The 68,596-nt window shown below is 49.9% G+C and overlaps 4 protein-coding genes and 1 long non-coding RNA gene across 9 annotated transcripts; 1 reads left to right on the plus strand and 4 right to left on the minus strand.

The window, feature by feature from the left end:
* The first annotated feature begins 12,229 nt into the window (after positions 1-12,229).
* On the plus strand, positions 12,230-16,859 carry MANEAL (mannosidase endo-alpha like). The gene is given in 5 exon segments (XM_027806066.2): positions 12,230-14,975; positions 15,426-15,809; positions 15,811-15,852; positions 15,854-15,878; positions 15,880-16,859. Coding segments are annotated over 5 exon segments (726 nt in total). The 5' UTR covers positions 12,230-14,865; the 3' UTR covers positions 16,045-16,859.
* A 133-nt stretch (positions 16,860-16,992) lies between these two features.
* Positions 16,993-20,729, minus strand: YRDC (yrdC N6-threonylcarbamoyltransferase domain containing). The gene is made up of 6 exons (XM_055704636.1): positions 20,572-20,729; positions 20,178-20,373; positions 19,643-19,757; positions 19,186-19,305; positions 18,309-18,451; positions 16,993-17,966 (listed from the first exon to the last, which is right to left on the minus strand). Exons 1-6 carry the CDS (start codon positions 20,711-20,713, stop codon positions 17,903-17,905), a joined length of 780 nt encoding a protein of 259 aa, XP_055560611.1. The 5' UTR covers positions 20,714-20,729; the 3' UTR covers positions 16,993-17,902.
* A 1,313-nt stretch (positions 20,730-22,042) lies between these two features.
* Positions 22,043-43,213, minus strand: MTF1 (metal regulatory transcription factor 1). Of its 2 annotated transcripts, none has more exons than XM_055704635.1 (11): positions 43,129-43,213; positions 42,286-42,750; positions 35,335-35,573; positions 34,775-34,906; positions 34,184-34,257; positions 33,535-33,668; positions 32,636-32,713; positions 31,488-31,590; positions 30,352-30,908; positions 29,395-29,461; positions 22,043-28,359 (listed from the first exon to the last, which is right to left on the minus strand). In XM_055704635.1, exons 2-11 carry the CDS (start codon positions 42,697-42,699, stop codon positions 27,974-27,976), a joined length of 2,184 nt encoding a protein of 727 aa, XP_055560610.1. In that variant the 5' UTR covers positions 42,700-42,750; positions 43,129-43,213; the 3' UTR covers positions 22,043-27,973. The 2 variants fall into 2 exon arrangements, with proteins under 2 accessions (XP_055560610.1, XP_055560609.1); XM_055704634.1 differs by having other exon boundaries at positions 22,043-28,392.
* Positions 43,214-44,060: 847 nt separating this feature from the next.
* On the minus strand, positions 44,061-59,926 carry INPP5B (inositol polyphosphate-5-phosphatase B). 4 transcript variants are annotated; one of them, XM_055705418.1, is made up of 22 exons: positions 59,775-59,926; positions 59,544-59,623; positions 59,081-59,178; positions 58,699-58,728; positions 58,102-58,215; positions 55,514-55,604; positions 53,975-54,145; positions 53,154-53,255; positions 52,614-52,728; positions 51,836-51,952; positions 50,800-50,987; positions 50,081-50,192; positions 49,823-49,932; positions 48,801-48,936; positions 48,093-48,203; positions 47,273-47,435; positions 46,876-47,111; positions 46,168-46,281; positions 45,702-45,786; positions 45,194-45,321; positions 44,833-44,944; positions 44,061-44,500 (listed from the first exon to the last, which is right to left on the minus strand). In XM_055705418.1, exons 1-22 carry the CDS (start codon positions 59,829-59,831, stop codon positions 44,376-44,378), a joined length of 2,595 nt encoding a protein of 864 aa, XP_055561393.1. In that variant the 5' UTR covers positions 59,832-59,926; the 3' UTR covers positions 44,061-44,375. The 4 variants fall into 4 exon arrangements, with proteins under 4 accessions (XP_055561393.1, XP_055561394.1, XP_055561392.1 ...); XM_055705419.1 differs by having other exon boundaries at positions 47,273-47,405; positions 55,514-55,607; XM_055705417.1 differs by having other exon boundaries at positions 55,514-55,607.
* Positions 59,927-65,386: 5,460 nt separating this feature from the next.
* LOC114015995 (uncharacterized) lies at positions 65,387-66,756 on the minus strand. Its single transcript, XR_003560223.2, has 3 exons — positions 66,374-66,756; positions 65,946-66,005; positions 65,387-65,487 (listed from the first exon to the last, which is right to left on the minus strand). It is a non-coding gene; the product is annotated as an uncharacterized LOC114015995 (long non-coding RNA).
* Between the last annotated feature and the right edge of the window lie 1,840 nt (positions 66,757-68,596).

Consider the following 68,596-nt stretch of genomic DNA (forward strand, 5'->3'; position numbering starts at 1 on the left):
ACAGTCTCATTTTGTAATAGCGCTATGGTAATGGTGGGAGCTCCACCACGTACTTCACACAAATGAGCCACGTGAACAGCTACAGACACCGGCACAGCCCTCCTGTGCCTGGCTGGCTGCTGGCGCTGCGGGTCTGTGTGTCAACCTGGTGCTTCAGGACGCATCGCCCTGACCGGGGCTGTTGTTCTCCTGCACGTGTGCCAGGAAGGCCTCCCGAGCTGGAAAGCTGCTTTTCATTTGATTTCAATTTACTGTTGGAATTAAGCTGGTGTAAAACAGTGTGCGAAGAGAAAAATTACCATGTCTGTTTAGAGAGCGTAAAATAGGTAGTTAACTGTTTGGCCACTGAGATGGTGGGGTCCAAATCAATTTTCACCCAACTCGCATCATGCCACAATTAATAAGCTGAAAATGATGCTTGTTAGAAGCAAACAGTAAACAATAAAAATCCTCAGTGCCTGTCACCCCCCTCCTTTGGGCTCGTGCTCAGCCTTTCTCGTCCCTCCTGGCTGGCACCCGCAGAGCGGCCACGAGCAGTGTCAGCAGGAGCCGCAGCGCCGGGGGGCTGGGGGGTTGCTCACGGGGGTGCTCCCTTTGAGGATGGCAGCGCGCAGTGACCCACAGGCACCTGCAGCCCTCAGCCCCACCACGCCGGTGCAGGACAGGTGCCAGGAGCAGGTGCCCCAGCGGCACCTCCCAGCCCCTTCCCTCCTTGCTGAGGCCAACGGAGGGACCCTCGGGACGGAGCAGGAGGGGGCTGTGCTTGCCAGAGGCACTATGCGCGTTTCAGAAAAAAAGCAAAATTACAAAGTGACCACAGGGATGTCCCTCTGCCAGACATGGTGGGACCTGCCACCACCCGAACCTGCCCGCGCTCTGCCCATCAGCACCACGCTACCGCCAGTCACCCCTCGGCCATGGCACAGCACCGCGCTCAGCACCGGCCTCTCCCGTCCTGGCTGGAAGAGCCGACCTTGAGCTGTCTTTCTCCAGTAAATGCTACATACGCGTGCCGCAAAAAGGCAAGGCAAGATGCACGGATTAGGAATTAGCTTGTCCCCAATAACAAGGGTGAGAGCATGATGGTTGTTACCAGCATCCCCACACCGGCACCCAGGGGTGCACGCTGGCGTGCCCAGGAGCCCCAGGACCACAGCAGCATCCACCAGCCCTGTGGTGGTGGACAGGCAACGCTGAGGCTGGTCCCCATCCCCACCCAGCCCTACACCTCGCAAGGGCTGGAAGCAACGAGCAGCGTGAAGCCATTTGTCCCAAGCCAAGGCCATGACAGCTCCCCAGTCAGCCAGAGAAACATTAATTGTAAAGCAAGTAATTAGCGGCTACAAAATATGACCAATACAATTACACTGAGGGGTTTTTTTCCTCTATCTGTCCAAAGTCTTGGCACTGAACAGTCTTATAATTAGATGACAAAAATGACAGGCAGCTCCAGTGAAACAGCCCGTCCTCGCCTTTTGCAGAGGCTCCCCAAGTGTTCTGCACCAATAATTACTAATCAAGTTATTTCTTTCAGTATTAAAAAGGCGTTCCACAGGCAATTTGCCCATAATGGCACATGCCTAGCTCTGGCAAACAGCCCTCTACGTGCAGAGCCCAGCAGGTCTGGGATGGCTTCAGCTCTGGGCTCACAGCCGCTCCCCAAGGTGACACCCCCCACCCCAGCTTGGGACCCCCCTGTGTCCCCACAGACTCCAGGCTCTGCACGGCTGCTCCATCCACCAAAACTGCCACACAAGGGCACTCAGCATGGTGCAGCCCCCCTGCCATCCAGCGCACATGGTCCTCCAGCACGGGCCCCCCAGCGCGGCCGGGATGCGGATGCGGGCGAGGAATGGGGCAGACTGGAGAAGCAGACATGGTACCCGCGAAGCCCCACTCCCTGCAGCCTGTCATCAGGCACAGGATAAACAACACGGGGGAGGAGGAATGGGCACAGAGGCAGCGGCATGCCCAAGCTGCCCCTCTCGGAGGTCCAGCCTGCTCAGCCCAAGCCAGGCTTGCCCAGTGCTCACCTGCACGGGGACGTGCCCTCCTCAGCATCGCTTCATCCCAGATGTTCACAGCTGCTGCTGGCGTGTCCTGGCTCAGTGGCACCGTAATGATGTCATCCATCTGCATTTCCTAAGACTGGTTGGAAAAAAAGCCCACAAGTCTGTAATTTGTCATTATAATACAGACCTGGAGAACAGCTGAACAAACCACTAATATTGAACAAACAAACAAACAAACACCAATAATGGCTTCTATCGAGCAGAGACCCAAAGCTGATGGATGACCTGTAGCAGCACAGAATTATTTGTGAATTGTTATTGATTTCCAAAATAAAAATGGTAATTTTGCCTCACAATTGAAGTATCGAGGGCAGGTTTTGCTTTTAGAAAGTCTTTTCTCTCCCTGTGACTTTTGAGGGGGAAACATTCACTGCAGGCAAGCCCACGTTATTTTCGGGGACACAAAGCAAGCTGGTTAAACCCGGGCACCTGCACCTGGGGCTTGGCCAGGGTTTGAGCATCACGGGCATCCTGAGTCCTCCCAGGCACTGGAAGAGGGGCAGAGGGGCAGAGCATCCGAGCGCAGGCAGGGTGCCATTCAGGACAAGGGCCTGCAGGGCTGGTGCAGCACCAGGGCAAACCCCGTGAGCCACCAGGTCCACACTGGCGCCACCACCCAGCGTTGTGCCAGCATTGGCAGGAAGGACCCCACGCCCTTGCTGCACCTCAGCACAGAGCATCTCTGCCGCCAGAGGAATGGTGCAAGACCAACTGTCCCAAGCTGAAGCACCAAAACCTGTAATTTAGACCCAAATAGGTGCCTACTGAGGTTTTTGAGAGAGCAAGCACCCACCGCTCCAGCATGGCCCCAGCACATGGCTCCAGCCCACAGCTTTACCCCAACCTCATGTCTGCGACCAACGAGCTCTGCAACTTCTGCCCCACCACCTCCAAACTTGTCTCCATGTTTGGGCACAAGCTCGGCATGTTGCTGTGAAATCCAAACCCGTAGCACTTGCCCCAAGCTGTTCTGTATCATTAACAGAACATCTGCCACGCCGCAAACAATGGAGCGCTCGGCGCTTCTCCCATCACTTACCACTAACAGCATTAGTCTTACTGCTACGAACAGAGTGTGCAGCAGAAGGCCAGAGCCTACTAACACCTGGCAATCTGAAAACGCTAGAAACAACCTCTCTGTCCCAGCACAGAGAAGCCACTGCTTGCCTCTGAGTGATCCTGCCTGGCTCTGCAGACCCAGCAGCCCAGGAGGGCACTTCCCACACCAGAAAGTGCGGGTGGTGGCTGCCGCTGGTGCACGCACTGCTCTGCTTCCAGCAGCTCAGCATCCCCTGTTCCCCTGCATTCACAGCCTTTTATCATTATTTAACCCATGACAAACCCATTACGATGCTAAAGATTGGAATTACTGTGATCCCAGGCAGATGCCCAGGTACTGGCCCAGAGAAGCAGCACTTTTGCACGAGGCAGTAATAAATTACTGAAGGTCACCTATGATTTATCACTGCTTTGGATTCCAGACAGTGACACTGCTTCACCCAGGGAAGCAGCCTCGTGGGTGCCAGAGCATCTGCTCTGGTTGAGCCTCTAACAGTGATGTTTTTGCTTCTTTTATTGGATTGGAAGCATCCCCAATAAGCATGCTGTCTCCTTGTTTGAGTGATGCCTTTGCCATACAACACTGTGAATTTACATCCCATCCACTGCGAACAACTGCTCTGACAACTGGAAAAGCACCATCTGGGGAGAGGACAAACTCCAGGAGCTGCAGGCAGCTCCCGTGCAGGGTGAGCTCTGCTTCGCCAGCCCCCCTGGGCACCCCCATGCCCTGCCCAGCAGAGTGAGCAACCAGCTTCACTCCAGGGGAAAGCAGCAGCTTTTGGTGTGACCCTAGCAGCACAGAGACCTGCAAAGCTGGCCTGGCAAGGCGTACGGACACAGGCCCTTCCTCCTCTGCCTCTCCATGTGCTTGGGCCAGCCCCCTCCCCAGGGCTCCACTTCCTGCCCGAGCATCCCCATCCCAGCTCGAGGCTGGGTGCCCTGAGGTTTTGGGAACACTTTAGGGCTCCAGGACTCCTGCCAGGAGAGCCTCTTTCTTGCTGGCTGGTTGCCTGCCCAGCAGAAGACAGCCCCCCGACTGCCCCAAGATGAGCAGCGAGCACAGCACCACTGGAGAGGCAGCCAGGGCAGCCCCCAGCCATGGGTCACAGCCGCTCTGACGGGTGCAACCCCACACAACCAACCAGCCACGGATGCTCCTACTGTTCAGGCAGCTGCAGTGAGTGTGAGACCCCAGCCTGCAGGCACTCCTGTGCCTGTGTTCCTTTGCCCTGGGGCTCTCCTCTGGGCTCCAATTCTGTGTCTCCTGGGGCTGGGAGAGTCCAGCACAGCCAGGGAACAGTCAAGGGCATGGACAAGTGTTACTGGCAACAAGACCCTGCCAGTCCACATTGGTAGTTGCAGCCCCACTTTAGAAGTGGGAAATATAATCACCAGCAACTTTTGGAAGTAAATAAATAGTTGATGAGCTGAGCCACTTGAATTATTAATGGCCAGTTCAACTGTTCAGACCCCTTGGTCATTACTAACAAGAATATCTGATGCCAAGAAAACTCTTTGCCTATCATGCGGCCAATATAAAAAAAATCCAGTGTCTATATGAAACCAGCTGCCCTCCAGTGCAGAGAAATTATCTGAAAAATAAGCCCAGAAGCTGGCGAATCCCCCCAGTACATCCCTGAGGCAGGTTGCATCACTACCACCAGGACAGAGCAACCATGCACACAAAGAGGGGAGCAGGGGCCAGGCTGGGGACGGCTGGGACATCCCAACAGCAGCGACAGACTCAGAGGACCTGGAGATAAAAGCTCACATGTTTTTTTGTTGCAAGCGCAAGGGCTAGATGACAGCAGCAGCTATCTGCCCAAGCCAGCGGCTGCTCTGTGCCTAAGCCCAGCAGAGCTGCAAGTCACAGACACATTGCTGGTTTCAGCCCTGCAGCTCCCAGACTTGGTCCCAGCAGGGACAAGTCTTTGCTGTGCTCATGAATGTGCCAGAAATGTCTGCAGGTGACAGGCACTGCCAGAGAGATAAGAGCACGTAGCACTGCACCAGGTTTTCATCTTCAAAGAGCTTTAAAACGCTAAAAAACTAACAGCAGCTTTCCTGGGTGCAGCTTTTGTCCCTGCATGAAGGTCTGAGACACCAGGCTGGCATGGCAGAGACGCGCTGCCAGAGCCCGGCTGCAGGCTGGAGCTGCTCTGATTAGGAACAATTGGACAAGGGAGCAGAGGAACCCCGAAGAGAGCAGCTGCCTCCGACACAGGCGCTCTGTAGGGCTGCGGCTGCAGCTGCCAGCGGCCAAGGCTGAAGTGGCACTTGTGCCAGTGATGCTGCAAGGAGACCCCACCTTGCTGCAAGGGGAGTGAGGACAGACACTCTTAGCCAGCCCTTCCTCCGCCGTCACCCACTGAGTGGGGCAGGGGACATCCGCAGGGGCAGCCCAGGGTTTGGCATACACAGGTTTTCCCTGCAAACAGCCCTCCTACCCTGCAGCCAGGAGCTGTGTCCATCCATCCATCCGTCCCAGCCTGCCTGTGCCCCGAGGGCAATGGGGACATGGGGACGGGCAGCTCGCCACCCATCCCCACGGCTGGCTGGTGGCAGTGGCTGCGTTTCTAGATATCCCTTTCATCTCATCAGAGGCTGCTAGATTTAATTCCCTGCACTTTGGTATAAAGTCAGGGTCCCATCCGGAAAGCAATTTGTGTCTCCCGGAGCAGGCAGTCATAACATTTCCCATTAAAATGTAAATTTGGCTAAGTTTTCTGGCACCTCTTTTCCTTCCTTAAGGTAAGAATATGAACTTGTATTATTTTTTCCATCAATGTTATCTTCCTCTCAGTTTTGTGCTAAGTAAAAAAGCTGCCTGATATACACCTTCTGCAAATTAAATTTGAATTGAGTCTGACAGCACAACAGGGATCCAGATTACAAAGAGATGTGCTCGCCTAATTGGAATCATTTCTAAGAGGTTATTCGCAGAAGCGTTAACCACGGAAGGCACAAGTGGAGCCACACATAGTCTCTGCAACGAATGCTCATCTCGGCCGAGCTGCCGGCGTTGCCCTCATGGCACAGGCAGGAGCAGGGTGGCTGTGGTGGGACCAGCTCCTGACAGCAGCAGCACCTTGCTGGTGGCATCACCTCTTGGGAACATGCTGGGTGCTGAGTTTAGTTTTACTGATGATCACAGCTTTCCAACCAAAACCAGCTTTCCTCAGCCAGGCACGGCAGACCCCCACCAACTGCTCCTCCTGCCAGCCCCTGGGGCCAGCCAGGTGCCAGTGGTCCCCGCTCCACCAGCAGTCCCCGCTCCATCACTTGCCTCCCCAGCACCTGCAGCAACGCGCTGTGCCCCTGACCCCAGCAGCAGAGAGGGGAAGGGACATCTTGTTACAGGCACAGGATTTCTGCCAGACTCGCTCAGAATAATTAAACCAATTGTCCTGCTCACACTGCAGTTTTTAGCAGATGATCTTTCATGATTAAAACCCCAAATCCCTGTAGACTCACCATCCTTTTGCCTTCAGACACCTGGAGGCAGGGAAGTGCTCTCTCCATGCCTCGGGAAGCTTGTCAGGGTCTGAAGGGTATTTAAAGGATACGACTATACACCAAGGAGAAAAAACTGAGAATTATCTTTTGATGGTCAGCTACGCAGAAAGCAACGGGGCCCCAGCTGCGCATCCCAGGGCTCCCTGCCCAGCGCGGCCGCTGGACATGGCTTGTCAAAGTCACGCTGGAGCACAGCGGCTGCAGAATTAATACAGGAGCGCAGTGAATTAATTACTATCTCCAGCTGCATTTCCAGTGGGGATAATTTCAGGTGCAACAGTTTGAATGACATCGTTTCAAAGAAGAGTCTCCCATTCTCCTGACTAATTTGAGGTTAACTGAATTTGTTTCTTACCAGGAGACAGCTCATCAGCTCAGCCCACAGTAACAACAGCTCCGCAAGCTCCCGCACGCCCCTGGGAAGCAGGAGGTGCTTTGGGGTTTGTCCCCAGGAAGCAGCAGGGTCAAGTTGTGCCATACTCGTGCTTCTCTCACAGAGCCCCCATGGCACCCCCAGCCCCAGGGCTGCAGCCAGCAGTCCTGGCAGCACCCCATTGCCCCACGCAGGGCTGCTGGCCACCATAGCATCCCAAACACTCCTTGCCAGTTTGCCTCCCCTGAAGGGCTCCAAGAGCTGCCCAGGTCCTGGCCAAGGTGGGGAGAGGCTGGTCCCATGCAGGGCAGCACGGTTGCATCTGACCACGCAGTCCGCCTGAGCCCTGGTGGCACACGGTGGGTGCACGGCCGCACCGCAATGGCTCACCTCGGGCAGCCAGCTCCCGCAGGCTCTGGAGTTCCCGCTTCCCCAGGAATCTCATCAAAACAAGCTGTGGCTAATGACAGTTTGCGTCACAGAGTAATGAAGTAATTGCACTTGACAGAGTTGCAGCTAGCCCACTTCCCAGCTACTTGTGAGCAGAGTTAATGGAGAGCATCATCACAGACCCAGGGGAGAGCGGGCTCATGAATAAAAATTAATAGCTTCAGTGCAAGGAGGGGTCTGATCCAGTGCTTTCCATGTCGTGGAGACCCCCAGGCCCCCAGGACAAGAGGGCTCCCCTGTGAGCCCCCAGGTCATGGCACAGCTTCCCTGCAGCAGCTCCTGGAAACCGGCACGTGGCTCAGACCGCAACCGAAACCTCTGTCCCCTCAACGGCAGTAAGGGAATTAGCAGAATCAGCCAGCATTAATTATGCAGAGAATCATTTGCTGGTGAAATTAAAAAGAAAAAAAAAAAAAAAAGGATGTAATTTAATAAAAATATAATTAAATGAATAGTTAATTTAACAATTCCACAGTGAAAACCCCTTGACCTCTGGAGCTATCCTCCCTGCAAGCACAGGCTGTTTATCGCTCCAGCGCTTGGGCACTGGCAGCAGTGGCACCCCACAGCACCCTGTCCCCCGGCACATCCCCCCAACAGCCTGCGCTGCCCAGAGCCCCCTCCCCGGGGACTCACCCTGCAGCCACCCCCAAGGTGTCAAAGACCAGAAAGGGTAAATCACAGCCTTTTTGACAAAGGGAGAAAAAAAAGAGAAGAAATGGGCATACACAGACCTCGTTACCTTTAAGCTCCTGAAAAATGCCAGTCCCGATAAACATTTCATTAAGGAACTGGAAAATAGGGAGAAGATGAGCAGCAGCCAGGTGGAATTTCCTCCAGGAAAAGGAGCTGAGCGCAAATGTGACAAATGTGTCTGGAGTGACTTGGGAGAGGGGAACGCTGTCTGGGGAAGCGAACTGTCCAGATGGCCCCAAGGTCCCTTCTGTCCCTATCGTCTACGCTTCTACAGACTAATTCCTTAAATCAGCATCCTGTGGAAATCTGCCAGGCATCCTGCCAACTCTGGAGCTGGAAGAAGGGCTGGAGGACAGTATAAATGGATGTGCATGCGCAGCGCGTGAAAGGAAACTGGATTTCTGCAATAGGCCCCTCTAATCTCGGAACAGAAACTCGAAGGAACGTTTTACAGCAGCCGCCTCCTGCGACAGCAAAGCCCTGGCTTGGAGATGCAAGGTGTGCACAGGAACTGCCTGTCTCGTGGATGCCCCTTCCCACACGCTGTTTCACAGCCCTCTCCTGTTACAAAAACAAGAACTGCAGCTCAGCATCCCCCTTTATGTACAAAACCAGCCTAGATGGACAAGACCATCTCTCCTGGCTGTACCCACAGGAAGCGAAAAATTCTCACTCTGAGCTTCAAGCATCTGGTGAGGCGGACCGCGCTCCATCTGGAAGCATTTCCCCATGCACTGGACTATCTCCTAGTCAAGGCATTATAAGAAAATAAATCAGGAGGAGATTAACATAAATATTGTTTGAAAGATTTAATCAGCAACAAATTGCAATGTTATGTTTCCAGCTTAATTAGCCCAAGCCTGGTTTCTTTGCTCTGTATTGCAAAGTAGAGCGAGGGCACTTAGAAGCAGCACTGCAGATCTCAGTTGGCGGTGACGGAGGAAAACCTCCCCAGCTGGGGCCGGCAGACGCCTCGGCCAGCAGGATCTCTGGGGGAGGCAGCGTTTTGCAGAACAAATGGTGCACCAGGGGCTTCCTGCGCCACTGTGAGGAGGAAGGTGCTCCAGCCCTGCGGGCACGTTGCTGCTGCACCCCCCGCAGCAGGATTTAGCTTTAGCTTTCAACGACCTCAGTGGCAGAGAGCCCCCAGGACACAGGGGTGGTGTTCGTGAGAGTCTCCCCAGGGAGAGCACCTTGCCCTGCATAGGCGTGCAACAGTTTTGCTGAGGACTCCCTCCCTGCCCCACCAAAGACGTGACTCGAGGCATACCTACACCCGGCAGCCATGCACTGCAAAGCCATACATGTTCACTCAGTCTTGCAGAGCTCGAGGAAGGACCAGGAATAAATCTAATGCCAACCATAGTGTTAGCCAAAAACATGTAAAACATATTAAAGCAATTAAATACATTCTCTAAGGCACCTTCCTATAACAAGAGTTATTCCTGGGCTGCTCTGATTCATGTCCTGCTTCCTACAGTACTGCAAACAATATCCAAAAGGCCACAATGAAGGTGCTCCAGCTCTACCAGCTGTCAAAAGTTCTCAGCCCGACCACCTCTGCCACACAACAGCTGTACAAAATAAAACAGGGTATGAAAAGCCACAGGCCTTTAGCCACCAACTGCAGCAGCAAGAATGACATTGTGGACACGGGGAAGCACTCAAAAAACCTTAGCAGATAAGATCACAGTGAGAAGCAAGAGTTACCCAGCAACTGCCCAACATCAGACAGACCGAATTGCTTGTCCAGGGCGTCCAAACACAACCCCCTGGCAGCATTTTTCCCCAACGGCTTCAGCAGGAATGGAAAGGGTCAGACACCCAACAGCTTCACCTCTGCTACCAACGCAGACTAAGCCTGCCTGGTCTGTTCTTACTCATTTGAATCATCACTGTATGAGTTTGAACTGACTCTCCTAATGAGGTTCTAAAGATGCATTTTCATTTGGAGAGCAAGTGCTAATTAAAATGCAAACCATGTCCTTCCTGCTCTGAGTGCTCATGCCAATGTGATTTCAACAAGGGTTGCAAACACAAGAGTCACCCTGATCTGTACTGCTCCTGTGAATTGGCTTATGAAAGTGTTTATAGTTCCACCTACAAGATCTAAAAAGGCATCTCTGCACTCCAGCAGAAGCTCTTTGTCTGATCAGCATGTCCCAGCCGGTGATGAGTGTATTTTCCCAATGCACTTCAGCAGACAGCTTGCAGCGTCCCAGACACTCACTGTGGCTGTCGGTCCCAACACCGCGTCCCCCCACCCACTGCACACACGGGTCCTGGCACCCAGCCTTTGCATGAAGTCACTGAGCTTAGCAGCACAGTCGCTGTTTTGGAAAGCACCAAGAGCACCTGAATAAGCAACAAAGCCAGGGTTTGCTCCATGCTGGTGTGTTCCAGAGGTGCCAACAGTGCCCAAATGCTGATACAAAGGCCGGTCACTTCAGCTGGTGCTGGGTACGTCACCCTGACAGCTACAGTGGCCTGCAGACACCCAGAAGCCAGAGGAAAGAAGTAATTTATAGTGCCAGTACTTACTGCAAGGCAACCAGGACACCAACCACCTTGCCCACGCCTGATGCGTGGTGAGGTGTGGCTCATCCTCTTGGTGCTGGTGGCACAAATAACGCTGTCACTTGCAAGGACACCAAACGCCAGCAGCACGCAGTGAGCCAGATGCAGAGGCGCCAGCTGTGATGCCAATATGTTTCCCCAGTTTTCTGCCCACCAAGGCCACGCCAGGCTGCGGCAGAGGGGCAAGGTTCGGGCAGCCCAGGGCAGACCGCAAAGTCAGCGCCTTTCAAGGAGCCTGCTCTGCCTCAGGGCTTTGCCTCACCTCCTCAAGGACCACCGCCCCCCACCCAACTATAGGAAACCAGCCCTTCCCGGTCATGAGGGCATCGTCTCCACCTGCATGCTTCCAGGTCCCCCAGCGAGGCGCAGAGACCCCACAGTGGGGAAGCAGCTCCCAGGTGGCCCCAGCGGCTGCGCCCCTTGCCTGGTGTCCCTGCGGTTTGGCTGGCTCCATGGGGCAGAGCCACCTGCCTGTGCCGGCGCAGAGGTCCGGAGCGCAGCTGCACCCCGATTATTGATGGCACAAGATTAGCTTGTCTGAACAGGGAAATACATCACCGGAAAAATAGGAAACATTTGGAAAGTGGATGGCGGGTGTGAGAGTGATGAATGAGTGCTGGAGAAGCCTGGCAAAGATCAATGAATAGCTGATGAGCTGAGGAACAAGGTGGGGGGGAGCTCACCATGCAAATACAGAGGGAGCAGAATCAGTAGGGAAGCTGCTCAGTATGGCGAGACGTCACAACGAGCCCCCAAACTGCCTCCACGGGGGAAGCCGGGCATCGGGGCAGCTGGTTCTGGCTCTGCTCTGTGCTGCAAACCAGGGGCTGTGGGGAGCAGACCCCTGTGCTCACTGCCTGCCAGCGCCCACGGAGCGACCCCCCATGCCCCGCTCTGTCCCCTCCAGAGTCATACCCCATGCTCAGAGCAGCCCCCGCCAGCACCGCAGGGACAGTCACGGGCAGGAGAGGGTCCTGCACAGGCAGACAACAGGGAAGTGATCCCTCCTGCTCCCCTGCAGGATACCCAACTTGGAAAGCTGAGGTAAGAGCAAAGGCTCAGAGAAGGGGAAGCACCCAGAGACCCCTCACGCACACGCGCTTTGCCAGTGACAGTAACTCACCCAGCTGGTGCCTCTGGGCTTTTACGGCAGGAGATGCACAGACAGGCCATTTGTGTGAAGACATCATTTTGGGGTCAGCTCTGTGTATTACAGTCCATTAGCAGCGACTGAGACAGCTGCTCACGAGCAATAAAGATACATAACCACTCCACGGTACTTCGACACTCGGAAAAATCCTCCCGGCTTGGGCATCGCCAGGCCCAGCACCGGCAGGAGCACAGCACCCATCCTGCTCTCCGGTGGGCAGCTCCGCAGAGCAGCCACCACCTGCACCGCAGCCAGCCCATGCGACGCCTGCAAGGAGCCATCCTCGCCTGCAAGGAGCCATCCTCGCCCACCACGCGCAGGGCTCCCGCCCCAGGCTCCCTGTGGTGGCCTAGCACTATCTAGTGGTGGGAGACACGGAGGTGGGTGGGCTCAGTGATGGGACCCCAGTAAAAACTGAGCCTTGTGATACTGCTGGAATACATATCACAGGAGCAGCGTGGAGACCCAGACGGAGCCACGCCACCGTCGCACCCACTTAGACGCGGCTCTTGGACCCGATGATCCCGATGCGTGCGCTACATGCCCCTTGCTCACTGCTTCCAAATAATTTTTATTTAGATGGTTCTGCCCTGCCTTCAGCTCCTTCATCTGCCAGTTCACAAATTAATTATAGTTTCTAGAGGCGTTGAACTCGCAGAGGGAGAATAGTGACAGCAAATTCATTGGTCTGCAGATTTCTGCCCAGCGTCCTTGTCCTTAGCACCAGATACAGGAAGAGAAAGCTCCTTCTACCTCCCTGGAGCAGCCACCCTCTGCAGCCTGACGGTAGCTATTTGAAAGAAAACGCTAGCAACTACTTGTGGGATGACAGGCTGAATAGAGCAATTTAGAACTGTCCATCACAAAGCAGGGGTATTTAGCCCCATTGCCCCTTCCCTGCAGTGGGTTCCTGGTGGCTCCAGTGTGCTCAGGTGCAAGGGTCTGCCAGCCCAGAGGTCACAAACAGCAGCGTCCTTTGCATAAGCAAACAAAAGAAATGACTCTGAAAAAGACTACGAACACAACACTGCTGGCTTCCCGAGCCAGCTGGCTCAGCACGACGCTCACTGCACCCACAACTGGCAGCCACGAAATTAGATTTAAAAGTGCCCTCACCTCCAGCATATGACAGCAAGTGAAAGGCAAAGGGGAAACAAAGCTCACCGAGCCCTTGAAGAAGCCCAGGCAGATGTGAGCTGGTGAATAAACGCAGGAGCATCACCCCAAGCATGAACCAGGCCTCCAAAATTATCACACTGGTCTTAAAGAGATTTTAAAAATAAATGAGGGAAGCGGGAGAGGCTTTTGCTTGCCTTATACTGTCCAAGCCACTGATGTACATCCGTATTGTGGTGTCTGCTCTCTCCCTGCAGTCGGGAGGACCAGCAGCTTCCCTAGGAAGGCAAACCTGTGTTGTGTTCTGACCAGGTTCAGAAACTGGAGAGGTAAGAGCTGGATGCCTCTCTGCGCTCCTTTGGGTACAACATTTGTACGGTTCTTACAGAGATGAAGTACTCCTAGAGCAAATCCCACGTGTGCAGAGCTGAGGCTCCAGCAGCACTAGTGCCCCACGCCCAAATGAGACAGAGGGCAAAGATGAGGTTCCCTGTTCTACAAAAAACAGCTCGTCTGAGCAGGGGGACATTCCTTGCTGCTCTTCCAAGCCTGGCTCTGCGCTGCCTGTAGCAGCCACACGCGGCGAAGCCTGAAATACAGCCAGGAGCAGGGCTCGAAGCGGCTGCTTCGGACAGGACACGGGCATCATCCCCAGAGCAGCGCTGGTGTACAAGCAACAGGGAGAAGTCTGCCAGATCCCTTTGGCAAACTCAGGTGGCATAGGTACAGGCATTTTAGAGGCCAAAATACACCCAAGGCGATACAGCGGCAGACAGGCTCCCACCAGGGCTGGCCGGGCACCCTCCTCACTGGCTGGCATGAGGAACTCCAGCACCGGGACACCTCCCAGCGCCCCTTTCCACTGGTGTCCTACCAGCACCACAGCTGCCAGCCTGGCACCCAGCCCACAGTCAGCTCTTGCACACCTCCAGCCCAGCCAAAAGCCACACAGCTCTGGAAGGCAAACTTCCAGCTGCCCCCACAGCTGCCTGAGCCGCCCCCCACTGCCCCCACGGACCCGGGCTCCATTCATCCAGCTCAGGGGCAGCTGTACCCCGCACCGCAGCACCGGAGCCACAGCGGCTGCACCCCTCAGCATCCCACACATCCCCCCAAGCACCTAGGGCACCCCCAGCCACCTCGGAGCGCTGGTTACACCAGCATCTCCCCAAGCACCCAGGGGCCCACCTGCCACCTCGGAGCACTGGTTACACCCATATCCCCCCAAGCACCCGGGGACCCCCCTGCCACCTCGTAGCGTCGGTCACAACCATGGCTTAAACACCACCGCTCCTAAAGCATTTGTGTGACCACGAACATTTCCCACACTGCTGACGCACAGGCAAAGTTTAGGAACAAACCACATTTGACTGGGACCCGCTCCATTATGTGCCACTGCAGGGGGGCTGGTCCTGGCCTGGTGGACAACAGCAGGGAGCCTCACGCCCTCCATACGGGACACCATGCACCGACACACCGTAAAGGGAAGGCTCGTCTCTGCTGCTGGAGGCTGCTCAACTCTGGTACAGAGCCGATGCTGCACCTGGGCAGAGGTTCTGCTCCTGTGCTTCAGCCACTGTGTAAAAGCAAGTAAGTACTCGTATTTAAGATAACAGAAACAATTTTTCAACAGCTAAATGCAAGGCTTCCCCTCTTCTTAGCAGGGTTTTCAGTTTACTTTTTACTAGCATTAGGGAAAAACAGTGCAAGCCCCGACTCCACCGAGCAGCCTGCTATATTCACCTGTCACGAATGGGTCCTCCCAGTCTGCCCCCAGTGGCCACCAGAAGGTCCCCTACAGCAGGTCCAAAGTCTTCTAGGAGGTCAGGGTCAGAGAAGGCAGCACCAGTGTGATGGAAATACCATCTCTGTGGTCTGTTTTGAAGGTTGCCTTTGATGGCCGGCCATACAAAGGGCGCGATGACCACAGTGTGCATGAGAACATCAAATACATTCTGGACAAGTAAGTTTTCCATGTAGACCAAGTCCAGCTGTGTAACATTGCTTCAAGCACACAGCGTGCAGAGCTTTGAGTTAAATGCATCAGAACAGCATCCAAAAAACAGCGTGCAGGGGCGGGAGCTGCCTAGAGTGAGCCAATGGGCAGCACCAGGCAGGGGTTCTAATCAAATCCTGCTTTTTCCAGCTCTTCCATACCTCGCCTTCAGAACACCAAACTGCTTTCTTCTGCTCAGCTTTCTAAGCTTATCACCCGGAGGCTGGCACCTCTGCCCTTTCTTTCAAAAAAAGGAAAGGAGCAGGCACAGGTACTCCCACAAAGACGGAGACAAAGTTTCTGGGAAAGGAGGCCCCTGCAGCAAACCCAGTCTCACATCACGCTGGCCTGACAGTGGAGATGCCTGCTGAGGGCTTGTCACCCCCACCTCTGAAAAAACTTTGTGCTGTCCTCTAGATACGGATCTCACGCAGCTTTTTCTAAGTACCAGACCAGCACCGGCAAGAGTGTCATGCTGTTTTGCATCTATGATTCCTACTTGACACCAGCTGAATCATGGGCCAACCTTCTCACACCATCAGGCTGCCACTCTCCCTGCAACACAGTCTACGACGCCATGTTCATAGTACTGCTGGTGGAAGAGGGACACAAGCACAACATCCTCTCTGCAGGGTACAACACATACACGTACTTTGCATCCAAAGGTTTCTCTTTCGGCTCAACACACCAGAACTGGAAAGCAGTCAAAACCTTCTGCGACTCCAACAACCTGATGTTCATCCCCACCGCTGGCCCAGGCTACATCAACTCCAGCATTCGCCCCTGGAGCAGCCACAACACTCAGAGTCAACGGGAAGTACTATGACACGGCTCTGCAGGCTGCACACAGTCAGGCCAGAGACTGTCTCGCATCACATCCTCCAAAAAATGGCACGAAGGCACACCGATCGAAAAAGCTGTGCACAAGACACCGATGTGCCTTTATCTGGACTGCCTTCCTCATCAGCCCAGCATGTACCTGGAGCTGACTCACAGGTGGGCAGAAGGTTTCAGCAAAGAAAAGAGCAGTGGCTGATGTGACTTCAGTACTTGCCTTACTCGAAAAGGCATCCCACTGACAAAGCTGCAACACAAAGCAGTGCTTGAAGAGATGCAGCCACAGACCCTTCAGCCTAACCAGGCTGCTGAACACGAGCAGCCGCCTGTGAACATCCCAAAGTCTGCGTAACCCCAGTGACGGGCTCACAGAAGGAAGTTAAAGGGAGCAGGAAATCTGCAAGCAGCAGTCAGATCTAATTTTCTGCAGATTTAGCACAGATGAGCCTTTGAGAGCTCCTCTGGAATTCACAAGCGCTGCTGGCTTAGGGGCCAAAGACCTGTTTTTTCTTACCATGGCTCTGTGACATTCGATGTGGTTAGCTGGGTTCCAGCATGTATTTCACCGTGCGCCCTTGGCCAGCTGCCTGCAGCAATCACACATCCCTCACTCCACTAGCAACTACGTCAAAGCATTTCTCCATCAGCTTATTGTAAAGAGGAGTAAATATTCTTTCAAGTTGCCCACTGCAGGTGAAAATTAAGCCACGCCGTTACATACCCTCTTACTTTACCCAACCGCTTCTATACCAAGGAGTTCTACGCCAGGTGTTGTCACTGTGGTCGACTGTTTCCAAATAACTAAAGAAAATTAGAGCTGGAATGCTACAGACTGTTTACTACTGCTGCTGGATGTGCTGGAAACCAAGGAAATGCAACGATCTATACTAAAAGCTCTTAACCAATTGTTTAGCATTCCATGTTTTGAAAATTTAGATCTGAAGTTGCTTTATCCCCTTTAGAACCAAGGAGAAAAAAAAACCACATTTGCAATAAAAATGCAACTGAAAACACCATTAATTTGTGCTTTGAAAGAGTTCAGCTCACAGTAGCTTTCCCCTTTTTTATTTTAGCCATGCTCAGACCCTTCCAAATTAGCCATAAAATTTATACTTGTCTATATCAATAAAATGAGAAGTGGCAGCTCTGAATGTGGAACAAGGTTCTATTTATGACAACTCCATACATGATCTCACTAAGCGCCCAAGTGCATCAAAAGTGAGGGACAACATGTCTAAAAATAAGCATTTAGAACAAAATCATGCAGGTTGCTTACCAGTTTTTAAATTAATAGCAGCTCCATAAACTTTACTTTCCAGTGAAGAATAAACACTAGGGGAAACTTTCATCCATTCCCTATTTACTTCAGCTTAGCACTGTTTTCAGAACAAAATCAAGAGGGAAGTCCACATTCAAAAAATGAAGATCAGCAAGCCAAGAGCTCCTTTTCATTCTTTATATTATGAGGAAGCCAGGTCTTTCTGAGCAGCTCCCGTCTAGATAGGGACCATTTAAATACTATTAAATTTCAAAAGCACTGATAGTTTCAGTAGTAGGTTTTGATTACAGTTAGAACAGCAGCCAGAGAACACCATAGCTACAACACTGTGAAAGCTTCAAAAAAACCTCTTTTCCATCTTTGCTTTTCTTTCAGTGCAGATACAATAAACAAAGACACGGCATAAGCGTTATGGGGAGGGTGGATCAGACACTATATTCATCATCCCATCCTAACATTAAAATTACTGTATTTCAAAGGCCTAATCACACTAATAAAACAGACAAGTATTTTGGAATGGTACAGCAGCACAAAGAGGTCAGCATACACATCAGGCTGGTTTCTCAGACTATAGCAGATGTGGTACTAATTAACAGATACACATCAACTACTGTTCTGGGTTTGTTTGGGTTGGTTTTCTTTTTAATCTTTTGTTTATTAACCTTGACCTAACCCATCGACCTTATTAAACAAGGCCACAAAAGCCCATTTCCTGAATGTGCAGACACATGGTGCCCAACTTCACCAGCTCTGCAGAGCCTCCTCAGAGTCCAAAGTGTTACGATGATTCTGGTATCAAGCCATACTTCTGCCTCAGGATTTCAACCGTAGGCATCATTGCACTGTGGGGTGAAACAGAACCATCAGGAAAAAAGGTTTTTAAGGATTAAACTGCATTTTCTGGGAGAGCAATCAGCTAGACAGAACAGTGCACTCTGAATCAAGGAGAACACAAACTCCATATAGAAGCTTTCCAGAAAGGGGTCTCCTGGGCTCAGAATTTGAGCGCACACTCTCAGGATTTCTGAGCATGCTGATAATTAAGCATTACATTAATAATGTTATTAATAAATAACGTTAATGTGAAGGTTCAATTGCTGTGGGAAAAGAAGCAAAACCCACCCCAACTTGGAAGCTTCATTTCATTTAAAGAAAAAGCTAGTTACATCCAGCAGAATGCTCACCAGCCAGGACGAATGATGGTGAACTTCCCCGACACAGATAAGTCAACCACAGTTGACCCCAAACGACACTCTGGGCTCTGTATATCTCCTATTGGGCCTCCATCGATGATTAAGGACAACTGAGGCCACAAGTCTTGGAATTCCTCGGGAAAGAAAAAAAAAATAATAGAGAGATGTGGCTAACAGTCCTGAAGATACTTCGTTCTAACACACATTACTGGACATTCTGGTGTCAAGGGAGTTGGTTTCTCCCCTTCCTCTGTCAGGTCTGCACTTTTTTCTGTCATGAAGACATCCTGGCTTGATTTCTGATAACAGATTTATCTCAGGCATGCAGGAAAGTCACAAGAATTCTCTGGTTGAAGGCTTTTTAGCTGCGCCACTGTTTATTAAGGAGCGCACAAAAAAAGCCAGAAGTCTATCAAGACATTTGGGGCCAAGAATAGGGCGTTTGTCTGGTACTGAGCCCAGGTATGTCATCACCAGGGTAACAAGCTTTGCAAAAAGACATGTCCTTGAGTTACAGGTTGTTACCAGGCCGCAAGGAGCTGTACAGCAGCAGCAGTCCCATTCCACAGCCATCCCTCCTACAGCAATTTTTGTCTTTCATATTTAGCACCTACATCAAAAGCTGCTTATAAGCCTTTAAATATTACTTTCTAGCTCTGCTCTCCTTCCTTTTTAAGGTGAAGATCACAGCAAGACCAGCTACCCCACACTACATATCCACAGGCTATTTTATCTAAAGATTATCATTAAAAAAAATAGTAATAGTGACAGAGAAATTCTTGTTTCATTGCTAAAGCTGGCAATTGTGAAAAGCCTGGGGCTCTGACAAACTACAATAATGTCACTCAGGGGCAAAAAGAGGCCTTACCGAAACCGTCAGCGTGCTCGCCTGAGAGCTGATGTTAGCACTTGTTAGAGCCAGTGGTCCAGCGCAAGCTCGTGCCAAGTCCCTAATAAAAGGGTGGTTTGGAATACGAACACCAACCAGCTACAAGGAAGAAGAGAGCATGGGTTTACACTCAGTAACCATTTTCAATCTTGCATTGCCTAAAACGCTCTTGACCTAAAGCTAATACCCTAGAGAATCACCACATCAACACCTGCTGAACCAGCAATAATACAAGTAAGCTAGCCCCCAACGCTGGGTTATGCAGTGCTCAAACAACTTGCAGGGCACACAACAGCACAGGGACCAGCTTCAGGAAGCGCCAGTTCTGCTAAGCATGCTGAACACAGGCATAAGAATAAAAGCTACTACAACAGAAGTACAAAAGTAGCACAACTGTCCCTCAAAAACAGGGGTTCACCCTGTAGCAAAGACCTACCGATGTGAAAGGATTCAAGTCTTTATTTAATTCTTCTGAGCGTTTTAAGACCAGGGTCACGGGTCCTGGAAGCAGGTCCCGCAACAACTCATCCGGCACATTCACGTGGCAGTACCTACACGGCAGCAAGAGGAAGCACGTTAAAGGCAGATGCACAGGTACGTTCTGTTTGAATATGAGGAAGAGCTCCTGTACTATGGGGGTGACCAGGCACCAGAGCAGGTTGCCCAGAGAGGCAGTGGAGTCTCCTTCTATGGAAACATTCAAAACCAGCCTGGACATGACTCTGTGCAACCTGCTCAAGGTGAACCTGCTGGGGGTTGGACTGGATGATCTCAAGAGATCCTTTCCCACCCTGACCATGCTGTGATTCTGTGACTGACCAGGACTGCTGTGCTGGGCGCGGTGAAGCAGCTCCACTGCAGCCTCACACCCCACAACCACTCCTGCCCCGCGCAGGGCTGCGGGTATTGTACAAGGGCTCCGGAGCCCAGCAGAGACCCACGGGCCGTGGCTCAGCACCACTCGCACCCACCTGTACAGGCCGTCCACGTCCCCGAGGCAGATGGCCAGCGGCTTCCTCCCGTTCCGCCCCTTCAGACTGTAGATGCTCCGCACGGCACCAGAGTCCTGGGCCAGACACGCCACGCCGTACACCGTGTCCGTCGGTACCGCCACCAACCCGCCCGCCTGTAGGGCACCGACGGCGGCCGCCACCGCCTCCCTCCAGCCTGCGCGATACCGGCGGGTCAGCGGGGCGGCCCAGCACCCCCGCTACCGGCCCAAGGCCTCCACCCCCACCCCAGCCCCGGGCCTCACGCCGGGCCAGGGCCACGGCCCGGGCCCACACCGCCGCCAGGCCCGGCCCCGGCTCCCCTCCCCGCCAGCTCCAGCCTTCCCCCTCCCCGCCCCGGTTACCCCGCCCGTACCTCGCGCGTCCGGCTGGGCCGCGCTGCCGGGCAGGGGCAGCGGCAGCAGCAGGCGGGCGCGGCCCAGCCCCGGCCCCAGGCCCGGCGCTCCCTCCCCGGCCCGAGCCAGCGCCGCCAGCACCGCGCGCCGCGCGCTCAGCATGCGAGAGCCACTTCCGGGCCGCCGCGGTGACGCACATCCGGGGCGGCTCGCGCCGTTCCCATGGCGACGCGGGCCGGGCCGGAGGCGGCGGGGGAGCCCCGCGGGCCCGCGGTGGGTGCCGGGGGGGGGCGGAGGGGGGCGCGGGGCCGCCCGCGGCGCCGCCCGTGACCGCTGTCTCCGCCGCAGGTGCAGGACGGCCGGCGGCGCCTGCGGAGCCTGCTGGAGGCCCGGCAGCGGCACCTGCGGGCCCGCATCGCCGCCTGCGAGGAGCTGATGGCGGAGATGGCCGCCCTGCAGGCCGCCCTGCGGCCCTGCCCCAGCCCCGGGGAGACGGCCCCGGCCCCCGCTCCGCGCTGTTCCCCGGCTGGGCGGGGGCCGGGCGCGGCCCAGGGCAGCCCAGAGCCCGGCGGCGGGGCCCAGCGCTGAGCCGGGGGACCGAGGTGGTGCTGGGCCGCGGGCTCCGAGGCGGCCTCACGCGTGTGTGCCGGGGACGAACCACCAGGGCCCAAGCCCTCGGCCGCGGCCCCGGGCTGTGCCTTCTCTTGTTGCACTGATGCATGATCTTACTAAATTTACACTTTAAAATAAAGCAGGTTGGTCTGAGTGTCTCTCACCCCGTCTGCCCGCCGCTTGCCTTCCATCTCACACACTGCCTCTTCCCTTCCCTGTTTAAAGCAACAGGATTAGTCGGTGACCGACTTGATGTTAGAAGGGCTGGAGAAGCACAAAAGCTGTGCCTTACTTTGCGAGTAGCAGCTCAGTCCCTGATGAGAACTATGATTCCAAACTCACAGACACATAATCCGTGGGGCAGCAACAAGCTACAGCTGGGGGGTGGGAGATGCCCTCCAGCTGCTGGCATGGGGGTTTTTTTGCCACGTGGAAATGCTTTGCATCACAGAAATCTCGATTTATTGAGCAGGGAGGTTCAGTCCATTTTCCTTATTGCCACTAGCTTTCCCCAAAGTTCCCATTCTCTTCCCTGGGAGGTACCCCATACCTGCAACTTCCAAAGCAGGGATGCTACAACTACCATCTTTACCAACAGGAAATTTTGTCTTTCTCACCTCTGCTGCATCGAGCACAGCTGGTGTTTGCATTAAAGGGACTGCAGAGCATTTCACATACAAAGAAAAATTCGTAAATTCATCATTTCCACTCTACCTCTTAGCCACACCGCAGAGAGTTCGAGGATAGGAAGTTTACAAAGGTCATTGCTGGTAGGGCAGGGAATGGGGTTACCTTCATGCGCCTAAGATCAGGGGAAGGATGCTCACACTCATCTCTCGGATGTATTTATAAATACTCTTAGGAAAGACTATTTTAACACAACGTTTAAATAAGCATTTAATTAGGATTTCATTAGTATTAATATTGCTTTCAATTCCAAAAAAGTTAATTTCCACTTCTTTGCAGATATTTCAAAGTACAATATTAACTTCATACAAAATGAGCAATTAAGCAAACACCATTATTTCACATTTTACATTCTTCAAAAAATACAAATTCATATTTACTCTTTTTTTTGGGTTTTGGAGATGCTCTTCCTTTGGAAGTACTGTACCTGTAACTAACATCTTCACATTGCTCAATGTAAGCACATTTGTTCCCATGTTTCATAGTTAAATAAATTCCTTTAATACCATACACACATTCTTGAAAAAACTGGGGTTCTTTTATTTTGTCATCTCCAAGACCACTGCCCAGCTCCCCATATGCATCAAACGGAACACAAGCAGTAAGCGGACAACCTGCGGTTCTCCTGGACTTCCCGGTTTGACAATTCTGCAGACGTCAATGCTGAAGACTACTTCGGTAACTAACCAGGCTCGAGGTTTGCGCATCCCTGCCCACCACGCTGATGCTGGTCTGTGAAATAGAACTGCAACTACAGCTCTCTCTCCAAAACAAGGGTCAGACAGATAGCTCCGGTTCAATAAGCAAGTGGAAGGACACAAAGCTACACAGCAAGAAATACCAGCTACTGTAACTACGGTACTGCAAAAACATACCCTTGATTTTGCTGAAAAAGATCATATGAAAAAAATTTCTTTTAAGAAAAAGTAGAAACTGCATTTATTTGAGAAAGTGTACACTGCATAATGAACCAAATTTTGGCCAGCTTGCACACCACCAAAAGCATGGTGTGGGATTTTTAAACTAGTTCCAAGAACACACACACTTAGACTATGTACACGACTACATAAATATCCAGTTTAATTTGCATTTCTCAGTGCAGACACAGAATCCAACTTCTAGAACATATGATATATATCAAGACGAGACGCAAAAAAGTTAAAAGTTCAGCCCTGTCCATGAGTATCGACTACCGGTAACATTTATAAAAACTTGACATTGTTTCCAAAATATGTTACGGAAAAAATAGTGTACAATTAAAAACTATGCAATCAGAAATTTGTAGGGTATATTAAAAGACATGCCTTTTTTTTTTTTGCCTTACAGTCCAAATTGACTCTAATAGTTCTGCCCAGCTAGTTCCGACAACTAATGCCAAGGACTCTTCACCCACAGATCTCAAAGCATTTTACAAAGACAAGTTCCATTGTCCTCATTTCACAGGGAGGAAACCAAGGCAGGGAAAGGTTAAGTGACTTGCCCAAGGTCTCACAGCCAGCCAGCAGCAGAACAAAGAAGGTAACACCAAGATCCCTTCTGCTCTGCATGGCAGAACTGGCTGCCTCTCCCTTCGGTCGCTAGCTGTGCTCCCCCCAGTCAGGAACAGCTTTTTTCCTCCAATCAACTCCAAGGTCAATTACACCTTAACTAATCTCCCCCAGCAGTTCCACAACCGACAGGCCAGTTGTTAATTCGATCTCCGAGCCTTGTTTGTAATTGGTGCAGGAAGAATAGTGTAAACAGTTTAACAACGTTGCTGCAGTTGCAAAAACAATATCTTGGATGACTGCAGAAGCGCCATCCTCCATGAAAGTAAGGCAGATAACATGACATCAAAAACTATCTCGAAGACAAATTTTAAAGGTGCAACATGCCTGTTTCAGAACAGCTTGTCACTTCTGTTCCTACTTGGGTGGCAGAACAGAGCGGAGGCCAAGGGAGGAAGAACATACAGCGAGGAACACAGCCGTGTCCAACAGAAGTGACAAGCAGCCCACCAGAAAGCATGAGAGAAAAGGCCTGCTAAAGCACAGTGCTCTCAGTGGAATATTTGCATAGATTGGACATTTGCTAATGATGCATAATTTCTCTTGGATACAGACAGGGAAGGGCAGTATGTCACTGAGCTAGTTACTATATATATTCAGTTAGACAGACACAGACAGACCGACCACATGGGACAATGATCTTTAGCTACAAGTATTGCACCAAGTTAAGTGCTCTTCTTTGCACACCCCTGTTAACTTTTACTCAGAGCAAAAATAAACTTTGTGAAAGTATATACAAAAGAAATTGCAGCAATTGGGTTAAAGATAAAATAACCTAAAGTGCATTTTAGATACCGGTATGAGGTTCTGTGAACTAGTCTTTCTGGACACAGTCAGCATTACAGAAGTGCCCAATTCGTACTTTGTTCTATATAATTCAGTACCAGCATTTAAACAGTGCTGATTTTCCATCCCTCTACCATCTACAAGCATGAAAAGCAACTTCCACAGCCTTCAACTGCATGCCAAGCATCTGCTTGCTTGGGTCACTGCCTGGCGACTAGAGCTACTAATGTTGGTAATTTGACCCACTCCACACATTTAAGCTTCTGCACCTGTCTAGAAACTGTATGTAACCAAGCGAATCCCCACAAGCCACAAACATCAAAACCTTAAACACAGAATGACCCGGAGCAGCACAGTTTTGCTCTCTGACTGATAATTAAAGGGACTTGTGAGACGCAGATTTTGCAGAGGGAGGGCACACTGTTCTCAGAGGCTCCAACATATTAACAGAACATGCCCCTTTCTGGGAATCCAATGTCTTATCAGATCTACAACAGTAAAAATGCTCCCCTTTATTAAAAATGTTATTGTGAATATGCTAAATGCTGGGGCAACAAGAGGAGAAGGACAGAAAACTCTCTGGCATCATGGAATCTAAGGGCTTTGCTGCAGCTGCCCTCTCTTGCCAGCTGCTGGCGGATCTCCTCCCATCCAAGCGTGTTAATGACCATCCCATTTGATCACACAGCACTGGGGATGGTACAAATGTCTGCTGTGAAATGTATCAGATACATGCGACATGGAACACTCTGGAAAGCAGACCGATGACACAACAAAAGCACACATCTGTACAATGCAACCAGGTGGGATGCACAGTCCATAGCGCAGCAGCCTGTGCGTTCACAGAATCACACTGCTCTTGCCTCATTACAAGCTCTTATTAGCTTCACCTGAATTGCAGCCACCCTGATGTACATACAAGAGAGTAATGGCAAACCCAATGTACCTAGAAGTCAGCATAAACTCAAAACGCATTGCTTTTCCTAGAACACATCAACAGAGAACAGTAGCTGTGAAGAGAAAACGGAGAGGTCACCCTCTGACACCCACTCAGAAAGGATGCGTGCAGCACCTCACTGCTGCCAATCACCACATTTCCAAATTAGCTGCAGATTTCAAAGCCTTTGGTAGATTCTTTACTCATTTCTGTCAGAGTTTCTGAAGATGCTATCTGGTCCAAACAGAAGCGTGGTTTAGGTGGACTAAGTCATGAGTAGCAAAAGTAGCATAGAAAAGCGCCTCCCTGAAAGAACGGAAAGGCTCAGAAGAGGTTGCAAAATCCCCCAGCTGTCACATTTCAGGCCACGTCTGGTACCCTTCTCCCCATCAGAGAAAACCCCACAGTTCCAGGGGAACACACACGCTCCTGCACTGGCAGAGTCTCTCACATGCACACACACATACATCCACTCGCCTTCAAACACCACTGTTGCACCACGCCAAAGGAAAGGCACAAGGCCCCTTGCAGTAGCCTGTGCCCCCACGGGACCCCCGCGCAGCTCCTCTGCTCACGCTCCTCCGAAGCGGAGCTCTACGCAAGAGCTGGCAGGAGACTCATCCCTGTGAGCGCAATCTCGGCCACGAAGGCCTGAGACTTTGTTTTGTGTTCAAAGCAGTTCTTGCTGCTGTGCAACCAAACTGCATCACAAAATGAAGCTGTAGGAGAAAAGCAAAGGGGGCCACCATCTCACGGCCCTCTGGAGATCACCACTACAAGAACAAAACACAAAACGCTTTGTTAATTGGCATTTTGTGGATGCAAACCTTATTGCTGCAGGACCCACATTCCCCACTGCAACAGCACTGCACAGCACAACATGCGCCAACACACACACAGAGGAAACAATTAGCATGTTTCCAGTTCAGCTGGTGCCCCCAAGCTCATCACCGCAATTACCAAACAAGAGCATTCTGCCCTAGCAGAGCAACACGCCACTCCCCAGGCACAAAGCATTCTTCACACAGCCTCTCTTCCCTCTCGTTCACCCTAACGGGACCCAGTTCTACCCTTCTGTGCTTAACTGGAAGCAAGTTACCAGAGAGGTGAAAAGCCAGCTCCCTGCAACCCGTTTCCATCTGTGCCGTGGCAGCGCGTTCACGAGAGAATAGCACGTGAGATGGCTTCAGCCACTGTCTCAGCTAAGACTGTGACACAGCGTTGGTAAGGCTACACAGAGCATGTCACAAGAGGGTTAAAAAACCTGCTAGTCATCCAGCATCCTGGGAAGGTCTGGCTGCACTCATCATTCTCCCCCCAGCAGGTACAGAGAGCAGCTTTGATCAAATACAGAATGTGAACAATCTCTATCCACTACACGTTTGCATTCCTAAATTTAGTGCGCAGACACACTCCACATTAATTGGCTTATAGTCATTATCTTTGTATCTCACTAATGACAACACTGTAAACTGAATAAAGACTATTTAATATTCTCTCCTTTAACACAAAAAGACTAACAGCCAAAGCCAGAAAGATGGATAAAACACTATAAAATTACATCTTTTAAAATAATGCAGCATAAATAAACCATTTAGAATGAGACTGCATTTATTGCAACATTACAGGCTTTTTGGTGGAAGGGGGGTTTGTGTTTTATTTACCCTGAGTAGGTTAGAATATAGACTTTCAGTTTGATATGAAAAACTACTATGTTGTGTAACATCTTTTAGTCAAGAAATAGCCCCGTGCACAAAAAGCTGGCATTGCAGTAGGTTGGAGGCAGATTCAGGCAGACATTATATAGCTTAACAGAAAAAAAAATAAGCATTTATGGACAGCTGAAGGACAGACTTGCTGAATCCAAACTGAATTTATGTTGAATCATTCCGAAAATTTTCCTAGAGTTGCTCTTGACAAAAGATGAGAGTAACCAGCAAAGGCACCATGCTCCTGATTAAACAGTCGCGGGGGTTAAGAGAATGACTTGTTTCCAAACAGAGCCAAATAAATCAAAAGAGCAGCAGGCACCAATCTGACTACATCTGGGACTCACTGCATCCTTCAAAGAGAGGCAATGAAAACAAGACTCTTTGAGCCTGAGTAAGCAGGGGCTCCGATTGTGTTTCCATGTTGTGAAACAGTGTCTGCCACCACACTTCTAAGTCCTAATGAAATTAAATGAACAGATCTATTGGGAGCACAAGGTACTTGTGCTCTACTGAAATAAACTCCCCAAAAGTTTCTGTAGGCTTTAGTAACAGCATTAGTACAAAGCAAACCCAGGCATCAGCTCCCAACTCAGTGATGTGACAATTGCATTCCAATAAAATTGCAGATAAATCATCTTCTACAACAATGCCATTTTCTACTACAGCAAAGCCCTTTCCTGGGCTCCCCTTATAGTGCATGGTTAGCATCAGACATAAGAGACAGAAGAAAACTATAGACCCAAGGAGTTGTAACAAAGACCCACTTGCTGCCAGTACCTTAATCCCAAACATAAGTGATGTGCAATTGGAGACAAACTACCCCCCTTTTTTCTTTTTAAAATCTTTCTGCAAACGAGTAACCTTAACTTCTGTGTTCACATATGACAAGCAAAAGTGACAGACAGTGCAGCCAAAACAGTTCATATATAACTTACTCTTTTTTTCTTTTTTTTTTACCTTTTCTTTTTTTAGATAGATTCTCAAAGATGGATGTACCTGGGACGTGACTAAGATGACATCTGTGAAGCAGAAATAAGCCACAAAACTTCCAAAGAGGAAGGAGAAAGAATCAATCCTTCAGTTTCTGCTTCTAAGGAGAAGGGGTTTACCCTCCAGGTGCAAAGGAAAATCTGGAACATCTTCACTTAGAGAAGCTGCTATTCAAACCAATTTCTTCTTCCCCCTGCAGTAGTGCTTCGATTGGAATTATATTAGATGGGCTTTCAGGGCTCTGGAGGGACAGGAAGTCCGATACATCCATGGCACTTAACGTTTCAGTCTGAGAGTCTGAAGGGTTAACTATCTGACTGCTCTGCCCGCATAAAGAAGAGGAAGAGGAAGGAAAGGTCTGAGGCTGCAGCTGGGGAGCTGGCTGCTCCAAAGCTTTTGAATCAGGTGAGGAACATTCCTTCTTAATGGTGGCTTTGTCCTTGGCAGAGTCTCGGCAGGCACACTGACACTGGCAGGCCTCCTCCTGCTTTATAATAATGACAGGAACACTGAGACCAATCTGCTGAACAGGGTTTCCTGAAGGTGAAACAAAGACAAAACACAACAGAACTACATAATTTCACAGCAGGGAAAGACAGATCATCTTTGTTAAATTAGATTGTAAGCACCTTGCAGCAGAGATTATGTCTGTCTTTGTTCAAGCACAATGAATACCCTGCAGCAGATGATCAATAAAGAAAAAAAGTGTCAGGTACTCTCTGCTGATGAGCAACTTGTTCAGGCTGAACCCAGGCATTAGAAATCTGATCTAAATTTTCACTCTCCTCCCCCTTCTCTAACAAACACTGTGACTTTTACAGCATAAAATCCAATAGAAGGGCATTCAAATGCCCCAGTCCCTACACACTAATTTTTGAAGACAATGATACAACATTACACCAGCTATTCTACCCCTCGGCACCAACACAGGTATTTTCCCTGTTCATTTTCTCTAGTCCACTTCCCTCTCCCATCTTGCTTCTCACACTTCTCCTCACTCTCCCCATGCTGCTCCACTTGCCTGGCTTCTTTTCTTTTTTAAAATTTAAGTTTTAAACTCACCTCATCTCTCTTGACTCCAATTCATCTTTGCAATATAACAGCACTGTAGGAAGCATGTTATGGGACACAACTTCTACAGTTCTGTGTCATTTTGATGAATCTCACAAATAATGCTTACCAAAATCAATTGTTAAAGAACTGATTAAGTTTACTAGTTCACTACCTGTTCCATGTCTTCATTTAAAAGAACAAAAACCAAATAATATCCTTTCATTTCTGTCTTTTATTTTTCTACATCATTAAAATACCATTATTATGAATACTGGACCTAATTTGTCAACCTGATTACCTTACAAGTTGTTAGAGAAACTACTACAGGACAGACCTCAACACAAACACCTATGAGTCTACAGCAGACTGCACTTAAAACCTCAGGAAGGTTAAAAAAAAAGAAAAAGAAATTTCTTCAACATTTCTGCAAGCAATAAAAGAATTCACCACAAAAGCTGGTGAAGCGAACAGTACTACGAACAGAGAAAGAGAGAAAAGCAAGTTCAGTGTCAAGCTTACCTGTGTTGCCAGCTACTGGTAACGCAGTGGTAAAAAAAACCTTTTCTACTACTTTTGGAACTTGTGGCTTTAAAGAAAAAAAAAAAGAAAAAAGTGTGAGTTGATTACAATCATATTTCTATTGTTCAAATACTAAACAGCTGCAAAAGACACAATTGTACATATATTCCAAAGGGGCCACACAGGAAAACAATTAGATTATGACATTTAAGTTTGGTTCTGGGCTATGTTCTGGCTATTCCAAAACTCAGTACTATGTCAATATTTGTAAAGATGGGGAGTAATCACCCTCCGCACTAATATATGTGCTTATTAACACAGCTTGTGGGGTTTTGACAACTGAATGACTGAACTCTGAAAAAACTGCTCTGCTTGCTCACGCTGTGTGTACCTGCAGCCATTCACTCCACCATTTCCAACTGAGAAAGCCTAAAGGTGGCAGTATTCTTAAAGATAAAACACAAAGTCTCAGCTATCCAGATTTACTGGAGAACCAGAAATACTGTTTTGCCAGAAAACTTTTCATTATCTTTATCAGGCTAAATTAAAAAGAGAGAGATTACAAAATGCCTAAACACAAACTTTCCACAGTCTTTTGTGCCTCTACTTGTCAAAATAATAGATTAAAACCCACATTTATTCTCGGGCCATGTGGTGCACTGTCCTGGATAAACCAAGCTGACACCACCTACTGAGAGAAGCCTGTCGCTGGGGAATAGAAGAAAGCAAGTTCTCTCTGCACCCTGCATTTCTCTGTTTTCTGTTTATCTCTCTAGCTATTTTAGAGACTGCATCAGTGACACATTTATACATATCAATGTGATAAGCATTATACAATACTGCATCCTGGTTTGTATCTAACAATTACAGGTTTGACCACCTTCCTTTTAAAAACAAGGAGTCCTGGAGGAAGAAAGATGGTCCAAGCCATGCCAAAGCCACGCTGGATACACTAACCATTTGTTCTTGGCTTTGTGGAGAACCAGTGGCACCATTTAAGATCCATTGTAAGTTTTGCTCTCCCATGACAATGCTGGACTGCAGAATAGCAGTGCTCTGAGAAGGAGTAATTGTTATAGTTGGGTTACTGGTCAGAACAGAGTTCGCACCAACAGGCACAGTCTGAACTACAGCTGGCAGGGGCTCAGTGGCACTTGATGCTGTTGGGGCAGATGCCCCAGCAACCACTGGAAGTCCCTGCACAATGGGCTGCGGTGGCGTCTGAGTGTGCTGCAGGAAGTCTTGGTGACTGGCTGCAAAATGTGTGCTGTGAGGAACAGGCACTTCTGGGGATTGTAAAACAGTTGCAGGATTTCCAAATGCAGCTTGCTGTGAGCTGGCTCCTATGGAGGAGGGAGCAGCAGGTGCTGCTGAGGCTTGCAGCGCTGAATGCGAAGGCTCAGAGATGCCAAGCTGCAGTACAAGTGGAAGAGACAACGATGCCGAGTCTCCTGCAGAAGGTGGAGCAGCAGCGACCGAGTCTGCATCGCCATTAAAACCTTCAATCAAGGCAGCTGCCAAAAGAAACAAAGAAAAATATAAATACCTCAGATCTCATAAGAACTGAATAAACAACTTTTTCAAACTTAGCTAGCTGATGGATTTTTGCTGAGCACCACCACTTTTACGTCTTCAGCCTAGTTCTCAAAAACATTTAACACTAGATAGTGAAATCTATTTAACGCTAGACAGTGAAATCTAAAGGTACATCCAAGTTCAAGAAGCTGGTATCACTGAATGCTACACACAAGCTGATCAGCCTCGTTAGCTCCCTCTAAGAAGCCTTTTTATGAGCTGGTTCATGCAGCTACATCAATAGAGGAAGCTTGAAAATCCTTGTGTGGAGAGTCGGAGAGCATCAATGTCAGCATGTACAACAATACTTGGTCAGTTCCCTTGTTGCTGTCCGAGTGTCATGCCATCGGCAAACACAGCGCATTTCCAACACAGAAGAACTTTAGCACTGAGGTTCTGCTTAAGAGTTATGTGGGGCAGTAATTCTTCAGTCTGAAATGCTGACTTAAGTACGTGCCAACAGAGGGGGAGAACTGTCAAAAAGCGCCCTCTCAAAATAATGCAGATACAATCCGTACCTGTCTGCTGAGAGTCGTCTTGATTTGCAGTATGATCTGGGCTCTGAAACATAGACTCAAAGATGCTTGCTGGTGAGATTGTGCTAAGGTCTTGTCCATGTGTCTGGTGAATAGAAAGTAAAGAGGAAAAGACATCAGATGATGTTCTATCTCAGGTCTCCTTTATACTTTGCACAAATCCCAGTCAAGGAGCGTATGAATGTCAGAAATACCTCTCCAATTAACCAGCCACCTTCGGGAAAGGCAACATATTTCACTTACCTAGTGTAAAATGACACTTAGGTTTTATTACCCATAATCAAATTTGCTAACATAATGAGCGAAACCTTACAGAAATAAGTCCTTCAAAAGCAAAATACATTCTTCTGCATCCACACTTTGTTTAACCCTTTTTAATACTCTGTTAGAAACAGAAACAGACGTTAATTTGTCCTTGGCTGTTTGTGAAACCTTTTCAGGAGCAGAAACAAAATAGTTCTACTTAGATTGTATCATGGACTGTGCACTGTTAGTCACCCACACTGCTCTAGGAACTGAATGCATTAAAAAGCTGCATACTGCTTCCACATTGAAGCACAAAAGAGTGACATCCTCATCAGTACACAATTTTCATCTATGTAAAATTTAAGCTCAGTCAACAGTTATCAATAGGCAAGAACATTATTATGGTAAAACCACATGCAGAGCCTTTAAAAACAGGTTGAATTAAGCACTGCAAATTTTGGAAAATGCCCCGCTTTCACTCAAGTTATTCTGCTTTTAGGCAGAAATATTTATTTTTTGTTCCAACACTCCAAAAAGGACAGCAATAATACATCAGATTTACAGGCTCAATAGGGTATGTAAGAAACGTGCATCTTTTTTGTCAAGAAAGAGCCTCCTGCAAACTGCCACAAGACAAAAAAAAAGCAGTATTCAGTACATCTAAAACAATTCTATCCAAAGTCACTCTTTCTGTGAAGAAGTACATCTCTCCCACTAGTGAAATGAAAGCCTCAAGCAGAGCGTGCTGGAGGCCTGAACAAGCGAAGCAGAACCCACAGTCATACATATCTGATCTGCCACGTTCTCGTTGACAGGACAAGCACGTTGCCAGAAAAAAGCAAAACTCAAGTTACAGGTGAGGGAATTCCAGGGCAGTAACTCACCGGATTAGAGTTCTCCCGCAATTCTGAATCTGTTGATATGAGGCTTAAGTCACTCAGACAAAGTGAGTGGCTTGTATCCTGTAAAGGAGAAAAACAAATTATGTTACATATTAAAAAAATAGCGTCAGAAATGTTTTACTTTTTAAGAGTCCATACAATTCTGCCTTCACAGAAACTTTTTTACCTATATGTGAGCCATGTCTCAGTTCTAAAATCAAAAGGAACATTATTATAGCAAAAGATACTTAGCACCTATCAAGGATTCTTAACATCTCTTTCACCTTACTTCCAAAAAAAATCAAATGACCTAGAATTTTAAATTAGCATAGGAATGAATTAGCCTATAGAAAATAAAATTAAACCTTAACAGTCAGCATTTATTTTACGTCACACGCTTATTACACAGTATTGATTAAAACATAAGAATCTATAAGGAAAGCATGATCATATAGATATAATTGCCTATAAACCTGGGTACATGGCATACTCATCAAAGCAGCAGTAGCCCAAACGTTAATTTTAAATGTGATTAAAATGAATAGACAAATTTAGATGAGCTTTTCTAAATAACATTTGGTAATCAAATACCACACTAGAAGTTTCAGAAATACTGGTCCCACTGTTTATTATCAGCACACTGTAAACACAGCATATGAGAACAAACCCTACACCGCCACCTTGAATGCCAGAAATTCCAGAATTTAAACTGAATTCTCAGTTCAAAAGAGAGGCACCCATGGGTTTCTTCTCGGGAGACGAGGCACCAAGTAGTTAAAATTCCCTTTGAAAATCCCAGTCTTATAGGATACATCTTTAAAGACACAGACAAGTAACTTATTCCCAAAAATACGGTTTTATCACCATCAAACATGGCAGCCTTAGGAAGAAGTGCCACTAACCTCAGACACATTGTTATTGGGAAGTGCATTATAGGAATGTCCTTTCTCATGACCTTTCATGTGACTCTTGAGACTATACTGTGTACTAAAAGTCTTCTCACAGCCGTTACTGGGACAGAAGAAGGGTTTCTCCCCTATAGGCAGCACAGAACACATATAAACTTACAAACATTGTATCAGACACATACTAAAGCACCTAGGAGAGTAATAATATTTTATACAAACAAGACTGTTTAATGCTACTTCACACATTCAGCATTCTTGGGAGTCCTGCAGATAAAAACTGCCATTTTACCACGTGCACCGATGCAAGAACACAACATTTAATTTTTATGCCTCATTACCAATAGATTTGTGAAACATTCATGAAATTCAAGACCTGTCAAGCATAAATGGAAGTGCACAAATTGAATATTGGGGGTTGCCCTCACCAGGTGCTAGAGTTTGTGACTGGCCTTGTTAAACTTGAGGTTGACATCAGCACACTTCTCCAGCCCCTCTGGATCGCATTCCTTCCCTCAAGCCTATCAACTGCACCACCCAGCTTGGTGTCACCCACTTATTATACGTAAGTATAAATACATATTAAGATTCAGAGAGTTAGTATAAACTGAATACGCTCAATTAAAAGAAAACCCTTGGGACTTACCAGTATGTGTCCTAACATGTGTTTTAAGGTGGTGGCTTGCAGCAAAAGCCTTTCCACAGCCGTCATGCTCACACCTGAATAAGGCATCACAGAACAGTTAGCATCAGGCTTCTTTGATGCACTAATTACAACCTTAGATCATGCTTTGCAACAGTCCCAGGACTCTGAAAAGCAGGCCTAATGCTAATCTGTGCTAGTAATCAGCTGTCTCCCAACAGCTGCTCTGCATTCTACAGAGACTACAGCAGGGCTCTGAATGGGACTTTAAAATTCAAGCATTGGGGGCTCCTTCATGGAATAAACATTGCACCACAGCAGAGATGCAGCAATATGTTTTAAAAACATGCTCATCGTGGCACACACATTTGTTAAAAAAAACATAGCTTGACTATTATCTTTGAAGACAGCCATTTCACCCACTTTTACAGGCAGCTGAGGGAGCTCTAGAACAAACATGTTCAAATGCTGGCCACCTTCACTTTTTTCATCACAAGAGCAGCTTTTCATTCAGAACAGTAAAAGCTGCCCTTTGGCACAGGTGGCCCATTACATAAGTCCCACAGAAATAAAAAGTGCCATCCAGCTACTTACCGAAATGGCTTTTCTCCTGTGTGTGTTCGAATGTGCTTCCTCAGATCACTGTGCGTTGTAAAGTATTTACTGCAGCCTTCTGATTCACAGTTAAATGTTTTCCCTGTGTGAAGCCTCTGATGTGCTTTCAACCTAAAAAGCATGCCAAAAAAATCCCTCTCATGACTCGTAGGGCGAGAGAGCCCCTACCCGAGACAAACAAGTCATTCATTCAAATGTGCAGGACAGGATCAAAGGCTTAACACATGCTGAATGGAAGGTAACCAGCTTATGAAAGTAACTGGTATCACTTCCGAAGTCCCCAAGCAAATCTGAGAATTCCTTGTGATTGTGCACCATCTTCAACACTCTTGCAATATAAATAAGCTAAGTATGTCACCACAGGTTCTCTCAAACTACTCTTGGTATAGCATTTCCACATTTTCAGGGGAGGGGGGTTATTTTCGCATCTGTACCTGGAAGAAGTGTAACAGTTGTATCCAGACACAAACAAAAAGTAGATGCAACCAGCAAAACTGCAACAGCCATGTCTACAAGAGAAACAGGCAGAGACCTCCTACCTGTACAGTGTATTGAATGCCTTTTCACAGCCCTGCACATCACATTCAAACGGCTTTTCCTTAGTGTGCACTCGAACGTGGATTTTGAGGCTGTAGGAGGTGAGAAAGGCCTTGCCACAGCCTTCTTGATTGCAGACAAAAGTGTATTCCCCACGATGTGTCTTTTGGTGAGTGCGCAGGTTTCCTGCAGTGCTATAGGTGCGCGGACAGCCCTCAAAGGTGCACTGGTACCTCTTAACCTAAGAGACAAAATGCTGCGTACTTAGTAATTCTTAAGCATTTCTGAAATCCAAACAGGGTAGAACTGCAGTTAAACATCAAAGACAATGGAATAGATTTTGACCCCACCGGCAAACAAACAAAAATTATTGCATTTAATTATCAGGTAACAATATTTCTGCTGTGCTATGTGAGGAAGGAGTGGCACACACTGGAAAGCAGGCTGACCTTATAGAATAATCATCTAACAGGAGAAAAAAGGAAAAACAGTCTGAAACATTTCTAAAAATATGATAAAACAGCTGGGAAGGACACCAAGAGGCTACCAAACCTACCTGCTTTTCATGCATGTAGCACCTGTATTTCACTCACGTACTTCTAGCAGAGCTACTTATTTGTGGAAGAGGAAGACAAGAGAAAACATACTTTCACAACCAGGCCCTCAAAAGCACTGCCCTGTGTGCTGAATTCCCATTAACACCTTGAATGAGAACTATAGTTTTCACCATCTCCTATGGTCTAACCATCGATCCATTTATTACTTCATTTTACCACAAAAGCACCCTTCCTTGTACTTTGTTGTTCTCTTCTGTGTTTACACTTCAGGCATTGGCTGTAACGAATGAAACAAGGTGTTTTACATCAAAAGGCAAGTATTACAGATTTCTCAGCCAACTATCTACATCACCAGGAAGCAATTCCATATTGAACTAAATTTGGTAGCCTTCCCAGCTTCTGCAACAGGCAGAAAGAGACCATGTAGAAGCTTCCAGTGTGCAAGTCATAACACTTAATTAAATCTCATTCTCTCTCATGAAGTAGAAGGAATAAGTCATCAGAGATGCTTGAATAAATTTATCTTCAACATTAATTATCAGACTGACAGCTTCCATTTGATTGTTGTAGTTGAGAAACCTTAACATCTAAAAGTGATCACAGAGCCCAAGAGAGGACTTGAGGGTTGACAGGCAAGATGCAGAAGAGGATTCCCAAAGATGTTGATTTGGAAAGTTTAGAAAGGCAATGCAAACTCACAACAAAGGAGCAGGAACTTGCAGATTTAGTACTCTTTAACAACTGGTCGGGAAGGTTATACAACAGGACATAAGGCAGCGATCTTCCTCTTTTCCAAGGCTCAAAGCACCTCAGTCACAGTACCTAGCATTACTGCTCAGAAAAGGCTGGAGCCTGTCTTCAAAAAAACCAATACTGAATTGGGGGTTGGTACCAGCAGAACTGGATGAACCTATACATAATGGACGTGCAACACTTACAGGTTTTTTCTTTATATACACCCATCAGAAAAGAGCATTTGATAAGCACAGCTCTCTACCACCATGGCTTGGAAGCTGGGAAAAGAGTAACATGGAATGCCTTGATCGGGTAAGTATAAAATCACTTTATCTGAAGTCATGCTCCTCTCAGAATAATGGAAATTTAGATAGATATGTTAAGTAGGAGCAATACCAAAACCACATTGTTCTTGGTGTGGCTAATTAAGAACCAAGTATTTTTTTAATCCTTCCATAAAATAACTAAATTTGAATAATGCTTTGTGTAACATCTCATTTATGAAAGAGACAATGGGCCCTCAGTAAAACCACTACGAGATCTGTAAATGGATCTCAAACGCATTTGTGTTTGGCCCAAAAACATCTCCCATTCACATACTACAAAGGCACAAGAATAAGGACGGCTGAGGGCATCGGGAGCACGTTATTACTAGTATTATCACGCTAACAGCTGTTGGCACTGTTGGACCATACCAGTGCTATAAGGTACAAAGGAAGGTACATGCCTTCAGGTTCTGTTTCTCAAATAGTTGGCGTAACAGCCCTTAACGCTGTCAATTTGAGCCACGTGCACTTGGCATTTCCTCTTAAAAGCATGCCTCCTAGATCCTACACCAAGTCCCTGAGAACCGAAGCACTCAAAGGATAATCCATTGCATGCTTTCACTCCTCTCTCTATATATGTTTAAGGCCTTCGTAACTGTAACTACAGAACCGGGGTCTAAGCACCACAGCACACGTCTCAGGGCGTAACCACCAGGTTACTCAGTCCCAGGCTCTACCTGTCCTGATCACCTCTAGAACAAGGGCAGCTCTTCAGCAAGAGCAGGGATTTCGCTTAACTAAACACGTTGTCCTGACAGCTGCCCAGGAAGCACTGCAGTCACACAGCGCCCTGGCACAAACTTATACCAGGTATAATTTGGGTTCTAGATGGCTCTCCATAAGGAGAAACAAACAAAAAAAAAATAGTCTCTCAGTTTCTTCCAACCTGTTTTGTGGGGGACAGGGTTGCCAGTAGGACCCCTTTAAGAAAGCTTTATAAAGTCTGCGTATTCAGGAGCCGAGCAATCTCCTGTGTAGTCACAATCTGCAGTCTCTTGTTGATACCACAACAGGCGAGCATCTACCTTCACCTCCCTTTGATAAAACCTTAGTGTTTGGAGAATATTAGAGCAGGTTAGATATAAAAGAGATCTTTACACAGAGCATAGAAATATCGTAACTATAAAGCCAGAAAGCCATAAGACAACTATAAAGTAAGTAGCAGTAGTTTTCATTTTAGCTAGTACTGAACTCAATTCCTGCCCCTTACATAATAGTTGATGTTAACAGCATATTGCTAAATGGAGATGAGATTTCAAGCTATTTATTATCAACACTTATCACTCAATCCAGGGAGAAACTTTACCCTCAAATAGAGAATTGAACAGTGAATTACACATCCAGGAACCAGTTCTCCATGCTTCTCCTATTTCACATAACAGATGAGAAGCAACACTATCTCACAGAACTGTAACTACCAGGAAAAATATTGAGCTATTGCAAAATACAGAAGGGGAGGAAAGGATAGCAGAAAGAAATTAAGAGGATGGAGGAAAAACAAGTATAAAAAAGTATTTTTTTCTGTCAGTCTTACTAGGATATTACCCATACTAAGGGGCTTATTGAAAACTACAGTTCAGGAGCCTTACTGCCAAAACACAAAAAACCTCCTCTCTCAAAATATCTTGCCCTGTTGAAGGGCCACTTCTTCCAGTCCTCACCACATTCCCATCTAACAAGGGAGACTGGCAATTTGTTTGTGGTTCTATGTTTTCTTTTAACAAAATGGACAGGGAAGAGGACCTACTCTACAATCCACTGTAGCAGCTTTAATTTTTTATTTTTTTAAAAAAGCAGCTAATTAGGAGATTAATTCAATTTCTTTTAATACTACATTCTATTTAAGATACACTGTTTTCTCTATTTCGATAGCCACTAGTTACCTAGGCTGTCCTAAGTACAGGGAATATGATGAATTCCTGTGATAACATGTAAGAACATGCCATGTTCGGACTCGTGACCTGACAGTCTGCTGTGAAATTCACAATACAGAGCAAATTCTTGCTGAATCTTTCTCCTCCTGTGATCCAAGGTTTACTATGAAGCATTTAACTTACTACAGATTTTCTAGTCAAGAAATATATGTGTGCTAAAGCAATGGAAGCAGTACACTACACCAAAAGCAGCTGTCGATGTTTGCATCTGATTCCCCCTTGATTTATTACAAGACAGTAAAAAGAGGAAAGATGAAAAGCATCAAGTGTTTAAATTGAACAAATGATCTAGATGGTATGACCAACAGTAACTGGAAGAGATTCTGGAGGTCTCCACATTTTTATCTAGTCACCTGGCATTATTAGAAGCATTGTACAAAGAAGGAAACAGTAATTTCACTGTAAAGCAACTTGGCTTAAATTTATAGTTCAAACCAAGTAAAAGTTATCAACAAATATCCAAGCATTATGATACAGACTGTACATAATTAAGAAGTTTGGTTGCGTTGAGTCAGCCAAAACACAAGAGCATAGACTGATAACGCACAGACACAAGGTCAGAAAGTACATTTTATTAGATGAAGGGGTACATTATCCTCACCAAGGATTATCAAATTGAATGTTCCCTATTAAGCGTTTTAAGACAGCTGGAAATTAACATTTTACATACACTGCAGTACACTCTCCACAGTACTTCCCATAATCCACAAGTGATTTGACACAAGCATAAACTACCTAAAATCAAGTGAGAAGTCTGTTAAGCTTTCTATGTGTTCACATTTAGTTCTAGAAAAGTGAAACAAAACAACCAAAAGAAAAAAAAGGGAGAATATTAATTATAAATTAAGGATTTGGTTCCTAGCTGCCAGTGCATGTACTTAAAGGAAGACAGCAGGAAACACTTCCAGTTTAATGGCCTCCACTATGACAATGGCCTTGCAGTGCTCCCCCTTCTATCAAAGGCCAAATCTTTCACAAATTATTTTAAGCATACTGCAGACAGAAGCAATACTACCACCACATTCTAAGCAAAATAAAACTTTCTGTAAAGCAGCAAGCATGTAATTATCTTCTCACATTAGCCCATCAAATAAGCGCTGATCATACACATAAAACTATGTAGACACTGACCGCGAAAGACCTGCGGTTACAGCGGCAAGTACTCAAGACTATCACCATATGCAAGCAACAACAAAAAAGAAACATGGCAGCACAGGAAAAGACACAGATGGCGAGGATGCAAAGCATACACAAACAAGTTGCTTTGAAGACAAAGGCTGTAGCTGCATCACATACGCTTTTTGCAAAGGACAGTGTGCTATCTCTCCAAGGAGATGCACCAGAGGGAAGCTAGAAGAGCCTTAATTAAGCATTTACCTTAGAAGCAGGAACTAATCGACCAATAATCAACAAGACTGGTGAAAATGGAGCCTGACACACTGCCAAAGTCTGCTTAAACCACTCAGTTTGCCTTTAACTCATCTTGTGTTTAAGATATTTCCCCTTAAATTGCTAATTTTCCTACATCACCAATAAAGACAAAAATTAATTAATATGAAATACAAGACAATCACATTTACTCTTACAGACAGAAGTATAGTGAGAGAAGTATAATGTAACAAAAGGAAATTAAAGGTAATCAATGAGGTGTAAAACCCTATTTTGCTTCATAAATGTCTAAGACTGACCTGAAAACGTAAGACTTAATAACAGTTATCTTCACTGTTAGAACTGCTGCAGATGCTTTGAAAGCACCAAAGAACTGGACTGCTGCCTTTTAGAGAGGAGCCAAATGTTCAGGGGTTTTAGAGCTTTCCCCTCCCCATCTGCAGACAACTTACCAAGCATTTGAAACAGCAGGACAAAAAGGGCTTTTACAAGATGGAAGCATCACATATGCTTAGGGTTTGTTTCCACTGCACATGAATTATAGTGTAACTCCCCTCCCCCCACCACAGAAAATTAGTTTGAGGTGAAAAATAAATTCAGATAGAGGATTTCATCAGGAAATTCCAGGTCTTACAAGCCTTTTTTAAAAAAGGAGAGGTGACTAAATAAAATCAGTTTAATTGTATGTGCAATCACCAACACATGTTTTAGCTTGTACACCCTGTTTGCAGACACCACGGATTGCAAGCTTATTACCCTACAAAAAGAAACTACTGATATGACTGACATACAAAAATCAGATGTTTTAGCAGCTAAGGATGTAGGGTAGAGCAGTAGCTAAAATGAGTAATAACTGAGCAAAAGGAGTTCCTTAGACATAAATGGGCTTATTGAACAAACCTGAGTCCAGAAGTTTCGTAATTGCAGAGCTGACCTCCTACAGCCCCATTTCCTTGCTGCCGAGAACACAATAATGAAGGTTCCCTGCTAATCTGAATTATTCAGACCACTCAGACCCAGCTTCCTCTCCCAGCAAGGGCTCATTTCTGCAATTCTCTCTTACACTGAGTATTAGTTACACAAGTAGTTGATACTACTACCACTGATACTAGCACAGACACGTGTATATATCCTGCTTTGTTTAACTCAGAAGGGCCAAAAAGGACCACAAAGTTGTCACCATGTTGGTGTATCAGTTAACTTCACATTGCTTTTGCACCTAAAAAACAAGAATCCCAAGTCAGTCTGGACAAGCCCTCACCACTCTGCACCCAGGCAGAATTCATGAAGGAAACAGAATTAAAACTGATTGCCATTTTGAATATGTAAGCTGACTCAAGCTTTCAAAACACAACAGATGGTGGTTTAAAGCTTTCCTTATTTTCTTCTCACAGTTCCCCTGTGAATGACACAATAAAACTACAAGTAATTTTAAGTCTGGCATCTTAAGTTTTACTGTACCTAAAACTAGCGCCAACAGTCTGGAATTTAACCTGTAACTTGGATGTGTTTTTCTCAGTGTGGTTAACCACAAAGTAACAGAGCTCATGCTCTTCTTAGTTATCTCTGAATTCAGGAAATAATTGCCCAAACAGAAGAAAAATAAAAAACTACTACAGTTACATACACTACTAATATAAACACACTTTCAGTAGCGCACTCCCCTGTTATCTAGTGTGCTACTGCTTGAAAAAAAGTGCTTCCTAGCTGCTTCACAAGCAAGCAGCCAAATATTTGAGTGAAAACTGATGACACTCACAGCTTTGCCACTGACCCACTAAGCAGCTGTAGAAACAGTCATACCCTACCAGCACAAAGCATTACTATCACTAGAAGTAACAGCAGATTTAACGGAGTGTAATTCGCTGTGTGGTAACCTTTAAGAACAAGAGAAACTTCTGTCTACCTCCCAGCAAACAGCTCTGAAAAACACATTTTCAAGGCATTTAAGGTCACCAGGTGAAAAGCACTCACAATAAGCACAAAATTCAGAATGATATTTAGCTACTTACTTCTTTAAGCTTGGTTTCTGGGCATTCAGACTGCAAAGTGAGCGTTGCTCCTTCAATATTTCTTGGCATAGGAGTTGAACCAGGATTTATCGTTAGATGAATCTGATCTGGAGAAATAATGTGTTGCACATAACCCTGGGACATTCCTTCATGGTCTGCTATTAAATGAAATCCTTCTTCATGACCCTCTGGTAAAAAAGGCAAGTGATCACCACACTGTCCTTCATCCTCATCATCTTCCAAGACATTGTGGTCCTGCTCTATGAGAACAGTTGTCCTGTCATAGACTGTCCCAGACGATGAAGAAACCAGCCCGTTTTTGTCAGCAAACCTCATCATATTGTCATCCTGGGTTAAATCGTCTTCCTCCACTTCATAGTAGATAACGTTGCCTTCAGGACTGTTCTCCCCCATGGCTCACCGCCTCTCAGTGCGATATCGTGAAGTTCGACCGTAACGACTCATCTGCAACAGAAGGACGGGCGGCGGGAGGGGGGGGGGGGGGGGGGTGTGGTGTCAGGCGGATCTGCCCCCCAGCCCGGCCCCCCACTCCGCTCCGCGGCACAGCGTCGCGCGGGCGCCCCACGACCCAGGCCACGCACCCGGTCGCGGGGCGGGCGGAGACGGCGGCGGAGGCACCGAGCCGTGCGCCGCGGCCCCCGCCCCGCGGGCCGGGGAAGGCGTCCCCTCCCCGAGCGCGACGCTACCCCACCCGGCCCGGCCCCCGCTGCCACGCCGCCCCGCAGGGAGCCACTGCCAGGGCCGGCACGGGACCGCGCCGCCCCACAGCCCAGACGCCCAGGCGCAGCCCCGCCGCCCTCCAGCCAGCCCCGCCGCGCTCACCGGGCTCCCGGCAGCGGCAGCACCTCCTTCCCCACCCCAGCAGCACCATGATTACCAGCACACTCACTTCCGCTTCCGGCCGCGCACGGCCCGACGGGAGCTCCACGCCTACCGCGGGGCCCCACGGGAAGGGGCGGGGGCGGGGCGGGCTGCGCCTACGCGCTTGGTGGCGCGCGCGCACACGCCCACACTCACACCCCCACACCCTCTCCCGCGCCCCGGGCTGCAGCAGGCGGTGGGAGGCCCCGCAGCGGCGGGTACACCGTGCACGCACCGCAGCCGGCCTTCACATAGGCGTAGAGCATTGAAATACAGTTACACGAGAAACCCGGCTGTTTCTTCCCCGGGCGGCAGTGTGCAGGCAGAGCGCGCGGGCTGAGACAGTTCTCGGCACTCCCGCTTCCCCTCGGCGCGGGCCTGCACAGGCCCCGGGGCACGCAGCACCAACACCAACCCCGGGCCCCGCAGCACGGGCTGCAGCACCGGCCCTGCTACAGCACAGGCCGCAGCACCAACGCCAACCCCGGGCCCCACAGCACAGGCTGCTTGCTGCCCAGCAAACACCTGTGCCCCGGCCACTCAGGATGCTGTACGTCGCAGAGCCCCTCAGGGACGAGGCCTCCCTTCCTTACAGCTGCACCCGTGTCTCCCCTGCACCCTGCCAGCGCCTGCGGCTCCAGCCACACCCCCCACAGGCACCAGCACCTCTTTAAAATAACCCACCTTCTTGCAGATGGGGTCCCTTAACTCCACTGGCTCATTCACATTGCTACGTGGTCTCAAAGAGTTAGGTGGAGAGTGGAAGACCAGGGAACAACTCATATCATGCTTTTTAATTGCTACATGAGGCGTGGTATTAAACTGCTCCAGGCCACCTACTGCCAACCAACCAAGACCCTCAACCAGTCACCATCAAAAAGAGGCAGACAGGCTGGAAAAACACACCGAGATCTTTTTATTTAAATAACAAGGACTTAAAAAGTCTGAGTTTTAATACAAGTTAAATAAAATACAGCGTAAGTATTGGATTTTGTATTTTTGCCTGTCTACATATAGCTTGCTTATAAATTTTATATACTTTACAGCTTAAACAGTGACAACTCATTCCAACTGCCAGATCTGTGTCTTCAAAAGCAACAGATTGTATAAAATACTGTGATATAAACAAAAAAGCCAGTATGCTGTACAAAAAAAAATATTTTTACAGTAATTTGATATCTAAAAATCAGATTAGCTGCATCTGAAATTCATGGTAAATTGTCTTCTCTCAAGAGGAACTGATAGATAAATTGCTGAGCTTTCCTCTTTTCAGTAATATCAGGTGCAGGATGTCCAGGAGGAGGTCGAAGTAATAAGCCACCAAATATACTAGCTGCATTAAAAAAAAAAAAAAAAAAGGGGGGGGGGGCACACAGACACAGGAAGAGCCTGTCAGCAGCAGCTTACCAAGGGTAATTCCACCAATCCCAACCAGTCACAGTCAGAGAGTGCCTGCCTTCAGAACAGGGTAGGAAAAAGCTGATGACCCACACATCACAACTTTTTTTCAGTCTACTGCAATGACTGGTTTTCTGTGGACTATTTGCTCGTTATTAAATGCTTCAAAACAATAGAGGCCATGACTGCACTCACTTTGGAGAAACGTGTTTTGTTACACAAACCACAAAACCCCTCCAAACAGAACAGTTATTTTGCTCGCCTTACCAAGAATATTCACATCCAAGTGGTTTTTCCCTGAATTTTTCAGTAGTTCTCGTAGAAATGCCATTAGATACTCAAATACGTTTTTATGGCACACTGGCAGGCTAGAGATAATCTGAGGAGGAAAAAAACCCAACAAAACAACAACATTCATATCAAAGACAAGGCAATGGCTTAGCAACATCACCCTGTCTAGAAATACTAACAGCTCTTAATCACCAAGGAGCACCAGTTCTAGATCCTTTCTATTATCAGATGACTTAAGTTTCTGAGAGCAAAAACCTGTTACTGGTCTGGCATAAAACAGTTTCCCTCCCCTCACTCCAGAATTACAGAAACAGCCTCCCAGCAAAGCCAGCAATACCTGACTGCTCAGCAGGTAGTTGCTGGCATTCTCCAAACAGCTGCTGTATAACCTGTAGCAGATGACAGGCTCTGGCAGGCTTTCCAGGAAGAGCAGCAGGGCTTCTGCTACCGAGTGGTTGCTGCCAACTGATCCAAAGATGGTTAAGGAAGAGGCAAGCACAGTGTGATCTATTTTGGTCATGCTTCTGATGAAACATTAATCTTTGCTTAGGTCTCCAAGATCTCTTCCTATTGTTCACAGCTTTGAGTTCAATCACTTGATGCCAAACAGCAAGCTGCTTCTGCTGGCAGTCAGACACTTACATAATTCATCAACATCACAAGGACTTAGCAGAGGCTTCTGTACTGGTTACAAGGAGTAGCAAGGAACTGCAGATCTCATTTACCCCGAGATGGGAGACAGTAATTTAAAAACCATGGTGGGGCATAGGAGATTGATAAAATCTTTTTCAGCTTTGATCACTAAGGCAGAGTGAGCCTTACCAGACATCAATCTAAAAGGATACAAAGGGTATCATGCATTCCTTTGTCCAAACAATCTCGGATTTGCTCAAATTCAGATCTGAGGCCTGGCTGCTGAAACAGGTCCTCCTGCAAAGATGACCATTAGTCAGTCTCAAAGAAAATAAAAAAGTTATTTGGGTAAACAGAGCAATGTTGTTGTAATCTGGCTGGAAAAATCTCTCCAATTTGGTTGTTATCGGCACAAGTCTCACCACGAGCAGCTCTGGGAAGGCTGCAGCACTGCAGTAGAGAGCAATGCAGAAGGACAGCTGCTGATGCATGCCACATGTAGACAAGGTCACCATCACCAAACAGCAAAACCTGGGGCACCAGGGTCGCATCACAGATGTTCTTTCTCTCTCTTTACCATCGGCCAAACATCCAAAGTTAGCTATTGCCAGCATCTCGTTCAAAACTAAACCTAACGCAAACAAATTGTTCTGTGTTTCTAGTACAAACACTGCCTACCTGCTGGGAAGCATTGCGGTACAAGTGATCCACCATCATCCACAGCTCTTTTGGAATATCCATAGGCTTTTCAGTGTGAAGAGCATCACCACTCATTTCCAGCGGCATCAGGGTCTGAAAGAGGGGAGGCGTGGGGAGGGAGAAGGAAAAAAAAAAAAAAGAAAGGAAAAGGTAGCTAGCCGAGTTCTTATTCAACTCAACAAAAATGCTTCACAAAGCTTACACCTGAGAATTAAGACTTGTCAAGAAACTGTGCAGCTTCACTCACCAGTCTTCATAAAGACTGCAACAACAGGCACATTTGTATCATAAATCCAGACAAGAAACAATCTGCTCTCACAAACATACTTCACATATGCTCAGCTCTATGGAAACGTTACGTCATGCCTCACATAAACACACACCTCTCCATTCAATATGGAGAAAGCCAAAGGCTCCCAGGTAAAGGTCTACCTTTAGAAGTCACACGCATTTTAAATGTGCAAGTGGGATCTAATTTTCAGTGCTCTCTACATGAAATGGGTTGGTTCATCCACGTGAAGAACTAATGCAGGCTGTGAAGGTGGCGCACTGGGAAGTACAAGCTGTATCAGCATTCTCAGACTATGGACCAGGGAAGTGGAAGAAGGCTCTTTAGCAACGAACAGGACTTCAATCTAGTTTTAATGGTTCTCGTTGGTTCAGAAGGGAATCTTGTCTTTAACTCACAAGTTTCCGAATGGATTCTTCTGACATGTCCTGAATCGGTTCCTTCATGTAACACAGCGTATGAATGGGAGACCCGAAGCAACTTGGCAAGTAGTTGCCTGTTACAGACAGAAAGTAATCCTTCCCCCTGTTAAGATGCAAGACCAAGATATCTTCAAGTTTTTCCTCTCCAGAGTTTAAGTGTGTAGCTGTTGATTTATTAACAAACACCTCCAACTCAATTGTGATCTCAGCATCTGCCAGAAGATGATAAAACAAAGGTGTACTCAGTTAAAAAAAAAAAAGGTATTAACCAAGAAACCTGCAAATAGGCATAGCATTCTCAAAACAGCAGAGAACTAAGCCAGAAGGTGACAATATTAGTTCATTAACATGAGATTAACAACGAGGAGCTCACCTGACAGCAGAAAGCCCTTACTGGGGTTAGCAATCAGCCACTCCTTGCAGTAGGTTTTCTCATCTGGTTTGCTGATAAACTCAAACTGGCAGGGCACTTGTCCGTTGCGGACTGTAAACTTCTCTACCTGCAGCTGCATGTATTTAACATCCACAAAATGGAACTAGAAACAAATGTCAGTCAATACCATCAGCCAGTTCCACCTTGCCAAGCACCAGCAACAATTCCTGTCCTGTGGTTTAATCATTAGACAGCAAGATACCCAGATTAACCCTCTTGCTCCTGCATCCCACCTCTTCCAGGATTGCACAGGATTACATTTGCTTACTGTTTGCTAAAGTCGTTTGCATCAGTGGGCCCTTTAAAACAAATGCTCCCCTCAAATAACCTCAATGAAACTTGAGAACAAGATAGCTGTAGCCTCAAATGTCTCATTTGCTTATCTTTTTTAGTCCCCAATACACAAAGTAAATGCCTTTGTGACCTTCTCCAAATCCTTCATATTTTGCATTTTATGTTTCAAAGAGAAAGGAGCAAGGGCCACAAACTACCCATTTACTCTCTCTCTCTCTCTCCTCCCACCTCAGGGAGTAACACACTCTACATTTCAGCCTGGTACTGTGAATGGAATTTAGCAGCATCTAAACAGCAACCAGTATTTCTAGGGCTTGTAAACAGAGAACAGTTGCAAGTCAAAATATTCTACACTTTGGAACTAGACCCCAAGGTCTAGAGTCCATCTCCTACTGCCAGCACACACTCCTGGGGTTTAGGGTTGCTCGGCTCCTCCAGTGAGTCCCAGCACATGAACACACCCTACCTCTCTCTGGGAGAGGGTCACCGAGGGAATGTTGGCATTCTCCAGCTTGTCCAGGGAGCGGACTATTTCTTCAAAGGCTTTTCGATAGAGCTCCTCATTCACAACCTTCACCTGAAAAGGACACACACTGCACCAACTGGCATTTACTGTGCCACTGCAGGAGAGCTGTAACACAGCTGGAAACACACAAAGCGATTTGATTTTAGCAGCACAGTAGCGTATACAACACATGTAATGAACAGAGCCAGGTGGAGCACGAATGCTCCAAGATCTCCTCAGGAGCCAACAGTAAAGGGCCTTGCCATAATTAGCAAGACAGTCACCCACTCAGTACTCAACCAGCTGCTTTTTTTTTTCCCACCAGAAAAAGTTTTACTAGTGTCGTCAATGATGTAGCATTGCTGCACTGCAAGTTTCTGTGAAAATTAATAGGAAAATAAGAAAAAAGGCAAAAGAACACTTCTGAAAAAAAACAGATATTCATGCATTATTCTGCTGAAGTATCACTTAACACAGCCCTAGCTTACTACGAACAACAATCCTATCTCAGTATCTTATCTACCCCACCTTTTAGCCATTGTTCTCTGTGGGTGCCTAAAAAGCAGGAGGAGAGGGAAATCAGCAGGAGAACCTCCCTCCTCCTTCCCCCTCTCCCCACGTGGAGGAGGAAGTCAGGGGAGTTATTTCCTTCAGCACTGACATACTTACCCCGATATCAAACACAGAGCTGACTGGCTTATGATCACTGATCTTCAAAGCCATGTGGCTGCGATAGCTCAGCTGAGCAATGTTCTGCCCTTTCCAGAGTATCCGATCACACCATGCTGGAATACGACACTTCTCACTGAAACAGGTAAAAATTACGGTTTCCAGGCACAATTCAGGTAGTAACAAGGCAGAATACTGCTCTCCCAGAGACTCTCCTGCCACGGCCTAGAGCTCTCTATCAAAGCTCTATTTTCCAGTTTCTTGGAGTAGTTATAAAACTTTGATTGTCTGCCATTAGGTATCTCTAGATCATGCTTTACTTTCTACTTCAAAGATGCAACTGTTTATTTTGTTCTTTTGATACAATTCACACGCAAACCAATACTCAAGAGATACTTTTGACTGGAAGAACCATGAAAAGTAAGAACTCAGGCTTCACATTTACAGTTTACAACTTAATTTTATTTTTTTTCCCCACTGACTGCTGCACAGATTTCATTCCCACACTTGAAGCCAATGTTCCCAGTTTGCCACCACCAGGTCAGCCACGCTCCATAGCACGTTACAGGAACGATGGCTCTCCCAGTCTTTTGGGGAATGCACTCAGCAACAGACAGCACACAGGCACCATTTTGAACCCCAGCCAGTCTGTCCTGAGCAGGTATCACCAAATAAAAGACCCCAAAAATTTTGCTTTGGGAAAAAGAAGCCAAACCAAACAAAAAGAATGAAACTAACTAAAATGATTCCTTAATTTTGCACACCTCTGATTAAGAAGAAACCCAATGGATTACTCCTGGGAAAAAGATAAGGAAAATCTGACAGAAAGTAGTGGAAGAAAAGCAACATAAGTAGACATAAACTGGAGATGGATTTTGGAACCAAGGGAGAGGAACAGCAATAATGTCAGAACTGTTCCTATTTATAGCCATTAGATCTACAATTCTTTTTAGCTTTGTTTTTACTTCCTTCAATGATAACATTAGCCACTGGTAGCATCACATATGAGGCAATCACCGTACCTTGTGTCCCAGTCGTCACAGCCAGCATCATATTTATATGTTGGCTGGAAAGAAATCTCTCCCTCTGTAAAGCCTTCAAAGACTGCATTTGCATTCATCTGCCTCTTTAGCTACGAAAGAAAAAGAAAAATTTGATTTTAAATAAGCTCAAGCGCAATTCCCATATGAACTGAGAGGGAGGCGTTTGGCCAAGGAGAACGTGTGCAGTTTCTAACCAGCACCCTCAGCACCACCTGCAGGCAGGCGAGGCATCAGTACCTGGTCATACTGGCAAAGCTCTAGAAATGCTTTCTCATCTACAAGCTGCTTCACTTTTGCCACATCCAGTTCTTCTAGCCGGTAGTTGAGGTCACCCAACCATAAGATCACACTGAAAGAGAACGTACACCAGACGTCTGCACAGAGGCCTGAAGATGTCCGAGACGGGGAAGCACAGCCCTGCAGCAGTGCCCACCACCACCGCAGCAGTGCCCCCCACCACCTCGTGCAAGCACAAGCTCTTCTCATCCCAACAGATCAGCTGGGCGCTGTGTCTGCTTCTCCATCAGAGACAACAAGTAAGACTGCAAACTTCAAAAAGAAGCTACATTTTCTACCTTTGCTGGTTTTAATTCCCGTTCTGCATGTTTGTTACTACCTCTTAATAACTCTACCTTTAATATTCCACACCGATTAAATCCCACAGCCCACTGGGGAAATCAATGCATATTATTGCCCCATTCCCACTTTGTGCTTGAAAATAAAACGAGACCTGGAAGAGCATAAGGCAAGTGACTTGTCAGAACTGTACAGGCAACCACTCTCCAAACCAGGGTTACGGTAAAGCACTTCTGGCCCTTCCAGGCTGACAGGTAGATCACTGGGGCACCCCCTTCTCACCGCCCTGCTGGCAGCACCTCACACCCACACCCCAAAACATTTGCAAGGCACCTCCTGGCCACACACAAGCGATTCACACAGTCAGACAAGAAGCTTACTCATGTTTGCCAATAGTGAGAGGGGGCAAATTTGGATCTGACTGGCAGAATTGCATCCGAGAGCAGATGTCTTTGAAGTCCTGGTTCCTCCGCTCATAGTCCTCCATGTGTGCAGCAAGGTGAGAATTCACAATGCACACGCTAGTATTATGGAATTTAAACCTTATGGCAACACCACCTTTGTTACCCTGAAAGATAAAGACAGACATTGGTCAGAAGCATTTACACAACAGATGAATCCACTAATGAGCTACCAGCAGTTCACTAGCCAGAAGACGTTGAGGAAAAGCATTTAATTCCAGAGGAAGGAAAAGGCTGAAAACGCCAATTAGTGATAACTACCTCATGAATTCAAGTCAGTAACTCACTGAGGGTTGCACACAGCAACAGAACATAACAAGCAAGCACACAGAACTCCAGACTGCAATTCAGGAATTTGCTAATACAAAAGGAAATTAAAATCAGAGAGGCAGCTGGTCAGTTACCTCAGCAAGTCCCAAAATCTACTTAGCAACGAATTGGATCTTCCAGTGCAAATCGTAACAAATTTGTAAATGGAGGAGGAAGCATGTGGCTTAGCTGGTCAAAGATACCTTTGATAAATTCTAGCTGCAACGCTCACAGAATCTACATTCAAAGGGCACAGACTTTCCACTTTCCAACGGTGTGGAATGGCAAAAGGCCAGGAAGTACTCAGGAAAACTAATCTGGATAGACACGTTTCTTCTACTCAAGTCCCTTTGTGTTATTTCCTTTGGGCAAAATCACATGAGAGCACGGCCCCACACAGCCCAGCACATGCAATCAGGGAAAAAAAAAAAAGTCTTCAGAGAAGATTCTCCCTTACGATCTTTGAGCCTTTGCGAGCACACGCCAATTCCTTCTAGCAACACCCTGAGCTGGCACAGGGACAGGACTATGTGCCTCTCAAGACAGCTGCACCCCTCAGCTGGGGAAATAACCACTACACCTAAGGAGAGGGGCTCTCCAGGGCTCTTCTGAATCTCACCCCTTCTCACGCAGTTGCGACTCTTACCATCCTCCCCATAATTCCAGTTCCCACAGTCTCGACTTCCACCTCGGAGATGTTCAAAGCAAGGTCTGCTTTCACATACAACAGAAGCATGATTCCCACCAGCCGCACCAGTTTCACCTGAAAAACAGATCCATTAAATACTAGAATGGGAGAGGTTTGATGAGAGAAAGCACATCACCCCCTAGTCCAGAACATGCGTCACCAAAACACAGATGAATTAGAACAGAGTTCCAAGCTCATCCAAGGGACCAGCTGAGCTCACAGCACACTGGCACTCCAGCAGCACAGCGCAGGAGGGAGCCAAGGACCAACACCCCAGTAAATGAAGTTGAAGCCCAAAGCAAAACCTACAGCACAGGCGTAGCCCATGGAAGGAGCCCCCCTTCAACAACAATGACAAGAGACAAAGCAGACCAAAGGAGCAGGAGTCAAAACATAAGCAGTATTCCTACCAAGTCTTCCTTCACACCTCATTCTACTGTGCGTCGTGGAGACAGACATGGAAGAAGCTAGGATACTTCCTATTCTCTTCCACCAAGACAGCAGGAGCTTCCTGCACGCGTGGATGCCCAGCTCTGGTCTCCTGTCCTGCCCGCTGCCTTGGTACCCTGCACAGCCACACTACCTACATCCCCTTCACAGTGCTCCTGACCGAGCAGAGCCTGCAGACAGCGTGCCTCTGGCAGACACAGCACGTGAGAACAAGAAAAAGCCAAGGGAAAAGAGGCCCAAGTGGAAAATTATTCCACACACAAAGCTCCCCAAAAGCCACATTTACCTTTGCGTATTTGGCATCTGGGTGAAGACTATCAGTTACAGCTTTAAACCATTCTTCTTCCTTCGGAGTGTCATTGAAAAAGAAGGCTTCTTTACTCAGATCAAGCTCCTGGAAACTGCGTTAGAGGAAGGAACCCATGGATGCATGCACTTGTTTGTAACCCTCGAGCCCTTTCCTCTGGGAAAGAACTAAATCAATTTATACTCACTAAATTGATAACTGAAAACCCACATTCAGTTATGCTGATTTTAGAGGTATGTTAAATGTATAAGCTATGTGACCATTAATATGAAATTGAATGGCATTAAAGACTTTGTAACATTGCAGAGTGTCCAACAGTAACTTGCCAGAGAGTCCAAACCCCACCAGAACAGCAGCCCCGTCAGGCCACGCAAACACACATGTGAAAGCTCTGCAATGCAGTCAGGCAGTGCAAACATTCCTGAGCTGCGGTGTCTTGGCTGGACACCAAGCCACAGATTCACAAGCAAGCAACCCACAGTCACGGTTTGGGAGGATGGGCCAGAAAGAGACACTCACCCCACGCAGTAGATGTCTGGAGGCTCAGCATCACACCTCAGCCAAGGCTGGAGGCTTTCTCTGGGTGACTGACCATTCACATTGTATGTCCCAACAAAAAATCTGCAAAGAAATTAACTAAATCCCAGAACTGCAAATTGTACAGCTGATGGAAGTAACACTATTATTAACCCATGCACTTATTACTACACATAACTATTTAGAAGTAACATATTTCCAGGGGGGCATTAGGAAAATGTGACAAACTTTAAATCCCTAAAATGATTCAATTACAGTAGTATCTTTACAGACATGTTTTACATAAGGATACACATTTTTACAAATACTATTAAAAAAAAGATGACTAGAGCTGTGCAGTAGCAATTTGAAATTATAAATTCACAGAATGACACACATAAAAGGATTTCAAGCACGGTAAAGTTTTCATCCTAATTATATATTTCACCCAAGCTCTTATGATCTTATTGGAACGACTATGTGGGTAAGTAATGAACAGGAGCAGTGAGGGAAAAGGCCAGAGGTGCACAGGATTGATGTATTTCCAGAGACTGTCTGAAATAAGCACAGGGAAAAGTCATTTCAAAAAGGCCATTTTCACAACAAGAACCATGAGGCAAGCCATAGCAGAGACACAAATTAAATTCCACCCTGCTAATGCCTAAACGAGGAAAGAAAGCTGTTCTGGAAAGCACGGATCATACTTTTCTACAAAATTTCCTATTTGTAGGGATACTAGATGAAATAATGAACATGAGTTATCTCGACAGCTTATACTAACTCACTCCCCACAAAAATAAGTTCCTCTCAGGAATGATCATTACCTGAAGCTCTGGACATACGTGTAGGAATCCTCCATTTGTACAAGCTGAGATTTAACAATAGTATCTCTTAGTCCAAACTTTGGTTCTGATAATATCGAAGCCTTGTTTGAAGCCATTACACTGGAGGACCGTACCATCTCAGTTGTCACTTCAGGTTTCAGTTTGTTTTGCCTGCAAATGAAAGCAAAACTGCATGCTGAAACCCATGATATACACACACACTCAACAGCTTATTTCTGCTGCTGAGGACTTGATTTGCATTTATCTGTCTTTTTCACTAAAGATAGACAGTCATGTTTAGGGTAAGCTAAGACTAAAGAGGAGCATTTCTTAAAATGGCTCAGTTCTCTAGATAAAACCAGTTTAATTAACTCACTAACCTAGTGCAGCCTGTTGATTCAGAGCAGGCATTACTCACACCTGGATGTTAATAAAAAAACTGTACTCCTTTCCTGCTTACTGGAGCAAGGAGATGCAAATCTCCTCTCCCGCTGCCTCTGCTGAGGTCAGAAGGGCTGAGCAGAAGAATGAAAAACCGCATTTGTTCTAAAAGCCTTCTGGTGAAAAACTCCCAACTCTGCCTAGAAAGGAAGCAGCACAGAGCAGATGGAGGTAGAGGTGGTTTTATTTAGTATCTCGTGGCTTTGCATACTCCTTTTGCAACAGTAATAATGCCACAGCTTGGGAGCTCCCACAAGCAAGCGGATGGTATGAATTTAGGGTCAACAACCTGCACATCAGTGCCAAGGACAGCGCACAGACAGACTTTGAAGGATATGCAGCAGGGTCCACAAAGTCCTGGGAACTGGAAAATGAAACTGTAGCGTTTTCAGAGCGTATCTATGAGGCACAGTGGCCCTCAGCCAAAGCTCTCTCAACTCAAAATAAACAACGCTCACGGGTCCCGTCCCACTGAACGGCAAAAATATGCCCAAATAGGGGACTAGCAGGACTGTTACTGAGAGACTGCGCTGAAATTCCCACTAAAATTTTGACAGCGTGCTGATGCTGAATTTTTTCTCTCCTGACTAGAATCTGCAGATCCTCTTCTCAAAAATTTGCCAGCTTCTGATCTAGACCCCAGCACCTCTGGGGACTGTAACCGACACGGTCGCCGGCAGATGGAACCAGATAATGCTGCCGCAAGACTGCTCGAGCACTGGTGTGTGCACAGACCTCACACACCAGCATCAGATGCCAACTTCCCCATGCGGTTTCCAGTTGAAAACCAGGAAGCCCAGACAAGAAAGCTCCCTGCACTTTCTTTTTCTTCCTCTAGACATCAAAGCATCAACAATTTGCCCACCGCAGTTCATTCCATCCATACACAATCCCCAGAAGTACCCAGAACTTTGGTGCTACATGTATTTACTGTCACTATACAGAGATCCTCTGCAGAGGGGAGGCATAGCTAAACCGGCAAAGAAACATTGCCACCACTTTTACTCCTCACTAGACCTTCCACAAAGAGATGACGTGTGCAACTCTGCCTTCAACTGCTTCACTAAACCTACACAAAAAGCAAGAGAGATACCATACCTGGGAGCACTTTTATCAGTGCTGTCATGGCTCCGGTTCTGACTAACTGCAACCTTTTTTCCATTCTGTTTGACACCTTCAGAGCCAAGCACTTCTGGAAAAAAACCAGTAAGTTTTACATTAAACACAAAGCGTTCTTTAATTTACCAATAGATGCAAACACTGGCAAAAATCTGCAAGCAGAATATAATTTAGGTTTGTGTGGAGTAACAAAGCGCCCCGCAGTTTCTCTTTCAGTTATCTGATATATTAAATTTGTTTTGACAGAACTGTTCTGTGGTGGCGCAGCTTCCCCTCCGGAGGAAGAATTGACACTGGCATGCCATGCGGCTGTGGAGAGCCACAGAACCGCTGCACGCTGCCTGCCTGCTGCTGGAGCAGGTTGCTGTTGGCTTTCCTTTACAGCTAAGCTGTAAAGGACTTAGCAGCACAAAATCCAGGGCTTTATCCTGGGAATCAAAAAAATGTATGTTAATAACAGATTTTTCCTTTCTGAAGCAAGACAGGAAGTACAAAGAAAGGAAGAAAAAGGGAAAAACAAACTCATAAAAAAAAACCCACTACCCTTTAAAGGGTTTCTACTTATCTGCAAATACACAACAATGCACAAGCGTCCCCCGTCCCATCCCCCCCGCTGCCTCAAGCCGGTGCAGTACAGAGTCACCACATGGCTCCACTGTACCTCAGCAGAAACAAGTGCCTCGATGCACACTGCACATTCCTAAAAAAGTAACAGGGCTGCTACCATGCAAATATAACCAAACAGGGGGGTGACACTAAACGCATCCCACTACGTTTTTTGCAAAAAGTGACCAGTCTTTCAGCATTTGCTTTCAGCTGCAACATCCTGCTCCAACAAGCAGCCAAGTAACAGCTGAAGAAGAGGATTCTGCCTGGGGCTCTCCACTTTTAAGACCTGCAAACAGCAATCTCAGATTATGCTACTTAGCACACAAATCTAATGATGATACAGAAATTGTTCTTAAGATTGTAAGGTTCTAATCATCCGGCTGAGCTCCTCCTTCAGCGAGCACAACTTGCAAAAATTAAAATGTTATCTCCCAGGACAAGAGGGCAAACCAGAAGCAGAACTTGAAGTACTTTACCAAAGCACTCAGAATGTAAACGAGCTAACAAGTGGCCATACTCCCAGCTTGGAAAACCTCTCCTGCCCAAGAGCCCTCTAAGGATAAAGACTGTGTAAGAGGATTTGCAGAGGGTGGTTGCAGAGCAGGTGACTCAGACCTCGCACAGCCGAAGTCACGCAGCATCCAAGGGGGATGGCCACGGTTCAGAGGTGCTGCACGCGTTGCCAAGCACCGTCCCAGCGGCTGGGACAGACCCGCAGGCGTTCAGTGCTGAACCAGAACCGCCAGGGCCTCTGCCAGCTCTCCCGATAAACACCCCATAACTGCCTCCACTGCCAGGAACAGACCTGGACTTTCACTTTACGGGACAACTGCTACCCTTGGAACAGGAAGGCCACTCAGCCAAAGTTCATCTCTTTTTTTCTTTTTGAATACCCTACTGATAAAGAGGCGGCATGGAGCGCTGCCCTGCCGCGCCCCCGTGCCTTGCGAGGCGCCCAGCCGGGTGGGCGCTGCGGGGCTGTTCGGGCTCCGCACCCCACACCGACGGCCGGGAACTGCTCCGGCTCCCGGGGCGCTGCCGCCGGCGGCCCGGCCGCGGGGAGCGCAGCGGGACCGCGGGACACCCGTGGGTACACCCCGCAGGCCGGCCCGCAGCGGCGGGAGCCGGCGGGCAGAGCCCCGGGGCAGCGGCACCGGCCCCGCCGACCCCCGGGAGGCGGCCGGGGCGATGCCGGCGGCCGGGACCCGGGACCGCGCCGGCCACGGGGCGCTCTGCCCGCCGCCGCCGCAAGGCGCCGGGAGCCCCGGCCGGGCCGCCTCGCCCCCCCGACCCGCGGGAGCGGCCGGGCCTCGGCCGAGCCGGGCAGCGGCCCGCAACCAGCCGCGCAGCGCGGACTCCCGCCCGCCTCGTCCCACCCCGTCCCGCAGCGGGTCCCCGCGCTCACCTCGGCAGGGCCGCCCGCCCGCGGACATCGCCGCGCTCCGCACCACCGCCCCGCCCCCAGCCCCTAGCCCCGCCCCCCGGCCCGCCCCGGCCCGCCCCCCGCCGTACGCGCGCCCCCGCCAGCCGCCGCGGCGGCTCCGAGCGCGTCCCCGCGGGGCCGGTCTGTGCGCACGCGGCTCCGCCCGGCGGGGAGGGCCGGGCCGGGCGGCGGGGCCGCAGCGGGGCCCGGAGCGGTGCGGGCACGGGGAGCGGAGCCGAGGCGCGGGGCCGCCGGGGGGGGGCTGCCTGGGCCCCCACCGCCCCCCCAAGCCCCGTCAGGCTGCCCCTCGCTCGCCGCAGCGCCTGATCTGCCCACCCAAAGCACTGACCGCCCGCGGCGGGTGCACAGCCACCGCGCTGGCAAACCGGCACGGATCGGTGCGAGCTCCAGCAGCGGAGGCCCACGCTGCGTATCCTCACCGAGAAGAAACATGCGAAGGCGACGCCAGCCGGGCCTGCCAGCCCCTCCGCCACCAAAGCCACGGGTCACAGCCAGCGCCCCACCGAGCTCGTACCTGGGCGGCTGCACCTGCTGACCTCCTGAAGAAACGTGCGTGTGTGCGAGCCAAAAGGCAAGCGCACCGTGAGCTGCTCATCTTCTGAACTTATCTGGATGGTCACATCCGAGCCTAAAGACGTTGGGAGAAAAAAGAGCTCATGCTTAGTGCTGACAAGCCTCCAGAAACCAAACATCTCTGCTCTACAGCGGCTAGCATGTGCACACATGCAGACTTCAGCAACAAGTCTCCCCGTGCTTTCTTGTCATGTTTCCTTCCCATATTTTACATGAGAATGCTGTTTAAAAATATAAAAATCAACATTTATAATAATTTGTATTCGGCTTATTCAGTGACATTAATTAATATTCCAGCATGAATTCAAAAGATTTTTGGAAAAAAAAGATCGCTTTGGCTGAACTGGGCTAACAATACTTGTTAGCATGAACAAAACTGCGGCAAAGAGCACGGCGAGCCCCCCAGCAGCAGCAGGACAACATCCCCCCCATCACCAGCCTGGCCCACACGAGCCCCCGCGCCTGCTTCACTGCACACAGCTGGTGCAGGGCCCAGGAACGCTTGTAACGCAGGCACCGAAGCAACAACAGAACTCACCGATGACGGGAAGCTCATCATCAAGTACAACTGTAAAAGCAATACAGAGTTCAGTTACAACATGCTAGGCAATAGGTTTGCAGAACACGCCGGTACTTTGGAGTTAGCGAGCTCTGCAAGTTCCTCCCAGCCCGAATAGTCTTTGGACAAACAGCGGCAGGCGGGACAGGGTGCTCTGGATTGCGGAGCAATTAACCTAGCAATTAATCTAGGCCCTTCCAGCTATGACACAGGAGCATCACCACAGCTTACAAACTGAAGAAAAAATGGGAAGGCTGAACAGATCCTAGATTTCAGCATGTAGAACAACAAAATATGGACTCCAGGCCCCTTCGTCCCCTTCTCTGGAGGTGCCCGAAGTGTCACCGAAGTGTGTTAGTACCTTCTTCCACTGCAAACCCTTCTCTGATGGGGATAACCTTCTCCAGCCAGACGTCCTCGGCTGCGATGGCCATCCGCCGGTGAGTGTACACGTGGATGCTGCAGGCAGGGAGCACACACAGAGGCAGCGACTTGACTCCGGCACCGCCGCCGCTGCAGGCAGCCGGACCCCGGCCCACCCAGCAGCACCCGCCAGCACAGCGGCCTCCCACCACCACCCAAGAAACTTCTTGACCGTGTGCCCACCCACTCACTTGCCCCACTGTGGGTACCGCACCGGCAAAAGGCACCGGGTGGATACCCCCAGTGCCCGGGCACCCCCTGCCAGCCCACTCTGGGCTCCCCCAGGCCATGCAAGGGTCGGGGTGCCCAGGGTCCCCCGCCCCCCTCCCGCCGCTCTGCCCCCCCAGGCCGTGCGGGGGTCAGGGGTGCCCAGGGCCCGCCGCCCCCCGGCCCCCACGTACGCGTGCTGCCCGCGGCGCTCCACCAGGCCCAGCAGGCGGCTGCCCGCGCCGCCCCCGGCCGCCAGCACGGCCTGCACCGCCTGCGGCTCAGCGTCAAGGAAGCGCAGACACGGCGGGACCGGGACGGGGACGGGGACGGGGACAGGGACAGGGACGGGGACGGGGACAGGGACGGGGACAGGGACGGGGGGCCCGCCCCCCCCGCGCGGCCCAAGGCCGCGGCAAGGATACGATCCGGCAGGTCGCCCCCTCCGCCAGGCCTTCCTGGATGGCGACCGACTGGTCCATCCCCCGCACCGGCTCCGCTACGGCTGTCGCGACGTGTCGTGCCCGGCCCCGCCGCCCCCCCGGCCCCCCCCCACCCCGCCGCGCTCCCCGGGCGGGGCCGCTCCCGCCGCCGGCACCGCCCCGCTCCCGGCCGGGCCCCCCCCGCGGCGGCGGCTCCCGGACCCCCGCAGCCCCCCCGGCCGCTCCGCCAGCCCCTCGCTGCGGAACCGCCCGCGGGCACCGGGGCCCCCGCAAACAATGGCCCCGGGCAGCGGGTCCGCAATCGGCCGCCTCCCGCCGGGGCGAGGCCCGGAGCATCCCGGCCGCGCTCCGCCTCGCCGAGGCGGGGGCGGGGGGGTGTTTGCAAGGCCGCTCTCCCGGTCCCCCCCGCGGCCGCTCTTTTCTTTGCAGCGCCGGGAATTACTTTGTTGTTGCATTTCCAGACGAGCCAGCTGGCACAAGCCACCTTCCGAGCTGCCAGGCTATTATGCAAATTAATTAACGCAAAGTGCCTAAGCAGGTGCTGGAAAACTTCACCAGAGCCTGTTGCACTGCAGAGAGCCCGGCCCAGGTCAGCGCTTCCCGCCGAGCAGCAGCAACAGCCAAGAGCTGGAGATCACGACAAACGCCCTGTGCCTCTGCCCTGCCACCCCCCCGGCACCCACGGGTGGCTGGGGGCTGCGGGGGGGAGCACGAGGAGAAGGGGCTGAAAGAGCTGCTGTAAATGCTAAACCTCTACTCTTGCAAGAAACATGGCACTATCGGGTATTTTTGAGACAGAAAACCCCCGGGTTTCATCCTGTTTTCACTTGCTGCAGATATGCTGACACTGTGGCCTGGAAGGAATTACAAACGCGGCCCAAGGCCTGTCCTGCGGCTCCAGCGGGCTGGCTGCGGCCGCGCTGCAGCGGGGAAGGGGCTGGCTAGTGTTTGTGGGGTCCAGCTCACCCAGCCCCACAGCTTCCCCACCGGGGCACCCCCAAGGGCTGGCGGGCAAAGCCTTTCTGCAGGGGACAGCACGAGGCTCCCCCGGGACCCCCACGGCCCTCCTGGGCCTCCCTCCCTCCCCACCAGTCACACCATGCCCAGCCACGCTCCGAACACCCCAAGGGACCGACACATGGGGTTTTATACTTTTCAATCTTTTCTTTAAAGAGCCGACAGCAGCAGAGGACAGCAGCGCATGTGTTTGTACCAGTAACAGCACATCGACACTGGTGAATTCTACCCAACAAGCGACGCGCCAGCTCCACGTAATGCAGCAAGAGGCTGGGGGGGAGCGCGGGGGGTGCTTCTGGTTATGGTTCACGCCTCTGCTTGGCTTTTAGCAGTAGAGAATCAATCATAGATGTGTAATAGAATCATCTGAAAGGTAAGACACTTTTAAATTAATCTCATTTTCCTGCCTAAGTCTTGGAGATGAAACGTGAAGTTACTAATCTTACCTAGTCATACAAAAGGTATTTCAACACCAGAGCAGTTTTAAACTAATGAGCGAGAGGGTGTCCAGAAAGGCTGCACTGCAAGCAGATTATTAACTAGAGCAGACCCTGTGCCTTCAGTCAAGGCAGAATTTTCTGGTTTGTAAGCAGGCTTAACACCCTCTTGTTCCTACTCCTGAGGTCACTCATTCCAGCATCTGCAGTCCCAGCAGCACAGAGACAAAACCGTAATTAGCTTGCAAGTCTCCCAGGCCTACAGATTTTTGGCGGTGCAGGGAAGAATTCCCCTTTGTAGCTTCCTTAGCGTGTAGATTAAGTGCTTTTCCTCTGGATACACCGGGGGACTCTTGATTACCAGTGTTTAAAAATTCAGTGAAATGTAAGACACCAAACAGGAGCCAGGACTCACCAGCCTCGGGAAGGTGAGGGATTTAAAGTGGAGCTTAGGGATGGGAGGTGGGATTTGGGATCAGCAGCAGGGTCCTGTACGGGGCGGCTACAGAGCCAAGCGTAGCGGAGTGCCCCCGAGCAGACGCAGCAGGCCGGCTGGAGGAGCAGCAGTGGTGACCTCTGCTAGTTGTGCTAGAGAAGCAGCCACGTCTGCCATGCTACATGAGCAGCCCCCAGGGGAAAGCTGTTTTTCTGGCATGGGTTTCCGGACAAGCTCCAAGCAGCTCAACCAGCCCATCAGTAACCTGTACCCTGCTGGTTGGGCCAGGAGGGCTCCAGCCCTGAGGGTGGCTGCATCAGCTGCTGGTGGAAAGACAAGGGGAAAAACTACTGCTGCTTAAGCGTGCTAATGAAAGGGCTTTCCTGCCTGCACAGCCACCCAGGACAGGGGCACAAGAGGGGACCTGGCTTTCACCCCATGCTTCAGCGTCCCTCGCACACGACATTGGCTTACGTACAAAGGGCTGCTCACCAAACCTGAGCGAGGCAGTAACGAGGCCCCAGGAATTCATCCTCTCCAACTGTAACCCAGAAGAGACTTGAACTGGGACTGGGAAGCAGGTGGAAAGGGTGCTCTAACAGTGGGAAGGGGACAGCATCCCATGGAGGAGGGCATCCCACAGGGCAGCGGCTCGGATCTCCCTGCTCCACAGGAGCTTGGGCAGGGGACCAGCATCATCTCCGTGACCAGCCAGAGGTATGAAGCAGAGCATCGGCTCGCCACACCAAGAGGAAGCCCCATGTCCACCTGTGCCCACAGAGCAGCTCAAAAATGGGAGGAGGATTTCCCCCCAGCAGAGCACCTGAGCAGGCACCTGCAGCCTCTTCTGGAAGCAGAGCACGCAGGGCTGCTGTGCTGCAGGACAAGGTGAACAGAAACGGGAGCCCACCAGCAACCTGCACCCACCGCCGTCGCGGTTCACGCAGAGGCCTGGGGTCACCCTGGGGGTGGGAGGCACCTGCTCGGGGGGAGAAGCAGCCGTGGGCAACGGGGCCACCTTGTTCCTGGGACAGGGACGTAGCAGAGGGTGTTCGATAGTGGCCTTGGCTGAAGTCAGAGAGCAGCAGGGATCCTAAGGAGCGCTGCAGAGGGCAGGCTGCAGAGCATGTGGACTGCTGCTTACCCCCGGAGGGAAGCAGAGACCCTGTAATTCAGGAGAAGGACCGCACCACAGGCCATGAGCTTCAGCAGCGGGGCCAGCGTCACCTGCCCAGCGCTACTGACGTGCACTTTGCCATCCAGTCGCAGGCAGCTAGCTTTCAGGGTAGCTGGGCAGCACTCCTGGTAACAGGCAGCCTTCACCCCACCAGCACAGACTGGTTTGGCAGCCTTGCAAGCTTTGCTACATCCCGCCATGTAATTCAAGCCCATCTTCTTCATCTGGAAGGAGGAGAGAGACGTTAGCCCAAGGGTCCTGCCAAGCCTTTAGGACTGGCCTGACAGGAACTATGCAGGCTCCTGGGCTGTCCCGCTCTTCACCCCAAGGCCATACCTCGCAGAAGTTGTGCCCGACAACACATCTAGCAACAGTCTTCTTGCCTTTGAAACATCCGTCCCCGTGACAGGAGAACGCTGCACACACTTTCCCCTACAAGAGAGGGCCAGAGGAGACTGTATATTCATCAGTCCAGAGGGCAGGAGGACAAGAACTGAGCTTCAGACAGCCCTTCTTTCCAGAGGGGTCCTTTCCAACCTGCCCACCCGCCGCTGTCCTGCGGTGTTTGGCCACCGCTACCTCAGGCATTTTAGACAGAGATAAAAGACCAACGTGCCCCATCTGAAACTGCAGGAGACTTCAGTGAAACACCAGCATAGCAAACAAGTTTCAAGCCTCCTTTTCCTTCCTCTTAACAAGGCTCTGCAGAGATAAGCACTTTCCCCTCCACGCAGCTGAGGGAAAAGGCTGCGGTGCCCGTGGGTGCCAGTGCCCGTGGGTGCCCGCGCCCTCCCCACGCTGCTAGCACCGCTCTCCCTGCAGCCCAGCCAAACTGCTCGCACCCAGGCATGTGCTGGGCTGCAGCTCGGGCCCATCTGACGGGGCTCATCATGCACTTTTCTTTCAAACCTCGCTAAGTGTTTTCTTGCCTTCCAGAGGCAGCTTTCGTCCCCGTAAAGCGGGTGCAGGGGAACCTTCCCTCTCACCCCACTCAGGTGGGAGCTCAGCCGCATCGGCAGCCGCAGCCCCCAGGAGAGCCCCTGGCTGCAGCAGCATCTGCCCGGCTGGTACCTACGTTTCTGGGGGGAGCTCGGGGTGTGGTGGCTGTAGTGGTGGCGGGCAGCACAGTGGCAGCTGGCAGGTCACCTGCAGACAGACAAGGAGCCCTGTGATGTGGCACCCAGCACCCAACATGCATGGAGCCCTCCACAGCCACACATGGGCAGAGGCACCAGCATGGCTCATGCTGCGGCCACAGCTGCTGGGCCACCCTGTCCCCTCACCAAGCTCCTAAGGGGAGAGCGAGCCCCAGGGTGGAGGAGACGCAGCGATGCAGCCACAGCCAGCTCTTTGCAATGGGCTCTGCCCACCCGTCCCCCTCCTGTGCAGCAGCATTAACCTCAGACCGCTGCCAGGGACCCTATGGGCCGTTACCATAGGAGCTGGCGTTGAGCTGCAGGCAGAGGGAGGAGGCACAGCAATCCAGGGCGCACTGCTGTGTGCTCACGCTGTTGTTGGTCCGGCACATCTCTGTGCTGCACGAGCTGCTGCACCTGGCTGTGTAGTTTGTGCTGGAGGAACGATAAAGCTGCAATAGCAAAGCCAAAGGAACAAAATGCTAGGAGTATGAAGAGATGCCATTAAAAAGGAGCAACAATAACTGACAGACCACCACAAAGGGAAGGGAAACAGGATGGTGACACAGGCTTGAGAGAGTACTGTGGATTCCCAATATAAAGGAAGGGAAAAGAGACTTTCCCCATCACAGCCCCCCTGTGCCTCCAACTCAGCGAGCTCCATACCTCACAGTAAGTCTCATTATGGCAGGTCACAGTTTTGTTGGCATGGGCTCCGTCCTGGTAACACCTCTCCCCAGAGCACTGAAAGCTCTGGCAAGTGAGCTGGAGGGAGAACACACCAGGGTGTCACAGGCAGCAAAGTCTCCTCACATGGCACCGCGGTGCTGTCCCCAGCCATGGCCTCACTGTGTGGAGGGGCTGCCTATGCACACCCGCCTGCCCACCATGCCCCAGGTGCTCCCCTTCCGCCCCAGGAGATGCTCTCATGGGACTCGCGGCCCTCACAGAGATAATCTGCGCTAAAGACCCCGTCCATAGGGCTGTAACGGCCTAGCCAATGGCCCTCTTTCCATCCCTTTCCTTACCAGTGTTTCATCTGTACTGTTCACAGAGGCGTTGGCGGCCACCGAGGCGTTGGCGGCCACCGAGGCGTTGGCGGCCACCGAGGCGTTGGCGGCCACCGAGGCGTTGGCGGCCACCGAGGCGTTGGCGGCCACCGAGGCGTTGGCGGCCACCGAGGCGTTGGCGGCCACCGAGGCGTTGGCGGCCACCGAGGCGTTGGCGGCCACCGAGGCGTTGGCGGCCACCGAGGCGTTGGCGGCCACCGAGGCGTTGGCGGCCACCGAGGCGTTGGCGGCCACCGAGGCGTTGGCGGCCACCGAGGCGTTGGCGGCCACCGAGGCGTTGGCGGCCACCGAGGCGTTGGCGGCCACCGAGGCGTTGGCGGCCACCGAGGCGTTGGCGGCCACCGAGGCGTTGGCGGCCACCGAGGCGTTGGCAGCCACCGAGGCGTTGGCGGCCACCGAGGCGTTGGCGATTGTGGTGTTCTCTGCAAGACAAAAAATGCCCTCTTGGTGAAGGAAACCACCACCTTGCGCTCAGCGAGCCCTCCATCCCTTCCTGAGCCATGGCATGGTCCAAGGGATCTGTGGGAAGCATCAGTCACATTGCAGCTGGGATGTGGATGGCAGTCAGTGACAGGATACCTCAAACAAGGTCCATTTGCAGCCAGCAGCCCGACAGCCCAACAAGCAGGTGGATACAACAGGCCACTGCAACAGCACTACGGACAGATGCTACAACAGCTTCCCCCTCTCCCTTCCAGCCACGCCGCCTGTGAAGAACAGGCTTTTCTGGGGTCAAAACCTTGAGAAAAGGTTCCTCAGTACAGCTCCATCCTACAGAACACATCCTGGAGGGCACAGGGGCAAAGTTCTTGTTGCACCACATTGCCTTTGCCCTGTTCCCCACAGGACCGCCAGGTTTACCTTGGGGTGCAGAGCTCACCTGCTGTGGCAAAAGGGTCCTGGGCGCAGAGGTGCAGAGCCAAGATGCAGAGCAGTAGGCCTGGAACGGAGTGGGGATGATTGAGACCACCATATCTGCCACCTGCTTTACCCACAGCTCAAGGACCCTCCCCAGCAGCACAGGCAGCTCCCCCTCGAAACACCAATTCCAGCCCCCTCCGGCTCCCCTCGGGCAGGTGGTGGGGAGCCCCACAGACACACCTGAGGCCAGGCACCCCCCCACGCTGGCCCCAGGGAGCCAGCCCTGCTGCAGAAATACCCCCACCACCACCCAGAGCCCCAGGCGACCGCAGCCACCCTTTCCCAGGGAGGCCACTGGCACAGCCGCCGACAGCCACCACCGGGACAGGTGCCCTGGGCACACCGGGCCGGACACTGCTCCCCGAGCTGCGGCAAAGTCCCCATTACCTTGAACAGGGGGGGCGAGCCACCGGTGACCTGCCATCTTCATCCACCAGCAGCTTCAGCCGGGACCTGGCAGGAAGGGGCACAGTCAGAGCTGGGCAGCAGGAGGGGACGGTCCAGCAGGTGCTGACACAGTCACAGCAGCACGTGCTCCCAGTGACTGCCCAGCGCGTGGCTTGGGACAAGGTGGCAGAAACAGGATCAGGACAAGTTACATAGAAGAGACTTTCCCTGTTGAGGTTTTTTTTTTTTGAAGAAACCATCCTCCTAGAAATTCTACAGCCTTTATTCCGGACACCATGGGACACCAGAAGGATGCAGGTTGTTCAGCCCTCCTTTTCTGGTCCCTGCAGTGGCAGGACATGCTTTTCAGGCAGGAATGAGTCCAGCAATAACACCACCCACCAACATCCAGGCTGTCACAACAGGCTTTCAGCCCAGAAATCATCGAACGTATAAATAGCCAAATAATTCAGCACACTCATCACAGCACACCACGCCGGTGCTTGCCTGGACTCCAGGGAGCGACAGCCAGGCCCTTGCAGCCGCAGCAGAAGGGAATAGAACAAGTGCAGAGGGGACGGGGGAGCTGCCTTCCCCGGAGTGAATCCCCCGAGCCGCCTGTGCGGTGCCGGCCAGCACGGCCACGCACCCCAGCACATCCCAGCAGCGCCGGGTGCCTGGTCCCGCGGGGCAACAGCCTCTGCCCCGCGGCTCAGCCCAGCACGGGCTCCAGCCCCAGCTCCTGTGCCAGCAGCAGCGCAGCCAGCACCGGGCACAGCCGCCCCGCCGAGCGGCAGCACGGCTTTCCCCGGGTCTTTGTGCCTGGGCTGTGTGTGTGGCCCAGGGCACCCATGGACACTGGCTGCAAGCACCTCTGGGGGGAGAAGGCAGCTGCTGGGGGCTCGCCCGGCTCCTGCCTGCATTGCTGCCGAGCACGACGGTCGGCTACTGGAGGGTGCAGGGAGCTGCCCCCCAGAGGTGCAGGGCAGACCCCCAGCAGACCCCCAGTGCAGGTCTGCGTCCTACCTCCAGCACAAGCCCCCGGGCCGCAGCACAGCGCTCAGCCGCGCAGGCTCGGCCCCAAGACGTCCACAGTCGCTCCCTCCCAAGAGACTCTCCAAAACCACCGAGGCTGCCACAGCCGCCTGCCACTGACAGGGCCCAGGGGCGCAGCCAGAGCCCCCCGGGGAGCCACGTGCTCCCGTTGGTGTGGTAACCCTCCGCCAGTGCTCACCGGCAACGGCAACGCACAGAGCGGCAGGCGGCTGCCAGGAGCAGAGCAGGGTAGGTACGGGTGACGTTTGGCACCGCGCAGCAGCTCGCTGATGCTGTTACAGAAGAAGATGTGACCCCCTGGCAGCAGCAGCACCCATCACAGGAGCACCCCCACCCCGCTCACCAGCCCCTAGAGCTCAGGGCAGCAAGAGACCCTCCATGGCAGTTCCTGCTGTGGGTGGACAAAGAAAGTTTGGTGTGAAAAATGCCGATTTCCAGACATACGCATGCAACAGGCCTCCAGGACCTGGCAAAGAGCAAAACACGGGCCTGTTAGCTCTGGCACACAGCAGCAACACCTCCAGCGAGGGGAGGAAATGCTCTGGATCGTAAAGAGCCATTTTACTGCCAACGCTCAAATATTTCTGGTTAGCTCACAACAAACAGGCACATCCTTCTCACCTGTCCATCTCTGCGTGTGCCTCCCCTCCCTGCCAACCCACCCTGCAGCCCCCCAGCCCAGGACGGCGGCATACACGCCTTTCCCACAGGATTTCCCACCTGCCCTCGGGCTGTGAGCAGCTCGCTACCCAGAGCCAGCGAGAAAAGCAGGCAGCACCTCTGGGAAAGCAATCCAGGCCGGCCAGGTGGGGCGGGAGGCAGGTCTGCCATCGGGGCAGCTGCCTCCTGAGGGGGGGCACAGGAGCTGCCACCACTTCACAGCAGGGCGAGCGGACCTCTCCCAACAGTGACTATGCTTCATGACAGAGCCAAGTTCACTGGACAGAGGTTTTTGGCTGCACAGCTCCTGGTTACATCCTTGCCTGTGCCTCCAAACTGCTGCGGAGTCCTGAAGCCCCTGAGGCACTGCCCAGCCCCGCGCCCTGCACTCACCCCCATGCTCTAGGAAGTTCTACCTGCTTTGGTGCTCCCCGTGACACCCAGCTCTCCCTTGCAGGAATCTCTCTGCTCTCCTTCAAAGTCTGTATCACTGAGGAAACAGTGGAG

The sequence above is a fragment of the Falco cherrug genome, chromosome 3, assembly GCF_023634085.1.
Source record: "Falco cherrug isolate bFalChe1 chromosome 3, bFalChe1.pri, whole genome shotgun sequence".
Taxonomy (NCBI): domain Eukaryota; kingdom Metazoa; phylum Chordata; class Aves; order Falconiformes; family Falconidae; genus Falco; species Falco cherrug.

What these genes read in the sequence shown, in the direction of transcription:
- MTF1 (XM_055704634.1), bottom strand. Translation starts at nt 42,699, where the DNA reads ATGGGGGAGAACAGTCCTGAAGGCAACGTTATCTACTATGAAGTGGAG. An exon ending in ACATGTTAGGACACATACTG is followed by an intron (nt 33,669 to 34,183) that starts GTAAGTCCCAAG and finishes TGCTGCCTATAG; the next exon opens with GGGAGAAACCCTTCTTCTGT. An exon ending in CCAATAACAATGTGTCTGAG is followed by an intron (nt 32,714 to 33,534) that starts GTTAGTGGCACT and finishes TCTCCTTTACAG; the next exon opens with GATACAAGCCACTCACTTTG.
- INPP5B (XM_055705417.1), bottom strand. Translation starts at nt 59,831, where the DNA reads ATGGACCAGTCGGTCGCCATCCAGGAAGGCCTGGCGGAGGGGGCGACC. An exon ending in ACTGATAAAAGTGCTCCCAG is followed by an intron (nt 54,146 to 55,513) that starts GTATGGTATCTC and finishes TTTCATTTGCAG; the next exon opens with GCAAAACAAACTGAAACCTG. An exon ending in CTTGGATGTGAATATTCTTG is followed by an intron (nt 44,501 to 44,832) that starts GTAAGGCGAGCA and finishes TTTTTAATGCAG; the next exon opens with CTAGTATATTTGGTGGCTTA.
- YRDC (XM_055704636.1), bottom strand. Translation starts at nt 20,713, where the DNA reads ATGCTGAGCGCGCGGCGCGCGGTGCTGGCGGCGCTGGCTCGGGCCGGG. An exon ending in GGCCCAGCCGGACGCGCGAG is followed by an intron (nt 20,374 to 20,571) that starts GTACGGGCGGGG and finishes GGTATCGCGCAG; the next exon opens with GCTGGAGGGAGGCGGTGGCG. An exon ending in GACGTGGACGGCCTGTACAG is followed by an intron (nt 19,758 to 20,177) that starts GTGGGTGCGAGT and finishes GCTGCCGTGTAG; the next exon opens with GTACTGCCACGTGAATGTGC.